The sequence below is a fragment of the Telopea speciosissima genome, chromosome 10, assembly GCF_018873765.1.
Source record: "Telopea speciosissima isolate NSW1024214 ecotype Mountain lineage chromosome 10, Tspe_v1, whole genome shotgun sequence".
NCBI lineage: Eukaryota > Viridiplantae > Streptophyta > Magnoliopsida > Proteales > Proteaceae > Telopea > Telopea speciosissima.
Genome location: NC_057925.1, coordinates 36,787,029 through 36,859,117, shown reverse-complemented (window position 1 = coordinate 36,859,117; position 72,089 = coordinate 36,787,029). Strand labels below are relative to the sequence as shown.

The following is a 72,089-nucleotide window of genomic DNA, read 5'->3' as shown; positions in this document are numbered from 1 at the left end:
CTCCGAATTGGATGAAATTTGGGTCTATTTTGTGTGATTTTTCGCAAGGAACACAATGGTGAGACCTATATAAGCACCCCATGCTCCACGTTTTCTGAAGGACAGAATGGGTATTTTATTTATTCTTGAAGGAATCCTAGTCATCACCCTTACTCTCTCTCTCCTCCAACTTCTCAAGGGCACTTCTGGAATTCTACTTGGGATAGATTTATATTTTCTCATCTATGGAAGGTTGAAAAATCAAAGATGCTTTGATTTTATTGCTTGGAGAAGATATCTACAAAGAAAAGGAAGACTTGTTAGAATTGGAAGTTTATTTTTCTAGAAATAGAAGTACATGTAAACAATTCTTGTCTTCTTCTTCTTTCTATTTTTTTCTTTTTTCTTAGGATTCAAGGCATTGTAAAAGAGGAAAGAGAAGAGAATATTCTCTTTTCTTAGGGAATATTTCTCCTACACTTCCATCTTCTCTCTTCTCCTCTCTTCCACCTATAAATACCCCCTACCTCTCTTGTAAAAATTTGCTCATTCACTTAGTGAAATTTCTTCTCTTCTTCTCCTTCTAATTTGTGATTTTTGGCTTTTCTAAGTTCTAGTTTGCTTTTATAATTTTTAGTTAATGGTTATAATAGGTTTAGTTTATGCTTTAATTTCAATTTAAGTCTTCAATTGGGTTGTAATTTCTTAATTCTAGTTTAGGTTTTAAGCCTTCCAGTCTAAGTTCTTAAGTTGATGACAAGACTTGAAGATTTAGAAGAGGAGGCCATGGTAAGTTTATGCAAGTATTCAAGCTTTTCATTTACATTCATGCAAGCACATCCAGGTTTTACTATCTAAACTCTCAATCTCATTCTCCATCTCCTCTATCTCTCTCGATCTTCTTCTTCTTCCCCCTCTATTTCTTTTATTTTAATTTTATATGGTTGTGGTTTATGGATGCATTTTTATTCCTTTATTTATTTTTATGTGGTTAGTATGTGTGGCTGCATTTTTATTCCTTTCAATTCGCTTTAGTTTGATAGGTTAGATGCTCATGTGTTAGGACGCCGATTTAATCCCTTAATTTTGTTAGATGCTTATGAGTTAGGATGCATTGATTTTCGTTAGTTTAATTAGTTTAATTTAACACTTTAATTTGATTCATTTTGCATTACTTTTAAGTTAGTTAAATAGAGTGGCGTATATCTCCTCGTGTTCGACCCGTAGCTACGATTGACCCGTACGCTTGCGGTTTTATTTTAACTCAAACACTGGTTCTGGCGCTGGTGCTCTCAAGGTTTGAACCTGTCTTAGGAAGTCCCTGAACAGGGCGAACTGCTGCAATAGTTTCCGCTGTAGGTCTAGAATTTGACCGACTGTTGCAAGAGCATTTGGGTCAAGCGCCAGGGCTTAAAGGACTGGGAGAGGTGGTGGTGGTGGCAACGACTCTCCGTTTGGCTGAGTGTCTGCTGCTGGGGCATTGGGTCCTGCCACCACAGTAGCAGCAGTGGGCTGCGTGGTCTGGCGCTGCATGCGAGTGCCTCCTTGGACTGATCAGGTGGTCTGATGGGGTACCAGATTAACTTCTCGACGGGTAGTGTTAGGAATGAGTGATGGAACATTCTATTCTTCAGTCATTGGGACTTTTCGTGGGTGTGCTAAGGTCGTTCCCACAGATGGTGCCAATCTGTTGCATTAAGAACTGGTACGGTCGACCTCCTCGGGTCGGTCCTACACAGAAAGTAGTTAGCACCAGAGTGACTAGGCTGAGCAGGCAGAGGACACTCTAATGCTCAAGTCAGCACTCTTAGCAAAATATAATAGAGAATGAATTCAGATAGTCAGTTGTGGAGGTTACCTAGGTACTTATAGGCCCATAGAGAGAGTCCTAATGGCGATTGGAGTGTACCTACTGATAAGAAGTCCTAAGTGTAATCCAAGGCTACGTGGAGCCATTACAGGTGTATGGATAAGGACCCCGTGCACAATGCCGTCATGGGCGATGTTATAAGGCATTAGTTTAGGAGCCGTTATGCGCCTCTCTCGGAATATGCGGGGGTGGTTTATAGAGTCAACTCAACTTGTGGTCGGCAAGGACCTTGTCATTCTTATCTATACCGATCATTAAGTCTCGGATCATCCTTGTTACCAGGGTGTTGGCTCCTACCTTTTCAGCCAAAGGAAGGCTGAGAGATGAAGCCATGTGGTAGGGCATGATGCAAGGAAGACATGCCCAAGACCAAGGACACGTGGCAGCAGTGGGCCATGGTTTTGTGGGTATAATGGTCATGGCAAAACCGTTAAGGAGTCCTTGTGGGTTCCATCTTGTTGGGTCCTATTTTTTAGCCAATAGGGGCCAAGAAAGGTGGCCATGTGGCAAGGCGCAAGGAGAACCTGGTGAGCCAAGTAAGGGTTAGCTGGGACCCACCATACCCAAGGGTGGCTCGTGGAAGAGAAACGTACGCTAGGATAAGGCGCCCACCATGGGTTATGTAGGGACACATGGCTACAAGAGAAGTGGGTAATAGAGTTGTAGGAGGGAAAGGTGGTTGTAGTAACTACCACGTAGGAGTCCCTTGTAGGCTCCATCTATAAAAGACAAGGGGTCTTTCTTGTAAAGGATACACATGACAACACAACAACTCAGTACTTTTATCTTTTAAACTTTTGTCTTTCATTCAATCTCTTTTGTTTACTTTATTTTTTTGGAGATGTACTCTTCAATCATTGGGTTACCTGTCGTGCGAAGTTAGGAGTTTATCCGTCTCTCAATAATGGTATGATTTGATTTTATCATTTCCCTCTTTATTTAAATTGTTCTTTTATTATTTTTCTACATTTCTTTTTACAATTGCATCTCTCTTTTCCTGGTTTCGTTACTTTTTTATCCATGGTCTTCAATCTAACCCACAGTTCCTTAGAGTTACTCAGGCACGAGGGAACCCTAATTCCTTGGTCGAAAGTCAGATAAGGCATTTTAGTCTTGTTTGAGCCTGCGTCAAAGGTTCTTGCATTCCCGCACCAACACCATTCCTGTGCCATCTTGTGAGGGGTATTGGATTTTTACACCAACACATTTTGGCATGCCCGGGAGGACCCTCATAGACTAAAAGAGCTACAATGGGGCCAAAGAAAAAGGCAACATGAGTCCAAAAGAGGAAAGGGGTTGCCATAGAATATGAATTGGTAAACCCTACAACATATGTGGACAGTCGTGAGACCGATGTGACCGATTCCCAAAACACTAGTAGCGGTGAGGAGTTGTCATACCAGTTTGTGATGGCCATGCATGATGCCCTGACCCCTGTGTCCACGGACATAAGGCATTTGGTGACCGCTATTGGGCCGGTTGCTGAAGATCAATGCCACATGATCATAGTGGTAAACCAGTCTATTGATAGCCAACAAGCTCGTTTTGACCAATTCCTTAGTAGCCAGCAGAACCATTTTGAAGTGCTCATTACGGTCTTGACTACCCAAAGGCAAACGATCATCGCAGAGCCAGCATGACCTATAGGATTTGCCCTCCCCTAGGTGTCAGCCTCCAGAAGTGAGGGAAACAATATAGACACAGGCCATTCAGGCCATGTGCAACAGACTACCTTCCTGGGGACCCTCATAGACTGAAAGAGATACAATGGGGCCAAAGAAAAAGGCAACACGAGTCCAAAAGAGGAAAGGGGTTGCTGTAGAAGATGAATTGGTAAACCCTACAACATCTGTGGATGGTCGTGAGACCGATGTGACCGATTCCCAAGACACTAGTAGCGGTGAATAGTTGTCACACCAATTTGTGATGGCCATTCATGATGCCCTCACCCCTGTGTCCACAGACATGAGGCATTTGGAGACCGCTATTGGGCCGATTGCTGAAGATCTACGCCATATGATCACAGCGGTAAACCAGTCTACTAATAACCAGCAAGCTCGTTTTGACCAATTCCTTAGTAGCCAGTAGAGCCATTTTGAAGTGCTCATTATGGTCTTGACTACCCAAAGGCAAATGGTCATCGCAGAGCCAGCAAAACCTATAGGATTTGCCCTCCCTGAGGCGTCGGCCTCCAGAAGTGACGAAAATAATATAGGCACAGGCCATTCAGGCCATGTTCAATAGACTACCTTCCTGGGGAGCTCTAGTCAATGCCCGATTGCCGGTGACATACCGATGGCATACAGAAACCCTTTGTATCAGGTTGCGGCTAGGGCTTTTCTCAACCCAATGAGCTACCCCATCAGCCCAGTGGTTATAATAGGGGCACAGTCATATCTAGCCGCCACAGTCCTACCAGGGGAAGTTGAGAATAATAGGCCTACAAGGACGCTTGAGGGCTACGTGACCAACGCGACCCCATATGGGGAAAATGATCTTGCTGTTCCAGTAGAGGCACGACATGGCCCTGTCATCCACGCTACCTCCTTGGAGGTAAGTAACTGCCCTGCTAGTTCGGTAGCAACAGGGGCAAATGTCATTTCTCTAGGAGGATATCGAGGTCAGACTCAAGGGCAAGCTAGAACACCCTTCCCTAATCCAGGCCGAAGGTCGCTAGGTTATGGCACAAGATCGGAGGATGTCCTCAGCCAAACATAGGACACCTGGCCCACAGGTGGCCAATGGGGGCAAGTACCAACCCCGTTACGAATTAGGGACCTCCCCAAGGAATTAGAATAGTGGTCGATCAGGAAGAGTTAACCTGATTGATTCAAGACAATATTGATCCAGTATATAGGCCAATAACACGACCTGTTTATAGAAACCTTACCCAAAACACCTAGACAATATCGACTTCGGGAGGAACTTAAAAATACTAGAATTTGCCAAATTTTTTGGCAAAGACAATATTTCTATAATAGAGTATATCACCCGCTTTACTGATCAATGCGGAAATCTAGGGGTAAATGATGCTATCAAATTAAGGTTGTTCCCGAATTCACTCACTGGTTCAGCCTTTAAGTGGTACTTCCACTAACCCGCCAACTCAGTCCAGAATTGGCAAGAGATGGAGGAATTATTCCATACCCAGTTCTACCAGACGGAGCCAAAAACCACAATAGGAGACCTGGCTCAAATGCACCAAGAACCAGGGGAGACTATTGAGAAATACATCAATTAGTTTAAGCTGGCCAAATACAAATGCCTGACGCTTTTACATTAAAGTTAGTATGCGAAAGTGGCCTTCAGAGGCCTGTAATTCAAACTCAGGAAGAGGTATTCCAGCCAGAACTTCACCGATCTTAGCCAACTGGTAGTCCAAGTGGCACCTTATGAGTTGCTACTAAAAGAGGAAGACCAGAGGAAGGCGGCCTCCATTGGAACCTATTATAAGGATACGGTTGGCAATAGCTTTCCACTAATAGGAACTAGAGAGTGTAAATCAATTGGCATGGTTGACTACTAGGTCGACGCGGCTGAAATAGCCAAAGGGAAACAATACACCTCCAAGGCCTTGGGTAAATAGGCCAAACAGGATAAACAGGCTGAACCATCCAAGATGGCTCCTCAGAGAAACTTTGATGCAGGAGTCAAGTACTCTTTTGACGTATCAAAAACTGAGTTTATCTTTGACCAACTCTTGAAAGATAAGTAGATTAAGCTGCCCCCAGGGCACTAAATACCGTCCAATGGCAATCTAAAAGATCAAAAATACTGCAAATGGCATAATACATGCACACACACCACTATTAATTGTGTCGTTTTACATAATGCAATGCAGAAACCCATCACTGAAGGTGAATCAAATTCCTTGAAAAGGAGAAAGTGGTGATGCTTGTTGATGAATACCCTTTCCCTGTCAACATGATAAGCGCAGATCTTTCATAGGTGGCCACAAGACCAGGCCATAACACTGCAATGACTCAACAAGTAAAAGGGGCAGAGCCATCAGGGTAGGCAAAATCTTCCCAGGGAAGTACTCTGAATCCACAGGCTGCACCATTTCAGGCCAAAATTAGCCTAGCTCAGGAAGGGTCGATGATTGCGCAGGCCGTAAGGGTCCTTGGTCCATGCAAGGCAGTTACCAAACAACCTAGTCTGAACTTCCAGGGGCAGTTGCAGACGGATTAGCAGCCTTATAAGGGGGCCACATCCTCTTTTGAGAACAAGAAGCAAGAGATAATAATGCAAACCACCCCAAAGCCATTCAGTTCATTCAAGGATTGGAGCAAAGGACCTTCCTCCTCAACCTCGATGGTTATTCATAATTCTTGGCAGAGTGTTTGTACTTATTGCAAGCATTTGATTGAAGATAGCCCACCCAGAAAGATGGATCAGCTATCGAGGCACCCGGGCAGAGGGGCATCTTCATTCCAAAACAAACGGCCGCTATATAAGGCCGAAGAGAGGATCCTATCATCCTGAAGGAACAGAATGCATCCCAGCCTGTACGAAGGGAGTCACTTAACTAGGCCATCGGTCAAAGACCTCCTGGGAAGGGATTCAGTTAAGCGACGCCTATGATATGAAGAACTAAGGCCGATGTACCCTACGGCTGCCTTTCAAAACCAACACCCAGACTGGGTAGGAGTATGTCATCTAAGAATGGTGCAACCAAAACCAGTGAAGGGCAGAGATTGGATAGTGGTGCGACATCCAAAGTTCCTTGCTGAACCAAGGTGGTCGGAGATGACTAGAACTTAAAAAAGGAGATGGCAGCAAAGGTAAGCAGCCATCAGGTGCTCCCAAGAAGTTGTGAAAGGAGGCCCTTGTTTAACTATAACTCCCAGACAAGGAGTAGACGACCTTTAGGTTCAAATAGGCCATTAATACAGAACCAAATGAGTCTGCCTGAAGAACATAACACAGGTCCTAAGATCACTGAGGACGAAGAACCAGTTCGTGACTCAGATGTATCTGACTATAAGATAGAAGAAAGTGACCTTGAAATCTTCAGAGGAAAGATCACAGATAAAGAGGCAAAAGACCAAAAGGGCAGATTGAACTAGAAGAGCGCGACTTCACCGATTTTGCAGATATGATGTTTGGGACTATACACTCTTAGGCGTAGATCTCCATGGTATTCATCCTTCCCATGATGTTTGAATACCAGCCCGGCCAGGTAACCCAGCTCGAGGGCGATGTGGAGGAGGAGATATCGTCTGGGTTGATGAATATCAAGATCGTCCCTTTGGAAGGAAAAAAGCAGGCCACATGACAATGTTAAGACCGTTGTTACCAAGGAGACTGAGTACACAGTCTACACGCCCCTAGCCCAAGAAAAAGCTTCAGACATTCTGGGCAGGCCTTCAAAGGAAATGTGTCAACACCTGAAGCCCCTATATGTCCATTCTCACATAAAGGGCAAACCCGTTTCCAGAGTTCTAGTAGATAATGGAGAAGCAGTTAATATCCTGCCTTCTAGAATGATGAAACGACTAGAGAAGGACGAGGCAGACCTCATCCCCACAATATGTCGATCACCAACTTGTTAGGAGGTGTTACTAGACCGAAAGGCATCCTTCCTATGGAACTAAGGATTGGCGAATGTGCATCTATGACAGCATTCTTCATCATGGATACGTTGGCCCACTATAACACCTTGTTAGGCCGATATTGGATTCACGCAAACGCTTGCGTCCCTTCATCACTCCATCAGATCCTCATCTTTTGGCATGATGGGGGAGAAATTAAGGTGGTAACAGCTAATAGCCAGCCTTTTATAATAGAAGCAAGCCATGCGGAGGCCGTTCTATATGGAGGATGAATCAGACCCATTAGGTTCTTAGGGTCAAATGAGCATGGCAGGCCAACATCCTTGATCACCTCTACCACAGTAATGGAGGAAGTGTTTCAAGTAAATGGCGCTACAAAGGGAATGAAATCATCGTCCATCAATAATGGATGATCAGCTGCTAGCTTGGGACAACCATGATGACAGATTACAAGGCTGTTGCAAACATCCTATAAAGGCTAGCCGTGTCTGGGCTGGAACAAAGGATGTCACAAGAAGGAAACTTAGTGGCTAAATCAACAACCAAAAAAGTAGTAAAGTTTAGGATGGAAGTCAAAATGGAAGACCTTCGGCCTACACCACCTAAGATGGAGGAGACGTTGGCCAAAGTCAGGATCCGTTAGTTGAGGTGAACCTGGGAACCGACAAAGACAAACGACCCATTTTTGTTAGTAGTTTGCTTACACCCATTTTTTGGAACAAGATTGTAAACTTATTAAAGGGATATAGAGATTGCTTTGCTTGGGATTATTCTGAGATGCCCGGTTTAGATAAAAAATTAGTTGAACATCGATTGCCCATTAAGGATAATTTTAGACCAGTAAAGCAGTTGTCTAGGCACATGGCGCCCGATATCATCCTAAAAGTTAAGGACGAAATAGATCGCTTACTTAAGGCTGGTTTCATAAGGATCGCTAGGTATGTGGAGTGGTTGTTCAACATAGTTCTGGTCGTCAAGAAGAATGGGAAATTAAGAGTCTGCATCGATTTCAGAGACCTTAACAAAACTACTCCTAAGGATGAATACCCTATGCCAGTGGCTGACATGTTAGTCGATTCAACTTCTAAGAATCGAATAATGTTCTCCATGGACGGAATGCAGGATACAACCAAATATTCATAACAGAGGAAAACGTTCCAAAAATGTCCTTCGCTGTCCTGGCACACTTGGCACTAATGAATGGGTCATCATGCCATTCAACATGAAGAATGCCGGTGCAACATACCTAAGAGCCATGAATACCATCTTCCATGATATGATTGGCAACTTCGTGGAGGTTTATATTGATGACATAGTAGTGGTCAAGTCCAAAATAGAGGAGGAGCACCTTATCCACCTTAGAAGGGTATTCGAAAGGATGATGTCCCATGGATTGAAGATGAACCCACTCAAGTGTGCCTTTGGAGTACCTGTAGGTAATTTCCTTGGCTTTCTAGTTCACCGAAAGGGGATTGAAGTGGATAAAAATAAGACCAAGGGCATCAGAGAAGCGAAACCGCCCACTAACAAAAAGGAACCACAAAGGTTCCTCAGCCAGGTTAATTTCATTCGACAGTTCATTTCTAATTCTGCTGGCCGAACCAAGGTGATTTCCCCTTTGCTAAAAACAAAGGCGGATGAGGAGTTCTGCTGGACCAGCAGTCATCAGAAGGCCTTTGATGAGATTAAGGAATACCTCACTAAACCACCTGTCTTGATGCCACCAAGAAAGGGTATACCCTTAAAATTGTACATAGCGTCATCAGAACACTCTGTGGGTAGCTTGTTGGCGCAAGACAACGAGTGAGGTGCTGAACATGCCGTGTTTTACCTTAGCCAAACGTTAACAGAGGTGGAACAAAGATACACAGCCATGGAGAAACTTTATCTAGCCCTGTTCTTTTCATGTTCAAAGTTACGATATTACTTGCTGGCAACCACAGTGAAGGTTGTTTGCCAGACAGACATTATCAAATACATGTTGACATGACCTATTACTAGGGGACACATTGGAAAGTGGGAAATGGCGTTAGTTGAGTTTACCCTACAGTACATCCCCCATAAATTGGTCAAGGGTCAGGCATTAGAGGACTTCTTGGCCGATCATCCTCCAATCTCAGTAGTAGAAGATGAAATGTTGAAGGAAGTATCGTGCATCGGCCTGTCTCCATGGCAATTATTTTTTGACGGTTCTAGGACCAAATAAGAAGCTTGAGTTGGAGTAGCCATAAAGTCACCAAAGGGGGTGGAAACCCATCTGGTAGGTCACTTGTGTTTTCCATGTTCAAATAATCAGGCCGAGTATGAACCCCTCATTATAGGAATGGAGATCCTTCTCGATATGGGAGCTCTAACAGTTGAAATCATTAGGATTCTTAATTTGTGATTAAGCAGGTAGCAGGGGAATACCATTGCGAGAGTGAACATCTAATCAAGTATCATGCGTTGGAACATAGATTGATTGGTCGCTTTGATGATGCCTCAGTAAAACATGTCCCACGGTTAAGAAATCAGATGGCTAACAGCCTAGCACAAGCTGCATCAGGACTACGGTTCCCCGAAGGTTGCTTCGAGAAAACTGTTGTGATCCAAAAGCAGTTAGTCTCATCCATACTCGACCTTAATCAGGTGGAGGTAAATCAGGTCGAAGACACACAACCCGATTGGAGGACACCTATAGCTCAGTACTTAAAAGATCCCAGCCTCAACGTGAATAGGCAAACTAAGTATAGGGCTTTGAGCTACGTCCTGATCGGGGAGGACCTGTTCATGAAAGGAAATTGCTGAAGTGCATTAGCCTTAACAAATCAATGGTGTTAGAAAATCTATGGAGCATACTAAGCTAGACCCAAGATGAGGTGGTTAATTCGAAGGCATGGTTATTACTGGCCCGCCATTATGGTAGATTGTGTCAAGTACGCCAAAGGGTGTGAACCCTACCAATGGCATGATCCAGCACACCAAGCACCAGCAATGGAACTTAACCTTGTGGTAAAACCATGGCCGTTCAAAGGGTGGCCATGGATCTGATAGGAAAGGTAACACCTCCTTCCACTAAGGGTCACTTCTTCATTATCGTAGCAATTGATTACTTTACAAAGTGGGTGGAGGCAGTGCCCTTGAAATCAGTTAATCAGTCAGACATCATCAGGTTCTTGAAAACCCAGATTGTCCACAGAATCGGTCTACCTGAGACCATCACCTGTGATAATGGCTCAGTGTTTACTGGTGATCAGGTCATGGCATTTGCTATGGAGCATGGGATCATAATCACCCACTCAACCCCTTACTATGCTCAAGGGAATGGCTAGGCCGAGGCCAGCAATAAGATATTGAAGAATTGTCTGGCCAAAGTAGTTGATGATAACCCTAGAGTCTGGGCAGACATGCTATCTAAAGTCTTATGGGCTTTTCGTACGTCACAGCGAACAACCATAGGGACTACTCCATTTGCCCTAACTTATGGCCATGACATGGTTCTCCCCATGGAGATAAGTGTGAGATTGGCCAGGGTAGCATTTCAGCAAGGCTTTACATTGGCGGCCTATAATGAAGCCATGTTGGCCGAACTTGAAGACTTAGATGAAGAACGTCTCGCAGCCTTGTATCGGATACATGTACAAAAGACAAGGGTTGCAATGGCCTACAACAAGAAAGTGATCCCTAAGAATTTCAAGAAGGAGATTTAGTGCTAAAGGCCATATTACCAATCGGCCTAAAGGACCCTAGGTATGGCAAGTGGTCCCCTACATGGGAAGGACCATTTATGGTACACCAATTACTTATAGCTGGGGCCTACAGGTTAAAAGAGCTAGAAGGAGCGGTTCATCTGAAGCCCATAAATGGAAAATTTCTAAAAAAATACTAGCCCACGATGTGGGATTTGGAATGGCCCTAAAAAGGTTTAAAGATGACCGACCAAAACGGTCAGGCCATTCAAGATTGTCCCAAGAAAAGAACAAAATTCAGAGTTTAAACAAGGAAACATTCACCCTAGATTTTCACCAGGTAAACTATCCCACAAAGCATCCCATCGGCCTTTTAGTTTGGCCTTATCCTTTTCTGCTGAGGCCAACGAAGTAACCCGACTTTCCTTAAACTTGTTTGCCTCCATGGAGGCATCTTTCAAAGGCCAAGTCTTCTTATAGAGGGCGTTAAACTTCGCAAATATCTTGGCCGCTAGTTTGTCCTTGTCTTCACGGCTTTGATGGATGGCTGCGAGCTCGGTCTCCAAAAGAATGGCTTCAGAGTCCAGCAATGCGAGTTCTATCTGGTATAGCTTGGCATCGGCACTCAAATGACTGAGGTGGGCTCTAGACTCCTCTAACTGAGTATTTAGGCCCTCTCCATCATTAATGGCCTTCCTTAGTTCTTGGATAGATTGGAGAATAGGAGGGGCAGAAGTAATCAAGTCTGAAATGGTGGAAGGAGCTTGGGAAACCCATGCCTTTGTAGGCACTGGTAGGCTGGAGCAAGAATAAAGCACTCGCATTAGATCGGTCAGAGCAAATAACTTATCAGAATTGGCACCACTAGGGGATAGTTGTTTGAATTCGAGGAGCATCCTTTTCTCTTCTTCAACAGTAGAAACTTCTGGGCCAGGCGTCATAGACTCAGCTTGGGGGTCAACCTCGTGACTACCAACTGGGATGAGTAGGCTGGCCATGGTGGCATCAAAATCAAAGTCCTGCACATAGAAAGCAAACGATCAAAAAAAAAAATGATCAGGTAGTCTCAGGATGGGAGGAAGTGGTGGACGAAAGGATACCATTAGGTCTGGCAGTGGACTGGAAACTGGTGGAGGAGCAGAGGTGCCAACATGTTCACCGGGGGCCGCAGTCCTGAGAGAAGGAGATCGAATAATAGAAGCATGTGACCATGATGCCACTTCTTCCTCATAAATGTTGGCAGCAGGGACATCGCTACCTGAATCAGAAACAAGATTCAGGGTTTTTGGTGATTCTCTCGGGGTGTTCTTCCTTAACTGACACATAGACTTGCTCACGAGGGCTGGTGGTTAGACTGTGTAGGAGGTTTCCTCGCTGGACCTTGCTTCCTGAAGCGAGATCTTTCGAGATAGTTTATGGGCAATAAATTTATACCATTTGTGGGACCCTCAGAGTTGGGCTAACGGATGCAAAAGGAGGTCCTTTTCTTGTTGAAGGCACTTGGGCGTCGGTCTGCTGAGAAGCTGCAGATGGAGAAGGCCGGGCTTCTGCAAAAGGAAAAAAGGTCAGACAGGAGCAGGACGAATAAAGATAAAGAAGATGTGAATTCACCTAGAGGGGGGTTGAAGAGGTGAAGGTAGTAAAATTAAAAACTTATGCGAAAAATAAACAAGTAAAGATATCCAAATTGACAAGCAACAATTAAAAGAGAGACACAAAGATTTATAGTGGTTCGGCCAACACGAGCCTACGTCCACTCCTCTCAACTTAGAAAGAATTTCACTACAAGAATCTTGAGTAAGAGCAAGAGAACTCGTACAACTACTCTTGAGAAAGAGCAAGAGGACTCAACAAAACTACTGTTGAGTTAATAAGCAAGAGGACTCAAACTTCTCTTGATTCCGAGCAAGAGGACTCAACAATAACTTATGCAAAGTAAAATTGAAATACTAAGGGTTTTAGAAATACCTCAAACCTTAGTAGAATAAATGCTACCTTTCAAAACAGGAAGCTTGAATGCTAATGAGAATGAAGGGAGCAAAGTGAGATAGATTTTCCTTGGATTGGTGTAAGTAATCTCACTTGGGAGTGACTTGTTCTTGGAGGCTCTTAATTATGATTCAATGATGTTAATTGATGTGTTTAGAGCTTAAAACAATTTGGTATTTATAGCCAAAGAACCTAGAATTAAATAGGAATCTAATTAAGTATCGGATTCCACAGTCTATAAATAATCCGATATGCTGGATGGGAATCCAGTATGTCGGATCACCTAACTTCCATTTAAAACACAGGAGTAACGGTCAATTCATAAAAGACCAGTAATGATCCAGTATGCTGGATGGGAATCCAGTATGCTAGATCAGGGTAAATTGCAGGTTCCTAGGATCCGGTATGCTGGATCCTGATCCAGCTTACTTAACTAAGCTACTGGTTCTTTTTTCCTGAGATTTCCCATTAATCCGGTATGCCAGATTGGACAATTTCAATGGAAATAAGTCCAATTCCATTAGAGTTTGGCTTGAAAATTTCAAACCCATTTAGTCACATGTTTTAAGGGATTAAATAACCACCTAAGATCATTCTAGATGGATGCATGCGTGTGTGTGTGCATTACATCAAATGTGACTCTAAGATTACATATGTATAAATTACAATGTCTTCAATCTTTAAACTTCAAGAAAATAAACTTTAGCTTCCAAGGTTTTGACTTTCAAGCTTTCAATCTTCTTGAGTATGGTCTTGTAAACTTGTATACGCTCTGCCTCACTTGGTGCTATGCTTTGACTCTAAAAATACTTAGAATACAAGCATTAGTCCAAGGATGGTCTTATTTGTTATCATCAAAACAACTATGTCATCATGGAGTTGACTTGGAGGGTATAGGGCCATGGGTGCTTCCCTAACAATCTCTCCCTTTTTGATGATGGCAAATAATCCATAGAAATAAATAATGGAGAGCAAATAAACAAATAACAAGAGACTATATAGAGATGTAAGAGCAAAGTTATTCATAAAGCATGTTTATTAAGCATAAAGTAGTAGTAGTTCCATACATCTATTACAATCTATTCCTAGCCCACAAATACTTCTCCCCCTTTGGCATTATCAAAAAGAGGGGTAACAAAATCAAGCATTAGGATCAAAGGGTGGAAGAGGTGGAATGGAGCTTGAGGCACCGGGAAAAGGTGATCGAACTCCTTGAGGAGTGGCTCCCGGTGTGTCAAGAGATAGGTGGCCAAGATTAAATGCAAGAGAATGAATGGCATTAAGAATCTTGTCTTGGCGCACATTGAGATTGTCAAATCTGGTCCTCACATCATTGCGGAGAGATATCACATCTTCTTGAATTCGCTGTTGACCAAATTCAAGTTCTATGATACGATTATTTGCTTCGTCCATGTACTCATCGACGCTTGACACCCATTCTTGTAGAGATGCCGGAAAGCCTTCTTGAGCTTGACGAGGAGAGGGCACATTCTCATCCAATTCGTCTTCTTCTTCAACAAAAATATCGGAGGGAGGAGGAATAGCAATTGTATGAAAGCTATTACAGGTGATGTCTTGAAAAGTCATAGTGGATTCTTCTTCTCGAGTGAGATCAATATAAAAAACTCGAAAGAGACGAGTGAGAAGTCTCCCATAAGGTAGATTGGTGTGCTTTTGGGGGTGAGTACAAGATTCTATGTACCTCATGATAAAGTATGGAAGGCAGGTAGGGGTATTGGTGTAAACACAGTAAGTAAGGTAGGCTTGAGGAGTGAGACACTTGTTTCGATCGCCTCCCCGAGGAATAAAGTTATGCTGAAAAATATAAGAAATAACATGGGGAATGAGGCGAAGTCATCCAGTTGCCACTATTGCCGCCTGAGGATCATAAATCTTCCAGATGGAGGAATAGACTTCTTCATGGTTAATGAAGTCCCTAAAGATGGTGCTTTTAGGAGTCCAAAAAATGCAAGGTCCATCACAAGAGAGTCCGAGATGGCGAGCAAAATGGGCAATGGAAAGCTCTATGTGAACACTTTTCACATATGAGTGGAGTTTCAAAGAATCTTCTGCCCCGCTGAAATAAAGGTTGTTGTAGAAATATTTAACTAATTGAGGATAGCAAGGTTCAGCCATGTTGAGAAGGGGCTCCCAACCAATGTCTTTGAACATGTCCTCAAGTCGAATACTATTGAAGGAGAAAGTATCGACTTCACGGCCTTCCTCAATTTTTCGAGCAAGATAAAGAGGCCAATTTGCACAACATTCGGAAGAGCAAAAGAGATGATCTTCTCCAGGAGCATAAGGTTGTCTCGAAGAGCTTCTAGTTCTACTTCTTTTGGATGGTTGTTGCCCTTCAGGCAAAACATCCTTGCCTCTTCGACTCATGTTCAAGAGAAGTTTTGAGGAGAGAGAAAAAAGAATTTTAAATATTTGAGATGGTTTGAGACAAGACAGAGAGAGTAGAGTGAGTCATTATATAGGCTTGAAATACACTGCAACAGTCATAAAACGGGTAAAAACTTTAAAAAATCCGGTATACCGTTTCATGCATTAATGGTTAAAAACTACCAGAAAAAGCTGATCCGGTATACCGTTTGAGGATTCGGTATACCGTTTCAGGCAAAAACAGCAAGAAAACAACATTTTTCTTTTTTAAAGACATTTTTCAGTTATTCAAATGGGTCACACAAGCCAAGGTCTCTTCTAAGAGAGCAGAATCTTTCTTCACTCAGAGGTTTTGTGAAGATGTTCGCAAGTTGCTTCTCGGTCCCAATATAGTCGAGTCGGATTTCACCTCTTTGAGCTGTATCATGTAGAAAGTGATGACGAATGTCATTATGCTTAGCTCGAGAGTGTAAAATCGGATTCTTACTAAGATTAATTGCACTTGTGTTATCGCATTGGATTGAGGAAGTGTCAAACTTAACTCCATAGTCTTGGAGAGTTTGCCTCATCCATAGCACTTGTGCACAACATCGTCCTGCGGTGATGTATTCAGCTTCAGTGGTAGATAGAGCAACTGAGTTTTGCTTCTTACTAAACCATGAAACCAAACATGATCCAAGAAAATGACAAGTACCACTTGTACTTTTCCGATCAACATGAAAACCGGCAAAATCGGCGATAGAGAAGCTAATAAGGTCAAAGTCATTGTCCAAGGGGTACCATAGGCCAATGCTTGGAGTTCCTTTCAAGTACTTAAAGATTCTCTTCACGGTACTCAAATGGGATTGCATAGGTTCGGCTTGGAACCTAGTATAAGCACAGACACTGAACATTATGTCCGGTCTACTAGCCATTAGATAGAGTAAACTACCTATCATACCTCTATATTTGGTCGGATCAACTGGGATTCCATCTTCATCCTTGGACAGAGTTACAGATGTACTCATTGGAGTGCTAGATGACTTCTGTCCATTGATGTCAAACTTCTTTAATAATTCTTTAAGATATTTAGTTTGACTAATGAAAATCCCTTTAGGGGTCTGTTTTATTTGAAGTCCTAAAAAGAAATTCAATTCACCCATAAGACTCATCTCAAATTCACTACTCATACTCTTACTAAAATCATGACAAGAGATTCGTTTATAGATCCAAATATAATGTCGTCTACATATATTTGAACAATAATTATGTCATTATTCTTATATTTCACAAAGAGAGTAGTATCTATCTTACCCATAGTGAAACCATCATCGATCAAAAACTTACTTAGTTTGTCGTACCATGCTCTCGGAGCTTGTTTCAAGCCATACAAGGCTTTCTTAAGCTTGTAGACATGATCTGAAAATTTTGGGTCTTCGAATCCAGGTGGTTGGATGATGTGTACTTCTTCATTGATGAAACCATTTAAAAATGCACTCTTCACGTCCATTTGGTGTAACCTAAAATTCTTATGACAAGCAAATGTAAGCAATATTCTAATTAATTCAAGTCTGGCTACAGGAGCATAGGTCACATCAAAGTCAATGCCTTCCTGTTGGTTATAGCCTTGGGCAACCAGTCTAGCCTTGTTTCTAGTTATGTTACCATCTTCATCAAGCATATTTCTAAATACCCATCTAGTTCCAATAATTTTGGAATTCGAGGGTCTAGGCACTAAATCACAAACTTGATTCCTTTCAAATTGGTTAAGCTCTTCTTGCATAGCAATTATCCAATTACTATCCAAAAGTGCTAGATATGAAAGCCACATTGGAACAAATATTTTGGATTTTACTCCTAGTTTGTATACCTTTATCTAGGTTTCCAATGACAAGGTCAAGGGGATGGTCTTTGACAGTTCTAATCTCTTTAGGAAGTTGATGTACTTGATCATTAGGTTCATCTAGAGTGACTTTTTCAACTCTTTTCCTAATTTCAAGTACTTCATCTTCATCATCTTCTTCAAGGTCTTTATATTTATCTTTTGCCATAGATTCATCAAATCTAACATTCATAGACTCTTCCACAACTATTGTTCTTTTATTAAACACTCTATATGCTCTACTATTTGTGGAGTAGCCTAGGAATATACCATCATCTGCCTTTTCTTTAAACTTTTCTAAGTTATCTTTGTTATTAAGAATGAAACAAGCACAATAAAAAACTTTGAAATAATAAACTTTAAGCAATTTGTTATGAAACAATTCATAGGGGGTCTTTAACAAAATAGGTCTTATCAAAATCCGATTTAACACATAACAAGTCGTGTGAACAGCTTCAGCCCAAAGATATTTAGGCAAGAAATACTCATTTAGCATTGTTCTAGCCGTTTCTTGAATAGTTCTATTTTTTCTTTCAACCACACCATTTGATTGTGGTGTTCTAGGGGCTGAGAAATTATGTGTTATACCTTATTTTTGATAAAACTCATCAAATTCCTCAATATTATCAAATTCACCACCATGGTCACTTTTTATGGAAGTGATCAAGTAACCCTTTTGATTTTGTATTCTCTTGCAAAGACTACAAATTCTTCAAAAGCATCATTTTTGTGCTTGAGAAAGAGGGTCCAAGTGAATCGGAAGTAATCATCTACAATAACAAAAGTATACTTTTTACCTCCTAGACTTGTGGTTTGTATAGGTCCAAACAAGTCTAAGTGAAGTAATTGTAGAGGTCTTGAGGTGGTAACAGAATTAATTGCCTTATGGGAAACTTTTGTAAGTTTACTTCTTTGACATGTTCCACAAGAGTGTTGCTTATCAAATTTCAACTTAGGAAGATTTCTCACAAGGTTTTTGGAAAACAGAGATTTAATAATCTTAGGATTAATATGTTCAAAATTCCGATACCATAGGGTTGTATCATCAAACTTAGATATAAGACAAGCATCATGAGAGTTGATATTAAAAGTGCAAATATAGACATTATTCTTTCTACAACCCTTAAGAATTATGTTATCATCAGAATCTTTAATCTCACACTTGGAGGCATTAAAGTTAACACAATAGTCATTATTGCATAGTTGATTTACTCTAAGTAAATTGTACTTAAGATTATCAACTAGACCAACGTTAGATATTACTGTACCTCCAAACTTTATCGATCAATTTTCGATGATTCTTCCTTTACTATTGTTTCCGAAGGACACCCATCCTCCTTTTTGTTTCTTGAGTTCCGAGAACAGCTTTGGGTTGGATGTCATATGCTTCGAGCAACCACTATCAATATACCATTCCATGTTGCTTACCTACAAGACAAGAGTGCTTAATAAAACTTTGGTCCCCATTGTGCGTTGGGTCCATCATTGTCAGTATCATAACTTTCTCTTGGTCTCCAAACCATTTGGTTACCATTTACCTTCTGGTTCCCATACTAACTTGGGTATGATTGGGGATTCCAAGGTCTTTGGTTTTGAGATATTCTATATGAACCTTGGTTATTGGGTGGTCTTTGCACCTTAGTTGGAGTTCTAGTTGGTTTTGGTACCTTTGGATGACTCTTCCTATTTTGACCATTATAAGGTCTTCTAGGATGGTGGAATGATTGATTCATATGATGACATTCCAAAATAGTATGTCCCTTTTTGTTGCAATTGTTGCATACAATAATTTTAGGGTTATACGGAGTCTTCCCTTTGGGATTTGGTTTGCTAAATTGAGGAGTTTTTTTTTTAGCATAACATTCCTCAATTGAATGTCTTTTCTTTATATAATAGTTGCAAAATTTCTTCTTTACTTTCTTACTTGTTATTTTACTTGAACTTGCCTCTTTGGTATGATTTAAACCTTTGTTCACATCATAGCCTACTCCTTCCTTGTTGAAGGGTGCTTTGGAGACATTTCCAAGTAAGATATCAAGAGTTCTTTTTCCATTGGTAAATGATTCTAAAGCTTTACATAATTTCTTTTTTTCTTCTTCCAAGATATCAACTTGAGAAGCTAGAGTTGTGTTTTGGTATTTAAGGGTGTTTATCTCTTTCAAGAGATTCATTTTGGTAGTGGCTAGCTCCATGCTACTTTGGTAGACGTCTTCAAAAGCTTCTTCCAATTCTAAAAAGTCCTTATCTTTATGAGAAGGGGAAGTAAGAGTTACCTCATTTTGGGTTTCTTCATCTTCAGTAGCCATGAGTGCTAGATTTGTTTGTTTTTCTTGTTCTTGTGATTCTTCATCATCTTTCTTTTCTTCATCACTTGAATCAAAGATGTGTTCAGCTTTGTATGTCTTCTTGTATTTCTTCATTTTAGGACAATCTCCTCTAAAATGTTCAGGTTTCCTACACTCATAGCATACAATGTCTTTTGAAGTAGTGTCAGTATTATCTTTAGAGACATTCTTACCTTTTTGGTCTTTGGAAAACCTTCTCTTGTTGAATGAGGTTTTGCCCTTGTTCTTCAAGAATCTTGAAATTTTTTTTGACAAATAGGCAATTTCATCATCCAAAAGTTCTTCATCATCGTCGCTTATGTCATAGGTTTTGAATGCAACAACTTTCTTCTTTAGTTCCTTAGGCTCATCCTCCTTGGTGTCTTACTTTAGCTCTATCTCATCAGTTTGGAGTGACCCCAACAGCTCATCTAGACTTAGCTTGTCAATGTCTTTTGATTCCCTTATAGCTATAGTCTTGGGTCTCCATTCTTTTGAGAGGGATCTTAAAATCGTTCAAACGTTCTCACAATTGGAGTAAATTTTTTTAAATCCTTTCAACTTGTTCACATTGTTAGTAAATCGAGTAAACATATCATATATATATCTTCATCATTTTTCATTTTAAAAAGCTCATACTCATTTACTAACATATCAATCTTAGATTGCTTAACTTCAAAAGTACCTTCATAGGTCACTATAAGCTTATCAAACATCTCCTTAGCGGAATCACACATGCATGTCCTATTATACTCCTTTTCTCCTAGGGCACATTGAAGATAGCTTATAGCTACATAGTTGAGTTGCATTTTAGCTTTTTCAGTTGGGATCCATTCTTCTTTGGGCTTGTCTATGGTATTTGGTCCATTTTCAATAACTTTTCATGCGTCAATATTATTGGCACACACAAAGTTCTTGAAACGATTCTTCTAGTAGGAGAATCATTCTCCTTCAAAGAAGGGAGGTCGAGTAATGTTATAACCTCCAAACTTACGATTAGCAGAAGTTCCCATGGTCTTAAAACTCTTAGTTGGATTAAAAAATCACGGTCTTGAGCTCCCGCTCTGATACCAAATATGAATTCACTTAGAGGGGGGGTGAATATGAAGGTTGTAAAATTAAAAACTTATGCAAAAAATAAATAAATCTAACATTTATAGACTCTTCCACAACTATTGTTCTTTTATTAAACACTCTATATGCTCTACTATTTGTGGAGTAACCTAGGAATATACCATCATCTGCCTTTTTCTTTAAACTTTCCTAAGTTATCTTTGGTATTAAGAATGAAACAAGCACAACCAAAAACTTTGAAATAATCAACGTTAGGCAATTTGTTATGAAACAATTCATAGGGGGTCTTTAAGAAATAGGTCTTATCAAAATCCGATTTAACACATAACAAGCCGTGTGAACAGCTTCAGCCCAAAGATATTTAGGCAAGGAATACTCATTTAGCATTGTCCTAGCCGTTTCTTGAATAGTTCTATTTTTTCTTTCAACCACACTATTTGATTGTGGTGTTCTAGGGGCTGAGAAATTATGTGTTATACCTTATTTTCGACAAAACTCATCAAATTCCTTAATATTATCAAATTCACCATCATGGTCACTTTTTATGGAAGTGATCAAGTAATCCTTTTGATTTTGTATTCTTTTGCAAAGAGCTATAAATTCTTCAAAAGCATCATTTTTGTGCTTCAGAAAGAGGGTCCAAGTGAATCGGGAGTAATCATCTACAATAACAAAAGTATACTTTTTACCTCCTAGGCTTGTAGTTTGTATAGGTCCAAACAAGTCTAAGTGAAGTAATTGTAGAGGTCTTGAGGTGGTAACAGAATTAATTGCCTTATGGGAAACTTTTGTAAGTTTATTTCTTTGACATGCTCCACAAGAGCTTATCAAATTTCAACTTAGGAAGATTTCTCACAAGGTTTTTGGAGGAAAGAGGTTTAATAATCTTAGGATTAATATATTCCAATTTTCGATGCCACAGGGTTGCATCATCAAACTTAGATATGAGACAAGCCTCATGAGAGTTGATATTAAAAGTGTAAATATAGACATTATTCTTTCTACAACCCTCAAGAATTATGTTATCATCAGAATCTTTAATCTCACACTTGGAGGCATTAAAGTTAACACAATAGTCATTATTGCATAGTTGATTTACTCTAAGTAAATTGTACTTAAGATTATCAACTAGACTGACATTAGTTATTACTGTACCTCCAAACTTTATCGATCCATTTCCGATGATTCTTCCTTTACTGTTGTCTCTGAAGGACACCCATCCTCCTTTTTATTTCTTGAGTTCCGAGAATAGCTTTGGGTTGGATGTCATATGCTTCGAGCAACCACTATCAATATACCATTCCATGTTGTTACCCACAAGACAAGAGTGCTTAATAAAACTTTGGTCCCCATTGTGCGTTGGGTCCATCATTATCAGTATCATACCTTTCTCTTGGTCTCCAAACCATTTGGTTACCATTTATCTTCTGGTTCCCATACCAACTTGGGTATGATTTGGGTTTCCAAAGTCTTTGGTTTTGAGATATTTTATATGAACCTTAGTTATTGGGTGGTCTTTGCACCTTAATTGGAGTTCTAGTTGGTTTTGGTACATTTGGATGACTCCTCCTATTTTGACCATTATAAAGTCTTCTAGGATGGTGGAATGATTGATTCATATGATGACATTCCCAAATAGTATGTCCCTTTTTGTTGTAATTGTTGCATACAATAATTTTAGGGTTATACAGAGTCTTTCCTTTGGGATTTGGTTTACTAAATTGAGGAGTTTTCTTTCTAGCATAACATTCCTCAATTGAATGTCCTTTCTTTGTATAATAGTTACAAAATTTCTTCTTTACTTTCTTACTTGTTATTTTACTTGAACTTGCCTCTTTGGTGTGATTTGAATATTTACATCATAGCCTACTCCTTCTTTGTTGAAGGGTGCTTTGGAGGCATTTCCAAGTAAGATATCAAGAGTTCTTTTTCCATTGGTAAATGATTCTAAAGCTTTACATAATTTCTCTTTTTCTTCTTCCAAGATATCAACTTGAGAAGCTAGAGTTGTGTTTTGGTCTTTAAGGGTATTTATCTCTTTCAAGATATTCTTTTTGGCAGTGGCTAGCTCCATGCTACTTTGGTAGAGGTCTTTAAAAGCTTCTTCCAATTCTAAAAAGTCCTTATCTTTATGAGAAGGGGAAGTAGGAGTTACCTCATTTTGGGTTTCTTCATCTTCAGTAGCCATGAGTGCTAGATTTGTTTATTCTTCTTGTTCTTGTGATTCTTCATCATCTTCCTTTTCTTCATCACTTGAATCAAAGGTGTGTTCAGCTTTGTAGGCCTTCTTGTATTTCTTCATTTTAGGACAGTCTCCTCTAAAATGTTTAGGTTTCCTACACTCATAGCACACAATGTCTTTTGAAATAGTATCAGTATTATCCTTAGAGACATTCTTACCTTTTTTGTCTTTGAAAATCTTCTCTTGTTAAATGAGGTTTTGCCCTTGTTCTTCAAGAATCTTGAAAATTTCTTTGACAAATAGGCAATTTCATAATCCAAAAGTTCTTCATCATCGTTGCTTATGTCATAGGTTTTGAATGCAACAACTTTCTTCTTTGGTTCCTTAGGCTCATCCTCCTTGGTGTCTTGCTTTAGCTCCATCTCATGAGTTTGGAGTGACCCCTACAGCTCATCTAGGCTTAGCTTGTCAATGTCTTTTGATTTTCTTATAGCTGTAGTCTTGGGTCTCCATTCTTTTGAGAGGGATCTTAAAATCTTTCGAACGTTCTCACCATTGGAGTAAATTTTTCCGAATCCTTTCAACTTGTTCACATTGTTAGTAAATCGAGTAAACATAGCATATATATATCTTCATTATTTTTCACTTTAAAAAGCTCATACTCATTTACTAACATATCAATCTTAGATTGCTTAACTTCAAAAGTACCTTCATAGGTCAGTATATTCTTATCAAATATCTCCTTAGCGGAATCACACATGCATGTCCTATTATACTCCTTTTCTCCTAGGGCACATTGAAGATAGTTTATAGCTATATAGTTGAGTTGCATTTTAGCTTTTTTAGTTGGGGTCCATTCTTCTTTGGGCTTGTCTATGATATTTGGTCTATTTTCAATAACTTTTCATGCGTCAATGTTGTTGGAACACACAAAGTTCTTGAAATGATTCTTCTAGTAAGAGAATCCTTCTCCTTCAAAGAAGGGAGGTCGAGTAATGTTATAACCTTCAAACTTACGATTAGCAGAAGTTCCCATGGTCCTAAAACTCTTAGTTAGATTAAAAAATCATGGTCTTGAGCTCCCGCTCTGATACCAAATGTGAATTCACCTAGAGGGGAGGTGAATAGGTGAAGGTTGTAAAATTAAAAACTTATGCGAAAAATAAACAAGTAAAGATATCCAAATTGACAAGCAACAATTAAAAGAGAGACACAAAGATTTATAGTGGTTCGGCCAACACGAGCCTACGTCCACTCCTCTCAACTTAGAGAGAATTTCACTTTAAGAATCTTGAGTAAGAGCAAGAGAACTCGTACAACTACTCTTGAAAATGAGCAAGAGGACTCAACAAAACTACTCTTGAGTTAATGAGCAAGACGACTCAAACTTCTCTTGATTCCGAGCAAGAGGACTCAACAATAACTTATGCAAAGTAAAATTGACATACTAAGGGTTTTAGAAATACCTCAAACCTTAGTAGAATAAATGCTACCTTTCAAAACAGGAAGCTTGAATGCTAATGAGAATGAAGGGAGCAAAGTGAGATAGATTTTCCTTGGATTGGTGTAAGTAATCTCACTTGAGAGTGACTTGTTCTTGGAGGCTCTTAATTGTGATTCAATGATGTTAATTGATGTGTTTAGAGCTTAAAACAATTTGGTATTTATAGCCAAAGAAGCTAGAATTAATTAGGAATCTAATTAAGGATCGGATTCCACAGTTTATAAATAATCCGGTATGCTGGATGGGAATCCGGTATGTCGGATCACCTAACTTCCATTTAAAACACAGGAGTAACGGTCAATTCATAAAAGACCAGTAATGATCCGGTATGCTAGATGGGAATCCGGTATGCCGAATCAGGGTAAATTACAGGTTCTCAAGATCCGGTATGCTGGATCCTGATCCAGCTTGCTTAACCAAGCTACTGGTTCTTTTTTATCGAGATTTCCCATTAATCTGGTATGCCGGATCTGGAACCGGTATGCCGAATTGGACAATTTCAATGGAAATAAGTCCAATTCCATTAGGGTTTGACTTGGGAATTTCAAACCCATTTAGTCACATGTTTTAAGGGGTTAAATAACCACCTAAGGTCATTCTAGATGGATGCATGCGTGTGTGTGTACATTACATCAAATGTGACTCAAAGATTACATATGTATAAATTACAATATCTTCAATCTTCAAACTTCAAGAAAACAAACTTTAGCTTCCAAGGTTTTGACTTTCAAGCTTTCAATCTCCTTGAGTATGGTCTTGTAAACTTGTATATGCTCCCCCTCACTTGGTGCTATACTTTGACTCTAAAAACACTTAGAACATAAGCATTAGTCCAATGATGGTCTTATTTGTTATCATCAAAACAACTATGTCATCATGGAGATGACATGGAGGGTATAGGGCCATGTGTGCTTCCCTAAAAGAAGAGGGTAATAGTGGTACCGTGTATGGCAAGGGTAACGGCTTGGATGATATGCTTCGTACGAGTTACGTCATAGTCACTAGCATACTCACCAGAAAACTCAACCCTGTCGGACCACATCAAAAAGTGGGGATTAGCAAGGTCCACGGCACCAAAGCTTACATCAGGTAGTGGTGGTTGTCTGTTCAGGAACTGTTGGAAGGAACGGTTAAAACTACTCATATTTACGTAGGTGCATCTGGCAGCCTTGCGAGCATTCGCAGGCCAGGTTATGAATTCATCACATTTTTTACGACGAATACGATCTACGACCAGGGTGTGTCGCCTTTGAATAATGGTTTAGTCTGGGTGATATTTGACACCAAAAGCTTCTTCATACTTTAAGATGTTATTGTAAAGCAACTTACTTAAAGTTTTGACTTTTTCCCTTTGCTGTCCTTCATCTGTATGTCGGAAGCAGAGTCTTCATTAGTAGGAAGGCAAACATTGGCAGAAAGAGAGGAGAAGTAGGTTGACCACCAATAGGTGAATTTTGTGGAGATCGAAGGTTCTAGCATGATGACTTGAGGTTGGAATTGGGAGAGGACATATTCATTCATGGATATAGTCCATTCGATTTGCCTTTGTTTATTGAAAATAGTCCGGTCTAGTTCACCCACAGTTGCAGAGATATAACAAGGCAAGGGGACAACCTGAATAGTCTGAATTAGCGTGCACAACATTGGGGGTTGTACACTTCAACCCCACACATATTACTTCCCGAGAGATCAAGAGTGACACAATAATGAGACCAAGAATCTTCGCCAGAGTTCGGGCTTAGAGTTTAGCTCTATTATGGCTTGAAAGAGCCAAGGTGGGGGATCTTCATGATTATAGAAAGGCAAGAATAGGAGCAGGGATCGGTTAATTTCAAGCTAAAGGAAGAAGTTGTGGTACTCCTCTAAGGAAGGCTGATCATCCTCTGAGGGTTCGATGGAAAAATGGTGGCCAATCACATGGTACCTATACAAGGGTGGAGGAATGTACAGGGTAGGGAATTAAGCCCGAAGCCAAAGTTGGAGAAGCTAAAAGGGCCCTCTGCCAGATTTAAAATTGGAAGTAACCATGTCATGGCAACCGTGATAAAGCACGGCCAGAACAAGGGATGCCAAGTCTAAGGGACGGCCTTGGGCTAGGGCATTTGCCAAACGGAGGTAGGTCCTGGCTACCTTGTTGGACTTTATGCATACCAGATAATGGCAAATCTAGAAAAGGAAGAAGGCCATAATTTCAGCGTCAAGGATGGGGCTTGATGTCTGCGGGTAAGAAGACAGGTAGAGGCTATAGCTGGACCCTTTTGTTAGGTTGAGGTTGTGATGCGCTTCAGCCCCAAGTTGGTTAGGAGTCCCGACGAATGCACCATTGAACTCTTCACCTATGGCCTTGAGGCCGGTTAGAGCCACTACATCAAGAAGGGTATGACTCATTGGTCCACAAGGAAAATGAAAGGAGTTACTAGAATAGGACCTAAAGAGGAGAGCTGCCTGAAGTAGAGAATGTTCTAGAGGCATTGCAACGCTGGAAAGTTGGACGGCCTCACGGATCCCTAATGTGGTCAAGAGGTCCTTCTTCCTCTGCTATTTAGTCCACCCAGACTTCCTAATCAGGAAGGTATATCGGCCACAGGCGACTGAAGGGTTTGGGTTTAAGACTGAATGGCTTAGGGGAACAGAGGAGGATTACTTCCTCCAAATGCCTAGGAAAGTTGGGGGTAACCATGGAAGGAGAAGGATGAGCAAGGCCAAGCATGAAAAAAGAAGGTTCAGGGTTGGGAATAAGTACCTCAAAGCAAGATCAAGAAGGAAGCTGGGCTTGTTTCTCCTTCATTATTCTCTCTAAGTCTCTTTCTCTTTGAGAGATAGTCGGAAGAGGGCGCAGGTTCTCCATGGCATTGGCTGAAGCGCAAAAAGCTTGAAAAATGAAGAAGAGAGCTTAAAGGAAGAAGAAGAAGAGAATGGGCAAATGAGGGAACTTTGAAGGCCTTGAGGGTTTTAAAGGATGGAAATCCCAAAAGGTAGATGGGATGGATGTCAATCAATTGTTTGAATTTTAAATTCAAGAAGGGAAAAGAATCAATTTAGCTGAAGGACTTCAAAGCTCAAGATGCCTAGATTTTTGGCCAAGGCAGCTCAAGGATTGGGAGGCGCAGACCCCAAGGAGCACACGCTGGAAACAATTAAAGAAAAAAGGCTGCCCAAGGGATGCACCAACCTGACGTGGCAAAGGAAAGGATGTAAAGGCGCCTGGTTTTTCAGTCTTGGCGGTTTAGAGAGAATAAGTACTGCTTTGGAAGTAGAGACACATTGGGAATCTCAAACATCAAGGTAGCACAACCCCTTAAGACTTAGGCCATGTGGCATCATCCCAAGAGGTTGTGAGGGGCATTGTTGGCTCCTACCTTTTCGACCAAAGGAAGGCTGGAAGATGAAGCCACGTGGCAGGAGGTGATGCAAGAAGGATATGCCCAAGACTAAGGACATGTGGCAATGGTGGGTCATGGTTTTGTGGGTATAACGGTCATGGCAAAACCGCTAAGGAGCCCTTGTGGGTTCCATCTCATTGGATCCTATTTTTTAGCTAAGTAGGGTGTAGATACCTCATTTTGTCTTTTCCCCCATAGGTTTCCCATAACAATGATGAGCACCCTCCAAGGCCTAGAGCCGGCATATCTGTGGATGTAGAGTTAGTGTGCATTGCCCGAATCCGTTTGCCGATCACTCACTGCCTTGACCGGAGCCCAAACCAGAGCCTCCAAGCCCTCTAAGCCCCCTGGAAAGGCTAGCCCTGACCCAGACCCCTTGGAATCAGCTTGGCCTAGCCCAAAACCTGGCCCCAAATAATCAAAACCATGCCCATCGACACCTAAACTTACCTCGACACTCAAAGCCCTCGAGTCAACACTGAGCATACCCAGTCTTGACATCGAGCCATATGGTCCCACTGTCGAACAATGCATTTCTCCTATCTATCTCACTTCGACATTCAGCCTATGGCACTCGACACCAGATCCATTTCCCTCGATGTCGAATCCTGTTCATCGACATCCATTCGATGTCTAGTGTTCCCCCTTTCGATGTCGACTCGAGCACTTTCACTGTCAAGTAACTGCTGATCCAAGAAGCCCAAACCTTCTATATTTTGCTCTGATTACGATTCCTTTTGCGTCCCAGCTTATTTTTGGCACTTTGGATCTCAATCTTGGATCCCTTAGGCCCCAAGAAACACCCCCAAAGGCAACAAAACACTTTCCATCCATCCATTGGTCTTTACCTTGACTTTACACCTATCGTCGATGCAATGACCTCCCATTTGGACAATCCGGATTAACCCAGCCATACCTACACGAATTTGAGAGTACACTCACCCCTCTACATCTATAAATACACCCTCTATCACGTTGAGGAGGGTTACACAACCCTTGCATAAGCTGGAGTTGGCCATATACACCTTGTTTCCGCCCCCTCTCAAGTTTTTGGAGTCCCTTGCCTTAGCCTTGACTTAGCCTTAGTCCATTGTCTCTCCAACACTTAAATGCCACAATCCACCATTGAAATCCCCTAACACCAGGACTTGAAGACACCAATCCAGAAGTTTCGGTGCTTGGTCAATGAAGCATTCAAGTACAAGAGACAAGAGAAGCCACAACAAGTGGCGAAACTTGCTCCTATATATGAATCTCCTGAGTTACACAAGGGAAACCTCCACATCTCCATTTGATCTCTTCCAACTAGGTAGGTCTCTCTCTTTTTTCTTAATCTTATTCGACGCACTTTTCCTTTGCTTTATTTTCATTTTGCATCTTCGGAGAAAGGTGGTCCCACCTCTCTAGGTGGCAATCACTTTACTCCCAGTTGTTCTTCTATTTTGTATCATGTTATATCTCATGCATGCGCCTTCACATGATCCCTATCCCTATTCCTGTGCTCCCCATGCATATGTGTTAAATTACCATCTTTGTTCACATGCATTCATCGCATCATAATGCTTAACTTAGAGTCGATCATATTTAGATTTCTTTACTTTTACATTTCGGTATACTAACCCTTATCTTGTAGCCGATCCTTCGGGTATGTATTCCCTTCATTCCCTCCTTATATCTTACTTTCTTATAATTTTACTTACATTTTGTACTGTATCAAAGCATGTTACACAATCCCATAATGCCTAGCAATAGAAGACCGGCAAGTCTGGGTGGGCTGGGATGCCTAATACCTTACCCGGACCATAACTTTACCCGTACCTAGACCAACGGACCATTTGTCCCCAAAAGGCATTTTATGAGAGTTATTACATTACAATCATGGGTCCTAGACCCTCCTCTAGGTGGCGACTTGAACATTTGATTCACCACTCCCTTCTCCACAAAAGAAGGATGAGGTGGAGGACACATGGCGATCCGCCACCATACGGTCATTTGTCCTCACATAGGGGCCAAGAAAGGTGGCCATGTGACAGGGCACAAGGAGAACATGGATGGAGTATGAGCCAAGCGAGGGTTAGCTAGGACCCACCATACCCAGGGGTGGCTCGTGGAAGAGAAAAGTGCGCTAGGATAAGGTGCCCACCAAGGGTCTTATAGGGACACATGGCAATAGGAGAAGTGGGTCATAGAGTTGTAGGAGGGAAAGGTGGTTGTGGTAACTGCCACGTAGGAGTCCCTTGTAGGCTCCATCTATAAAACAAGGGATCTTTCTCGCAAAGGATACACATGACATCACAACAACTCAGTACTTTTATCTTTTAAACTTTTGTCTTTCATTCAATCTGTTTTGTTTACTTTATTTTTGGGAGATGTACTCTTCAATCATTGGGTTACCTGTCGTGCAGAGTCACGAGTTTATCCGTCTCTCAACAATGGTATGATTCAATGTTTATCATTTTCCTCTTTATTTAAATTATTCTTTCAGTATTTTGCTACATTTCTTTTTACAATTGCATCTCTCTTTTCCTGGTTTTGTTGCTTTTTTATGTATGCTCTTCAGTCTAACCCAAAGGTCCTTAGAGTTACTCAGGCACGAGGAAACCCTAATTCCCTAGTCAAAAGTCAGATAAGGCATTTTAGTCTCGTTTGAGCCTGCCTCAAAGGTTCTGACACGCTCGCAACTATACCATTCCTGTGCCATCTTGTGAGGGGTGTTGGATTTTTACACCAACACAGGGTGGACGAATTCTCTTGGTCAATCATATATTGAACCATTCCTGAGTGGTCGTTAGTTGGCCGACCCATAGGGCTCAGTCTATCTTAGCCCGTATCATGAATTGACCTATGTTAACATGGGCTCGGTCCCTTTTATACTTAGTACTTGGGTTCAGCTCTCAGGACTTACTCGGCATGCCAAATATCAGCCTTGGATTGGTTTGCTGATTTATGATTCATCACATACCATCATCTATATGTTAACAAAATACTCAACATGGAATCCACTACCGTTAATTCAGAAATATCAAGGAGAGAGAAAGGCAGTGATGGATTGGACAAAAATTTAGTACCAGTGTCGATTTAATAAATTGTTTTCAAAACTATTTTGCAAGATAGAAAATAATTATTTATGTATTTAAATATATTTGAAATATTTTTCAGACGTCCAATCCCGATCACAGAATCTCTGAAATGGACTTGTAAAATGAGTTAGATGTTAGAATTCTATTTCTATTAGAACTCTATATGGACCTAATTAAATCCCTAAACTCAGGCTAATTCTAGTTATGCTAATAAAGAGGGTCATTGAGTGGTTTTAGGAGTCTTATGTTGACTGGCTTTGGCATGGGCATTTAGATTCCTACTGGGACTATGATGAGAGAGGCCTTATAGGAATTACTATATAAAGAGAGCTAGGTCCCCCCTCTAGCCCATCACAACAATTATTCTCAATCTCTGTTGAGGAGTGCATTCTAGAAAGAGAGGGAGTTACTCAATGTTCATCATCCCTGTGCATACGGTATTCTCATCAAGCCAGTTATCTTTGGGAATAGAGGAGAAACACCTTGGTCATTGGTCTTTATTTTCCACTGCGATTATCATCACTATGGATTCGAAACAAGGTAAGTGGTTCTGTGTCTGATTCTCTATTATTTGTTTGATTGTATTCTTGAATGCTCTATGGAGATCCTAGCTTTTATGATTTTGTCCCTATTTGGAACAAATTATTCTAATATGTGGTATCAGAGACTCCATAGATCCGTTCTTGAATCTATACGGATTTAAAAATAATAGATCATGCTAAGGGAATCGAATTTTTTTGTTTCGAATCAAGGTTTTTAGAGTTTTTTCAATTTTTGGAAAAAACCGTATGGACATAGGCTTTCTACCGATTTTTTTAGCCGGCAAAAGTTGAAACAAATTACACTGACGGGTAGAGCTTAAAAAAGCAGAAAAATTAATGGGTGGATCGTCGCCAGACGCGCCCTCACGCGACAGCAAAGGCCTCGGGTGATCTCACTTTTCGGTGAAGTTTAAAAAAAATAATTAATTTTCAGGGTTTGCTATCGTGCGCCATAACTGCCTTAAGGCTTTGCTAACATGTGTCGTCGGATCAGGTTGACCCATTTCCTGACCCAAAACCCGACCCATTTTTTTGTCTGATCGAACTGGGTGGATCGGATTGAATAGGACCGTTTGGACAAGACCAGACCTGTTACACTGGGTCTAGACCAAACCAAAACCTAGCCTAGCACATGGGTATGTGTGGCCTAGCCAAGGCGCATGACGGCCACATGCCACTTATGCCTGCGGACTTCTCTCGGCACGTGGAGCGTCTGTTTGGGCTCTGGCTTTTTACGTTTTTTCTGTTTTTCTGAGATCTTCACTATGGTGCCTTTTGTTATTGACAATTGTGCATATTTTCAATGTTTTGGTATTCTATTGATGCACACCCTTTAGGTGATATGTTGGTTCGATCCATTGGGAGCCGAACTGATTTTCTGACTTGCTGGAATACCTACCTTGATGAACAGAATTATTGGCATTTTGTATTAACTTTGAGACATTTAAACCCCCTATCATAAATTATAAAATAAAACAAAATTGAATAGGGGTGTGAGTAATTTTGGAAAATCCTAGAGAGGGTTTTATGGGTTCAACAGGATGCAACCGTCAAAGCAACTTTCTTTGTTGGATCTGTGGTACACTGGTCTCATACAGTTGAAGGTTGTTCTTCAACTCTAATGTGTGGTCATACACTCAAAGGTGGTGATCATGTGTTGGTACTTGAAGGGATACATATACAGCATGCATGTGAACAGGCCGACCCTAGAATTCTGTACACCTAAAGGTGGTGGATTTTGAAAGTTGAGTTATATTCCCATGACCGCTGGTATGCAGAGATTTTTACAATTACAGGTTGAGAATTCAGCTCAAAGGTGTTTTCACAATGATATGTGTAAAATTCTAATATATATATGCTCATAAGGTTTTAAGCTATGCTTGCATCATGCTAATTATTATAGGGTAATTTACACATACCACCCTTGAGGTTTGACGAAAGGATGATTTTACCCCCAGTTTAGGAAAATTTTGCGTACCCCCCTGAGGTTTGCAAACGGTAACAAATAAGCCCATCTGTTAGTTCATGACTAACTGCATTAAAATTTAGATTTGAACTGAAGGAATTGCCCTTGCAAAAAAGAAAAAAAAACCTGCAACTCATCTTCCCCAAATTGATTGGGGAAGATGAGTTACAGGTTTTATGCAGAAACCAATTCCAATCTCTTCACTTCTCCTCGAAATTGAATTTGCAGAAGAAGAAGATGAATTATTAGGGATTGTAGCCATCTGATCAGGCTGATCGACTTTCCGACAACAAGCAATAAACAGAGACATCAAGGAAATTCCATCCCCCAAAGCGTGATGGATTCTCAATACACAACACTTTCGTTCCCTTACCAAGAGTTGCTCTTGAATACCAAGAGTTGCTCTTGAATACCAAGAGTGCGAAGGTGAGATAGCAAGCAGCAGATCTCAAATCAAGGATCACCATTGTCATTAAGTTGTTTCAAGAGTAGCAATTGATCATGATCCTTGATGCAGATCTGTAGACCTTCCCGCGGGAGATTGAAGAGAAGAAGAGGCCAGCCTAAAAAAGAATTCCAGCGTTCCCTACAAAACCTGCAACTCATCTTCCCCAACTCTTTTTCTCTGTCTCTCTGCAATATAATCGTTTTTTCTCTTTTAGGGTTTACTTCCTTTCTTCTCCATTTGTAATCTATTTCTTCTGATGACTGTGCAGTAAGTCACACAGCCTAATAATCCATGAAAAATGTGTGTATAATCCACTCCTTATTAATTAATCTAAACATATAAGTATTTCTGGGGAAGGAATCATCGACATCTCATGGAAATGGAAAAAATTGATATCCTAATCTGTTAGTTCTTCATTACCATTCGGTAATTGATTTCCTAATCTATTTTCTGACTCTTCCATTGAATCCGCAGTTCCTATGGAAGCAGGTGAAGATTTTGGGGTTTTTTGACGATTTGAAATCCTTATCCTAGGGTTTTGTAACCTCTGTTTTTTTGTGAGAACGATTCTGAGAAGGAAACATGGCATAAATAGATGAGGAAGAGAGGGAGAAGATAAAGCAACACCTCGCGTCCCTCATGAAGCAGTGTATGAACACATAACTAGACTCTGATTACATTCGTATTATGATTTTGCCTAACTTCTTTCCTAATTTTTGGGTTAGATGGATGGCACTAGATCCCAAAAACTATAGGCAACTGGTAGATACAACTGTGGAGATTGCAAACAAATTTGGTGCTGCTGATATAATAGGAAGATTATTTGAGGATCTTAAATATGAGAGTGAACCATATAGGCAGATGGTGATGGAGACAATTGGGAAAGTCCTTACGAACTTGGGTGTTTCTGATATTAATGATCGTTTGGAAGAGGAACTTATGGATGGAAGCTTATATGCTTTACAAGAGCAGACCAGTGATGAAGATAACGTTATGCTCAATGGGTTTGAGGTAGTGGTCAAGGCTCTTGGGATCAGAGTGAAACTCATCTTCCCGAATCGATTTGGGGAAGATAAGTTGTAGGTTTTTTTTTTTTTTTGCAAGGGCAATTCCGTCAGTTCAAATCTAAATTTTAACGCAGTTAGTCATGAACTGACGGAATGGGCTTATTTGTTACCGTTTGCAAACCTCAGGGGGGTACACAGAATTTTTCAAAACTGGGGGGTAAAATCATCCTTTCGTCAAACCTCAGGGGTGGTATGTGTAAATTACCCATTATTATAATGTTCATTGTTTAATTTTCAATTACCTTTTCTGTCAACAATAACATGGTCACTATTGAGATTCTTATTAGGTCAAACTTTAAGAAGTGGAAAGAAGACATTATGTTTGCCATGGAAATGACAGATGTGCATACATCCCTTGTTATGGATAAACCAATGGACCTTACTGCTGATAGTACTGAGGATGAAAAATCCGTGCATGCTACATTACAAAAGAGCAATCGTCTCAATCTACTGTTCATAAAGGGGTCAATTCTAGAACACCTAAAAAGTGGTCTGCCTGACCAGTGTACTGCCAGGGAATTACTAGATGCAATTTTCAAGAGATATAAAGTTTCATCAAATGCTGAGATTGGGACACTTCTGCAAGGGTTGTTTAATATGGAATATGATGGTTTTAGGGGTGTTAGGGATTACATTATTAGGATGATTGATTATCAACCAAACTCAAAGCCTTGAACATTCCTCTTCCTGATGCCTTGATTGTTCATCAAACCCTTAATACCCTACCTTCTGAGTTTGACATCATCAAAACCAACTACATTTCCCAGGATGGTGTCTGGAGTATAAATGACCTGATTTCTAGGGTTGTGTCTTAGGAAAAAAAATTAAAGAAAGACAAAACTTATGCTGCCTTTTTTATTTCCAAAACCTGTAAGAGTGAAAAGTCTAAAAATCATACTCATAAATCTACCAATAACCAGTCCGATCGGACTACTAATTTGGGACCCAAGAAAGAGAGTGATCACTAGTTCTTTTATAAAAAGAAGGGTCACATAAAGAAGGACTGCGATAAATACAAGGCTTGGTTGTCCAAGCCCATGCAACCATAAGATAATGATTCTTTGGCTTTTGTTTGTAAATCTAATCTATCAAAAACCCCATCTAGTTCTTGATGGCTAGATAGCGGTGCAACTAACCATGTTGATTTTACCATACAGGGGTCCATAAATCGGAGGAGGCCAAATAAGGATGAATTAAGGCTGGTTGTAGGAAACGATGGACATTCTGACGTAGAGTTCGTAGGAGATGTCATTTTATTATTAGATTTTGGTTTTAAGTAATTGACTTTAAAAAACACTTTTTATGTACCGTCCTTCAAACAGAATTTAATTTCGATTTCAATTTTGGATATGAGTGGTTACCATTTTGAAATAAAGAACAGTATGATTAATTTGTTTTTTAATTCAAGTAAAGTTGGTTCCTGCATTATGTCCAATGGACTTTATAGATTGTGTTTATCTCCCAATGATATCTGCATCTCCTATAATGTTGAAAATGTTGTTTCCAAAAGACTCTTACCTAAGGAACGGTCTTTCACATTGTGACATAAGAGGCTAGGTCACATTTCTAAGGCAAGAGTGGAAAGGCTGATAAAGTCTGACATCCTACCTATTCTCGAAAGTGATCTAGAAACTTGTGTAGACTACTATAAGGGAAAGATGACCAAAATAAAGAAGAAAACTGCAGTTTGTAGTTCTAACCTATTGGAGGTCAGTTATACTGACATTAGTGGACCCTATTCAGCTACACTGTGCAGAAATTTTTATTTTATTACTTTTATAGATGACTATTCCTGATATGGCTATCTGTTCTTAATTAAGAAAAAATCTGAATCTCTTGACAAGTTCAAGATTTTTAGGACTGAAGTTGACAAACAGCTGGGGAATGTTATTAAAATTATTAGATCCAATAGTGGGGATGAGTATTATAGCAGACATGGTGCTGCTGGACAGCTTAAGGGCCCGTTTTTCAAGGATAGTTGGTTAGTTTACTATGCTAGGAAGTCCTGAATAAAATGGGATCGCCGAAAGGTGTAACCACACCCTTATGGACATGGTGAGGAGTATGCATAGTAGGACAAACTTACCTAGGTTCTTATGGGGAGAAGCTTTGAAAATTACTCTTTATATCCTTAACCGTGTTCCTTCTAAAGTTGTTCCTCTTACCCCTTTTGAGTTGTGGACCTGCCGTAAACCCAGTTTAAATCATCTTAGAGTTTGGGGATGTCTTGCAGAAGTGAAATTATATGATCCGACTTTAAACAAGTTGGATCCCAAGACTACTCGTTACTACTTTGTCAGCTACCCAGATCATTCGAAGGGATATAAATTTTATAATCCCTGTGGAGGCACTAGGATTGTGGAGTCACAGACAGCGAAGTTTCTAAAATTTGATGTGGCCGAAAAGAATGATTATTCTCAGACTGTTCAAGATAATGGCATGATTGGTACATCAATACCTTATCTTCTACCTATTCAGACGGATGTGGGGCATACTACGCCATTGGTTACACCTGCTGGAGTTCAGGAGCCTGATATTGCTATGGTCCCTGACATTCATGCAGCACCTGATGAGATTCCTCAGATTCAGGGTGAGGCAGTGGTGGCACCATTACGGAGATCCATTAGGGAGAGAAAGTCAGCTATACCATCTATCTATGAGGTCTATCTAGGAGAACATAACTCTGACATTGGTTGTGTGGTTGATGCAATTACTTATTCGGGCGTTGTCTCTAGTCCTCAATTAGATTTGTAGTTAGATGCGATGAGAGATGAGATGCAATCGATGATACATAATGATGTTTGGGAGCTTGTTGAATTACCTAAAGGTTGTAAGCCCATTGGTTGCAAATGGGTTCATAAAACTAAAAGGGATTCCAAAGAAAAAATTGAGAGGTTTAAAGCCAGACTGGTAGCCAAGGGATTCACTCAGAGAGAGGGACTAGACTACAATGGGACCTTCTCTCTAGTCTCTTCGAAGGATTCTTTTAGGGTGATTATGGCATTGGTAGCTTATTTTGATATGGAGCTGCATTAGATGGATTTAAAAACTGCATTTCTTAATGGAAACCTTGATGAGGAGGTCTATACGGTTCAACTTGAGGGTTTTGCAGTGGATGGTTCAGATCATCCTGTGTCTAGACAATGGTATTTAATGTTCAACAGCGTTGCGACTTCATTCGATTTTGTGAAAATCAAAGTGGATCAGTGCATATATCACAAGGTCAGTGGGAGCAAATTCTATTTTCTCATTCTTTATGTGGATGACATCTTGCTTGCTAGCAGTGACCTAGGAATGTTGCATAACATAAAGTAACTATTATCTAGGGAATTCGACATGAAGGACCTTGGTGAGGCTTCTTTTATCCTTGGCATTGAGATCCATAGGGATCGTTTTTACAGTATATTAAGTCTTTCTCAAAGGCCTTATGTTGATCGTATTCTGGAAAGGTTCAGTATGCTGGATTACAAACCTGAGAATGTTCTTATTCTCAAGGATGACAAGCTAAGCTCGATAGAGTGCCCCAAAAATGAAGTTGAGAGGGATAAAATGAAGAAGGTGTCCTATGCTAGTGCACTGGGTAGTATCATGTATGCTCGGGTCTGTCCCAGACTGGATATTGCCTTTGTGACGAGTCTTCTTGGCAGATATCAGTCAGATCTTGGTCGTAGCCACTAGGTTACCGCCAAAAAAGTATTGAGGTACTTAAATGGGACAAGAGATTATTTGCTGACATAGAGACACGTTCCTGAACTCAAGCTAGTGGGTTATACAGATTCCAACTTTGCTGCCTGTGAGGATGATAGGAGATCCACATCAGGCTATGTTTTCTTGATGGCAAGAGGGGCAGTATCATGGAAGAGTAAAATGCAAACATTGGTAACCACTTCAACCAATGTAGGCAGAGTTTATAGCATGCTCTGGGGCTACTACTCAGGCTATTTGGCTCAAGAATCTCATAAAGGAGTTGACAATTGTAGATTTTATGGATAGACCCATCCAGATATACTGTGATAACAACTCTGTTGTATTGGTTATAAACAACAACAAAGGACTTAGAGGGTCTAAGCACATGGAGGTCAAGTATTTGACCATAAAGAAGACAGTAAAGAAAGGTGACATTGTAGTGGAGCATATTGATACAGATGATATGGTTGCAGAACCCCTAACGAAAGGTCTTCGCCCTTGTGTTTTTGAGAGACATGTCATGAGCATGGGTTTAGTTGCATCATGGGATGCGGTTGTTTAGTGGGAGTTGTTTTTATTTTGCTTCATTGTAATTTAAAGTTTCTTTTCATCTGTAATCTGTACCTTATGGTAAACTTTGGTTTATATATATCAGTCATCTTTTCATGCAAATTTCTTTCGAACACATGAGTGTTTTATTTATTAACATGATGTATATATTTCTGATTTTAAGGACATAAGGAATGTGTTCACCTTAAGCAAAGGCTGGGGCATTAAGTTATTAGCGTAAAGGTATGTCTTGTGACACATAAAGTATAACTCGAATTATTCAAAATGAGACATACAGATTCGTTGGAATCATAAAGATTATTTCTCTAGTATGCCTGTGCCACTTGAAGGAGAGAAATTTTGGACTGACAAATGGATGATACATAAGGAATCACTATGTAAGTATCATCTAGTTGCCACACCACCACATTGCACCCATGTTAGTGGAGTTGAAGGCTCTCGTGACCATAGAAGGTTCTGTGTCCCTTGATAGATGCAGTTACCGCCATGATTCGGTGTCTAAAATTTTATGGGACAAGATTAACTTTCTAAAACTGACCCCAAGACCAATTTGTTTTTAAAATGTGCACTTAAAGATTTCTTAAAAGGTCGTTAGCCTGTGATTTGTTTTGGTCAAATCTCTTTTTTCAAATTCTTTAAAACTATGGAATTTAATATAAATCCAAGTGGGAGAATGTTAGAATTCTATTTCTAATAGAACTCTATATGGACCTAACTAAATTCCTAAACTCAGGCTCTAGTTATGGTCTAATAAAGAGGGTCATTGAGTGGTTTTAGGAGTCTTATGTGGACTGGCTTTGGTGTGGGCATTTAGATTCCTACTCAGACTATGACGAGAGAGGCCCTATAGGAATTACTATATAAAGAGACCTTGGTCCCCCCTCTAGCCCATCACAACAATTATTCTCAATCTCTGTTGAGGAGTGCATTTTGCAAAGAGATGGAGATATTCAGTGTTCATCATCCCTGTGCATACGGTATTCTCATCAACCCAGTTATCTTTGGGAATAGAGGGGAAGCACCTTGGTCTTTGGTCTTTATTTTCTGTTGCGAGTATCATCACTATGGATTCGAAACAAGGATAGTGGTTCTATCTCTTATTCTCTATTATTTGTTTAATTGTGTTCTTGATCGGCCTATAGATATCCTGGTTTTTATGGTTTTGTCCCAATTTGGAACAAATTATTCTAACATTAGAGGTTGGTAGTATATAATTACATGCCCTATAGCTCATTATGGGATATTGGGTAAGTGAAAGGTCTTATTTACAAATTAAAGAGTTTAATTGTGCAAGACAATTTTAAAAAATATTAAATTGATTAATTATCTTTTTGCTTATAACAGTAAATAAAATATAATTAGGTTATATGGTTGACCATAATTAAAGAGATAACAATCACTTTAAGATTCTACCTCTTCTCACTTTAGAAGCAAATATGTTGAACAATATAGAATGTGGATAAGATCTCACCATATTGGAAAGTCTATGTTTAGGAAACTAGACTTGCACAAGCCAACAACCTAAAAAAAATGTTTTATATATAAAAGGAGGAGAGGGGAGAAGTCTCCACGTATAAGGAGCCTTCCCCTCTCTCCAATGTTCTCTCTCTCTCTCTCTCTCTCTCTCTTGTGTGTGTGAGGTTTGAGAAAGCTAAGGTTTTTGGAACCCTTGTTTTTGGTGATCTTCTACTATATTGTGTGGGATTGTTAGCTTCAAAGAGTTGAACAATTCAATCACATCTTTTGCTCGGGTAGTAGAAGAACTATTATCTGGAGGAGGAGCTTTGATTGCAACTCTAAGAAAACCGATACTTCTCGTGTATTTTTTGATTTACCGTGGTTTTTCAAATATGAATGCATAAACGATGTTCTTTGATCCGTTTCCACTGCGCCATTGGTTTCAAACAAACAATTGACATCAGAGCGACGATTTTCCATTTTCATTCGAATTTGGTACGATGCACATAGAGTTCCCGTATTTTACTCGTCAATTGTTGATGGAGGAATATTTTTTTATTATGGATCCGAAATATATATTTTATTCCTTGTGATAAAAAAAAAATTGGGATGCATATGGCATGCACCATTGGCAACATGCACCTTTGGCCGCATGCACACAAGCTCTACTGCCATGTGCAACCATAGATTTTTGAAATTTTTTTTTTTAATTCTGTTTCATGCATGACATGCTACATAGCACCATGCCCGCAATCCACCCACCCCATAAGGCTTGGGCCGCACGGCTTGTTGGCACCATGGTCCTTGGCCCATGGGATCTAGCCACATGACATCTGCCCGCATGGGCTTTGGCTGCAAGGCCTCCTGCCCTTTGGCCCTTAGGCCCTTGACACCCTAGCCGCAAGGCCCTGCCCCCTTGCATCTTGGCCGCAAGGCCCTTGTCCGCATGCACCTTGGCCGTGGCTGGTTCCTTCATTTTAATGTACTTGCGGTATTAAACAAAAAAAACAGAGGTTTTTGTTTGATTAGAACCAAATATTGGGAGGAAGAGATTAGGTGGAGAAGGGTATCTTTTCACACACCATAGTGAGACCAAAAATTAGTTAAATTTAACTATGTTTTGGGATCCAAATTTTTGGGGCTAGGGTATATGGTCATTAAAATGTTTAATGGTTTATGCTCTTGCGCACATAAGATGTGTTTAATTATAGTCGCGTTTTCATGAGGATCTTTATATCTTCATAGTTAAAGTGGTTAATTATGGGAACGGTAAAATTTTTGAATCTATGCGGATAGCTAATTTTCTCTCTCTCTCTCTCTCTCTCTCTCCTCCCCTTTCTTTTTTATAAAATCATGTACTCCACCCCTTAGGCAGTCCAAATGGTGGGTTGGTTTCTCCAGGGGGTTTCTTTATGAAAGGAAAGTGTATAGACATAGGTTGCAATTTATTTTTTAATGTAATTTCAACTGGTGGAGACTTGATGGCATACGAAAAGGTGGATGATCACACACGATGTCTCATGGATATGGAGATCCCATGGAGATGGAGATTCGCATGGAGATGCTAATTATGGAGTTGGTGCAAGTTGTGTGCATCATAGTGATACATAAAATGCATGATTTCCATATTACAAAAAATTAATTTATTTTTCTATTTTTGTGGGAGTAATAATTCGTTATTATTTTCACTAACCTAGCCATCCCATAACCACAGTTAATTGTTAATTTAGTTAATATGCATATAATGTATGTTATATATGATGATATATGCATGTGTTCTACGATTATCCTCAATTGTTGAAAAGCATATGTGATATGGATGAATCGTAACCGGTAGATCATATCCATGGCCCCTTATCAATAGTTGATGTAGAGGTTAATAGTACAAACCCTACAATGGACGTTGTCAGGGTTTTATTGTCAACAGTCTACATTACTTCTCATTAAATAGTAAACGGACACAGGTAGTGAGGGGGTACTGGGATAGTGGACCATCTCTCATGATGGTGTGATTCAGTTCGATTTGATAAGAAAACACATGACTTGAGTGTGTGTTAGCCGATAGGATCTGGACATGATACTCAATTGACCAATGATATTGGCAGCCTTAGAGGCGGACATCATAATCTACTCAATCATCATATGTGCAATGATTCTCGATAGGGTAAGTTGTGTATGCAAGGATTGGTTTGTTCCAATTCACTTTGCTAGATAAGAGGGAATCTTGAATTGTGAAAAACCATTGTCTATGTTTCGCCCGCTGGAATTCAATGGTTTCGTTTTTATGTGCAGGCGTTTGAATATATCTTGTACATGTGTAAATATTTGTGTGATGACGGCCTCCATTAACTCTATCCTCCTGACCTTTATCAACGACTACAAACTGAAAGGACCCAATTATAATGACTGGCATCGGAGTATTATGTTACTCTTGACTGCAGAACGTCTGTCTGCAATTCTTGATGATGTGGTCCCTCAGAAACCCACTGATGATGAGTATGATGCGAATGAAACCTACGAATACTTTCATTCATGTGCTTCAAAGGTTATGTTATACATCCTTGGATCGGTTGATAAATCGATCGCTGACTCTGTGAAAGGCATAACCTCTACCAAGGGTATAATGGATAAACTCAATGAACTTTTTAGTCAGATTGATGTGCATGAGCACCATGAGCTTGTTGATCTCATCCATAATACCAAGATGAAAGAGGAAACTCCAGTCATCGATCATGTCATAAAGATGAGAAATTTGTTCGACAAACTGAAAATCCTGGATACTTCCATCACTCTTAAGTATAAAAGAAAAGTGATCTTCAACTCTCTCTCCCCTCAGCATATAGCCCTTTCGTCTATGACTTCAACATGAGTAGATTGGATGTTAAGTTGACTGAGGTGGGCAATATGTTACAAGAGGTGGAAAAAACACTTAATAAGGAAAAGGATGAGGTCAATGTCATAGAATTCAAAGGTTCAAATTCCAAGAATAAAGGGAAGAAGAACAAGGCCAACAAGGGTAAGGGGTAAGGGTGGAAAGATACAGAAGAAAAGCGAAGAACCCAAGGGGAACTGCTTCTTTTGTTCTAAGGAGTGTTACTAGAAAAGCAACTATCGTGCTTACCTGGCTACTAAGAAGAAGTCGGATGAAACCCCTAAAGATGGTGATTTTACCACTCTTGTCGTTTATGAGTCAAACTTGGTTTTTGAGAAAACTAACTCTTGGTTGGTGGATACTGGATCCACTGTCCATGTCTCCAATATGTTGCAAGGGTTTTAAAGTGACAAGAAGACTAACTGGAATGAAGTGCGTCTGAGTATGGGCACTAGAGCTGAAGCCATGGCGATGGTTGTTGGAGATTTTAGTTTAGAATTTGATTCTATTAGTTACTATTTGTTAAAGGATTGTTATCATGTTCATTCTTTTAAGAGGGACATTCTGTCTCTAAACTTGTTAAAGATGGTTATGGTTTTTCCTTTAATGCTTCTCTGACAATTCGTTTGAACAATAAATTCATATTTTCTGATATATGTAAGATGGTTTGTATTTTCTAGATTCCCCTGTTAAAACGAATGAGGTTTCAAATGTCGATTCGAAAAGTAAGAGAGCTCCAGTGAGTACTACATACCTATGGCATCTCAGGTTAGATCATATTATCTTAAATATGATTAACAAGTTGGTTAAGGATGGACCATTAGAAAGTCTAAAAGTCAAACCTTACCCAACTTGTGAATCGTGCCTTCAAGAAAAAATGACCAAAAAGCCCTTTAGTAATAAAGGCAAGAGAGCTAGTGGTCTATTAGAACTTATACATACTGTCGTGTGTGGACCCATGAATATTCAAGCAAGATATGGTTTCTAATACTTTGTGACTTTTACTGATGATTACTCTAGGTATGCTTATATCTACTTGATATGTAAAAGTCTGAAACTTTTGAAAAGTTCAAGGAGTTTTAGGCAGAGGTCAAAAGACAATTAGACAAGCGCATCAAGTCTCTTCAATTAGATCGAGGAGGAGAGTATTTATCAGATGAGTTCAAAGGATATCTCACTTCAAAAGGAATTGTGTCATAATTGACAAACCCCGGTACGCCATACAAAATGGTGTGTGAAAAAGACGGAATAGGACCCTATTGGACATGGTCAGGACCATGCTCACTTTTAGTGAGCTACCTTTATCTTTGTGGGAGTATGCTCTAGAGAGTGTAATTTATATTTTGAATAGGGTACCAAGCAAATCTATACCTAAAACCCATTTGAATTGTGTTATGGGCACAAGCCTAGCCTAAATCATTTTAGGGTTTGGGGTTGTCCTGCGCATGTTCGCAAGCAACAGACAGATAAGTTGGAACCCCACATTTCTAGATGTTTTTTCGAGCTACCCCAAGGGCATGATAGGTTACCATTTCTATGACCCCATTGACCAAAAGGTCATCATTAGTAAGCATGTTACTTTCATTGAGGAGGACTTAATCTCTAAAAGAATTGAACCAGTGGTTATAGAAGAATTATCTTCCGAACCAGATTTGACAATTCAATTAGGTGACCCAATTGACTTAAACCCTATACCAATCAGCACTCCAGAGCCTCGACGTGGTAAAAGGACCATTAGGCCACCTAAACGTTTCACTCATGTTATAAAAGAAGAAAAGACTATGGAAGAGTTCCACATGGTCTCCACTGATACAGATGAGATCCATATACTTATTCTAAGGTACTTAAAGATGCAGATGCAAATAAGTGGCTGAAAGCTTTGCGCTTTGAAATCAATTCAATGCACTCAAATAATGTCTGGACTCAAGTTGATCCACCACAAGGCGTCAAGCCTATTGGATACAAGTGGATCTTCAAGAGGAAGAGAGGCGTTGATGGAAACGTTAAAATATCCAAGGCAAGCCCGGTAGCTAAAGGATACACCCAACAAGAGGGTGTGGATTATGATGAAACCTTTTCTCCAGTAGTGATGATAAAATCGATTAGGACATTATTGGCCATCGCAGCACACTTTGATTTTGAAATCTGGTAGATGGATGTACAAAATGTATTTTTGAATGGATTTGTTGAGGAAGAAATCTATATGCATCTCTAGACGCTGAATTTTTTCACCACCCCTGGCAATGACGACAACCGGACACGGATGACTGAAGACGTCCCCCATGAACACTTCTCCCCATTCTAAGCCCAGAAACCCATAAAAGGACAAAATGAACCTAACCTACACCGGGCCGGCGCCCGAGCCACTGCGCCACGACTGTTGCGTGGCTGTAGGACCGCACTACCACGGCGCCACGGATGGGCAGCAACCCCTATAAAAAGGGTCCCATCCCTCATTTTTGAAGGAGGAGAACCTAGGGAAACACGCTCCCAAAGCCCGTTTTTACCCTTTTTACCTATCAAAGCTCTGTTTTGCCATTTCAGGGTCTGCCCCACCCCCAGCTTCAAATCCTTGAGTCTTGTTACTCTATCCAAAGTCTGGACCACCCGGACCCAACTTTTTGACCTATTTCTACCATATTCCATTAAAGATTCAAGAATTCTCTATGTCGTAGTCATTCTGTCCAAGGATCGAGCATTTGGCTCCCAAGACCTCGTAACACCCTTACTCTGCCCGAGACTCCAGGATTTAACATTTACAAGTCATTATTCTGTCCGACAGAGGATAAGTCAGTCATTTGTCTCCACCTGAGCCAGGGGACGCTTTCCGTCTCACATCTTTCGTAATCGCATTGGTTTAGCGTACAGGTATACATTTCTATCGTTAAACTTTGATTTCGGCACAATATAGGCCTTTAAGTCTCCATGTGTATTGTACACAGTAGTTAGCATAATGTAGTTTTGTTTTTTTGAATAGTTTGTGCATCATCATTTAGCCATGCATGTTGGTATAGGACATTTTGTAATGGGATAATGTTAAAAAATAAGCATCTAGTAGAAAGACAGGTTTAACTGGTTGAGGTGGGTGCCTAACACGTTTCCACTCTCGTAAATTGACCACTTACCCTGAATCTTTGACCAGACCAAATGGAATCATGTAGCCCTTCACAGGGCTACACCAATTGGGTCCTAGGCCCTAACCCTAGGTGACGACTCCATATGAATGTATAACCCCCATCTTGCAATAATTGACCCAAAAATACACTTCTTTCAACTGAGGAATGGATGACTCCCATCCCGACAACCTCCAGGAAAGGGAAGGGAGACCTCCTCGTGAATTCCCGCGAGAACGGATCCTCACAGCATCATCCTAAAGGGTTCTCTTCAAGTGTTCATGAGAACAAAGTGTGCAAGTTGCAGAGATCCATTTATGGTCCCAAGCAAGCTTCTAGAGGTTAGAACATCCATTTTGATCAAACAGTCAAAATATTTGCCTTTGAACAAATCATGGATGAACCTTACATTTACAAGAAACTTAGTGGGAGTGCGGTTTGTTTCCTATTACTGTATGTGGATGACATACTACTTATAGGAAATGTTGTAGGTATGCTTTCATCTATGAAGAAGTGGTTGTTCTCCACGTTCTCAATGGAAGACTTAGGTGAAGCCAGTTATACCCTTGGGATTTAGCTTGTGGGAGATCGCAAAAGAAGGATGTTGGGCTTATCACAATCCACATATATAGACAAAGTCTTGGCCAAGTCTAATATGGAGAACTCCAAGAAAGGAAACATTCCTTTCAGGCACAGAGTAAGCCTCTCCAAATCCCAATGCCCTCAACTCAAAAGGACATTGAGGAGATGAAGAGAATTCACTATGTTTCAGTAGTGGGAAGTCTTATGTATGCCATGTTGTTTACAAGGCCAGATATTTTCTATTTTGTAGGGATTGTTAGCCGGTATCAGTCCAACCCTGGACGTGAGCATTGGAATGCTATTAAGAATATCCTCAAGTATTTAAGAAATACTAAGGATAATTTCTTGGTTTATGGGTTAAAACAGTTGTCAGTCATGGGGTATACAGATTTTAATTTTCAGACCGACAAAGATGATAGAAAATCCACGTCAGAGATGATTTTCATGATGAGTGGTGGAGATGTTATATGGAGGAGTGCAAAATAAAATTCTACAGCCAATTCTACTGAGGCTGAGTACATTGTAACCAGTGATGCAACCAAAGAACCAATTTGGTTGAAGAAATTCTTGAGTGATCTCGGTGTTGTACTTGAACTTGTCAAAGATCTAATCCCCTTTTATTGAATAAAGGTGCAATCGCTCAAGCAAAGGTGCCTAGGGCTCATCAAAGGAACAAGTTTGTGTAGCGGAAGTATCACCTGATTAGGGAGATCATCCAACAGGGTGATGTAGCAGTCATGAAGGTTGACTCAACAAACAATGTGTTGGATCCCATGACCAAAGACTTAGCACCAGTTGTATTTTTAAAACATATAGATTCTATGGGTCCATATGGGAGATTGGCTTTGATGTACAAGTGGGAGATTGTTGGATATGTGTCCATCAAACCAGGTTCATATTAATGAAACATTTATTATATTTCATGCATGGCATGTATTTTATTGGGCTTGTAAGTTGTTCTATAGGTTTTCATCCAAAACGGTTCTCGGATAGGGATAGGACCGGACATACCGTTCATATGGTCGTCAAATTGTATGTTACCAGAAATGAGTTTTCGATGCATAAATGTGGGTAGACATACTGTGTGTACAGAAAAGAATCAGGTAAGATTCTCGAATGTGCTATTGCCAATTGTATGAAAACGAAATTCATACCTGTCATTTGACCTTTGACCTGAGAGATCCTATTCATTGCAATGCTGGGTCATTTATTTTAGTAAGCCAATGGTTGACGTCCTACAGACTATATATTGGCGCATTGGACACTTGGTCACGCATTGTTAATGAAAGAGATGCTTAACATGGAGTCCACTACCGTTAATTCAGGAATATCAAGGAGAGAGAAAGTCTGTGATGGATCGGACAGAATTCTGGTACCAGTATCATTTTAATAAATTGTTTACATAGCTATTTTGTACTATGAAAAATAATTATTAATGTATTAAAATTTATTTGAAATATGTTTCAAGCGTCTGATCACGATCGCAGAATCTCTGAAATGGACTTGTACAATGAGTTGGGGGTTGGTAGTATTTAATTACATGCCCTATAGATATTGCATTAGTGGAAGGTCTTATTTATAAATTAAAGAGTTTAATTATGCAAGGTAATTTTTTAAAATATTAAATTAGTTAATTATCTTTTTAATTATGAAAATAAATAAAATAATTAAATTATATGGTTGACCACAGTTAAAGAGATAACAATCTCTTTAAGTTTCTACCTTTTCTCCCTTTAGAAGAAAAGATGTTGAGCAATATAATATGGAAAGTGGACAAGATCTCACCAAATTAGAAAGTCTATGTTTAGGAAACTAGACTTGCACAAGCCAACAACCCAAAAAGGGGGATATATATATAAAAGGAGGAGAAGGGAGAAGTCTCCACATTTTTGGAGCCTTCCCCTCCCTCTCCAATGTTTTCTCTCTCTCCTCTCTCTCTCTCTCTCTCTCTCTCTCTCTCTCTCTCTCTCTTGTGTGTGTGAGGTTTAAGAAAGTTAGGGTTTTTGAAACCCTTGTGTTTTTGGTGATCATTTACTATATTGCGTGGGATTGATAGCTTCAAAGAGTTTAACAATTCAATTATATCTATTGCTTGAGTCGTAGAAGAACTATTATCTGGAGGAGGAGCTTCGATTACAGCTCTAAGGTAACTGATACTTCTCGTGTATCTTTTGGTTTACCGTGGTTTTTTGAATATGAATGCAAAAGCGATGTTCTTCAATCCATTTTCGCTCTGCCATTTGTTTCAAACCAACACTAGTATCTGAAAATGAAACTTTGAATGCTTTAATTTTTGGATGATTAAAATAAATTCAATGAGGCTCTCATAATTCTTTTTCCCTAAAGAGTAGAGGAAAGAATAGGAAAACTGAAAACTACAGATGGTGGAGGTGTCATCATTGGTGGGGTTACCCCTCAGTTATAGGAGTAGTTGGTGGAGGTGTCTGGTTTTTCTATTACGCAGCTCCCATTAAAGTATCTTGGAGTCCCTCTGATATCGGGAAAGCTGAAACTGCAGATTGTGATACCTATTTGATTTAGTTAGAAAGAGATTGGAAGGGTGGAAATCTAGGTTTTTATCATTTGCTGGTCGTCTGCAACTAATCTTATCTATTTTACAGGGAATTTACATTTATTGGTCGGATTTGTTTGGTTTCCCTAGACATGCTATCAAGAAGTTGCAGTCTATGTTCTCTAATTTCTTGTGGTTTGCCTCTTTGATGGAAAGAAGAATTCACTATGTCTCCTAGACAGACATATGTAAACCTAAAGCAGAAGCGGAACTAAGAGTTAGACGCATTAAAGATATGAATGTAGCTGGGATCCTGAAGCAAGTGTGGTGAGTAGCTTCCAAGAAGGATTCCTTATGGGTTAAGTGGGTCCAACATAGATATTTGAAGACGGATTCTATTTGGATAGTGCAACCAATTCAAAATAGTTCTTGGGTGTGGAGGAAAGTCATTAAGTATTGGGATCAAATCAGATCACTTGTTCAATATAGATTAGGTAATGGAGCTTCTACTTTTCTTTGGCTTGACCCTTGGAACCTAGAAGAGGTCCTTCTTAACAGATTTGGGGACCGTACCCGGTATTATGCGGGATCCAATAGACTAGCCTCTGTGCAATCCATCTTGCGTGATGGGAAATGGAATCATGGCCCAGCTACTTCTTCAGATCTTGGACTAGTTTGGGCCCAATTAGACAGCATTTGTAGATGGAACGGATCAAGGGAAGATTCAATCATATGGAATGGATCCGCTTCTGGTACCTTCTTTACTAGATCAACTTGGGACATAATGAGGACTCATTCTTCTAAGATGGATTGGGCTGATACTGTTTGGTTTAAAAGTTGTATTCCTAGGCACTCGACAACCATTTGGAGATGTTTGGTTGACAATTTGCCTACCAAAGACCAGCTTCATAAGAGAGATGTGATGGTGTCCCCCTTTTGTTGCTTTTTTTGGGCGGGGTTGGAGACTAGAAATCATCTATTTTTGGATTACCCATTTACTAGACATATTTGGGGAGTTATCTTGAAACTTTGTTCTCCTTCAAGAAGGGTTGGGAGTAATGCCATCTTGGAGGCTAGATTGATTTCTAAGTCTTTTAAAGGAGATTTGATTGGAGGTATTGTGAAGCTTGTGTTTTGTGCTACTATTGGTCATATATGAAAGGAGAGAAACTTTCGTATTTTCAGGAACAAGACCAAGACAAGCCCTTCTATTATTAGTTATATCTGAGCAGATGTTGAAGACCGATGTAAAGAGATTATCCTTAAGGGCAGAAGAACTCCTAGGAACTTTTTAGTTGAAAGATGGAGGGTCCAGCCATTTTGGGAGAATAGGTAACTTGATCGGGTCTTGTAATATGTATTTGGTTATCTGATTTTGTGTTGTATTGTTTTTGTTTCTCTAAGCCTCTTGTACTTTGTCTTTGAGGGCTAGTTCGATTGGCTGCTTTTAAGTATTTTATTCTTCCTTTCAATAAATTGATTATACGTACCTATTAAAAAGATTAGGAAAAAAGGTAATCGGTTAGATATGTTCAAGACTTGCTAACAGAGATTGTAGTGGATGGCAAGTGGGAGTCTAACTATAACATTTGAGGCTGAGAATGAAGTGAGTGAGGTAGACTATGGAGATGAAGGAGATCAACATCATGACGAAGGAGATCAACATCATGATGAAGGAGAACAACATCAAGAAGCTGCGGCGGCCAGTGTTGAGGGGCCAAAAGAAACACCCTCTAGGGTGGGGGTAAGGGTGTCAAAAGGTTGGTTCGGCTCCGTTTCGGTCCGGGCTGAATCGGTTTCGGTCTCGGAATGGTGAGACTAAAACCAAACCGTTAAGAAACTTCGGTTTTCGGTTGGTTTCGGTTTTGGTCCGGTGCAGTTTCTGTTTATTTTGATTTTTTCATATCGGGTTAATACCGGTTTAGATCGGTTTTGTTTTTGGGTTTGAGCCACAAAGAAATCTTAAATTCATAATTTGTAGTGAGTAAAGATTCGATAAAAACACTTCAATTCACCTTCCCAAGTCAAAACAAGTATACAATTGAAAATAAGAAGATTGATTTGATATGTTAATGTTGTAATCCGAACAAAGAAGAATAAATTATATGGGGAAGAATGGTAGATAATTAATATTCAAATCAATGGATAAATAGAGTTTGTTGAGAAATCATTGTTACAAATCATATAATTATTTATCATTAATTGTAAAGGGAAGATAATTAAAATTGAACTCAATGAATGGTCATGAGAATATAATTAATATTGAAATCACAAAATAAACCCTACTATCAAATCATTTATTTGATAATCAACTAATTTTGTATAGTAAACAAGGAGATCAACGGAAGAAACATGGTTACAAATCAAATTCCATTTTTTCATAACTACGTACTCATTGATCTGTAACAATTCCCCTTACAACCAGAAATTTGCTCACTAATATTGAAATCAATGGATAATCAATTCACCTATTCATAACCCTATACTTTTTATCAGTTTCATTCGATTCGGTTTTTGGTTTGTTATCGATTGGTCCAGTGTGGTCCGGTTTCCAGCCGATCGTCATACCCCAGTCCAAAACCAATCCAATAAGGATTGATTCGGTTCGGTCCAGGTTTTTTTGGTCAGTCTTAACGGTTCGGGCTAGGATTTGACACCCTTAGGTGGGGGGTAAATCTTGTGTGGAGGCTGTTGGGAAGTCAGTTATTCCTGACGTGGCATCTCTTCCAGAGCCGATTCATGAAAGTGGGATCACATGCGTCAAGATCCCTTAAAGCACCTATGAATCCCAGATCCGAAGGTTCCGGTTTGCTCTAATCGGGAGACTGAACCTTTGTCAGGTTAATTTCGTTCGCAGAATTGAGAAAATCAATCAAGAATTTTTGGAGGCTGAAGGACATTTTGGAAACAATACCAATTGGTAAGGGTTTCATGATCTTTCGATTTTCCTTAGAATCGAACATGGCCATGATATGGAAGGGCAGCCCTATTAGGGTCAGAAATCAGGTCCTTAGACTCTAGCAGTGTTACCCAGACTTCAACATCAATGACAAACATCTGTATCGTAAACTTGTTTGGGTGAGCTTTTTGGATCTACCGTACGAATATTGGCATCCTGACTATTGACGTATATAGAGTTTCACGCATATAGAAACTCTATATGCGGTTGATTTGCTTAGGATCCAATCCTACTTTCCTATTATCACATGTACACAATCTTAGGTAGTTTCCTATTATCACATGTACACAATCTTAGGTAGTTTCCTATTATCACATGTACACAATCTTAGGTAGTTTCCTATTATATTATATAGGGAATCCTCTCTAGGATTACCCAACCTCATGTATATATACACCTTTCCTATCAATGAAAACATGCTGAGAATTCTAAGCTCTAATATGGTATCAGAGCCGCTACTCCCACGAGCTAGCGATCGTGGTTCTTCCTTCTCCTTTTATTTTTCTTCTCTTCTTCACCCATGGCTGACATTAATGCTCTTACCATCATCACTTCCGCGCTTGGTGTGTCCTTCCCACAGGCTCACCACTACATCTCCATCAAGCTTTCTACGAAGAACTATCTCTACTGGTAGAGCCAAGTCAAACTATTCCTTGTTGCCCAGAACCTATTTGGGCATCTTGATGGTTCTACTCCATGCCCTACTAACGACACTGCTGCTGCCACTTGGCTTCGTAATGATGCGCTGATTCGCAGTCTCTTGATCGCATCTCTCTTTGAGGAGGTTTTTCCTCTCATTCTTGACAAGAAATTGAGTAAAGAAATTTGGGATACCCTATCCACTGCTCTCTCCTCCCCTTCTAATAGGCGTTTGATGTCTCTCTCCATGGCTATTTCGGACATCACCCAGTAGCAAGATGAACCTATATCTCAATTTCTTACTCGTGCAAAAGCTATTGCAGCTGAACTCACTGCGGCTGGTCAACCCTTACGCCCAAGCACCTTCAACCTTCATGTCTATCGCGGCTTGAAACTCGAGTTTCAGGCGATGGTTTCTTCTCTCCTCACTAAGACCGAAGCAATTTCTTATGATGAGCTCCATGTCATGCTCCTTAGCCATGAGTTTCTTCATGGTTCGGCTTTGAATAAGCTCTCTCTCACTGAGTCCTCTACATCGGCAAGTTCACCTACTGCTAATATAGTGCAGTGTAGTCCATCTTCTCCTTATCCAAACGCTGGCATGTCCACCCGCGGTAGGGGTGGTCGTGGCCGTGGTCGTGGTCATGGTCGTGGTTATGGGGGTGGTTCTTCTTCACAAGGAGCTACTGCATGGTGCACCATCTACCATTGTCATTATCACACTGCTGCCCAATGCCATTACAAAGACCAACCACACCTCTTCCATCACCCGAACCCCCCCTCCAACCAACCCTCCAACCCCCCATACTGTTCCAATGCCTCTACCCCCCTACTGCCTACTATGCAAATCCCCCTCTCCTTCCTACCCCACCACCTTCCACTTCTCTCACCTGGTATCCAGACACTGGTGCTTCTCACCATGTCACATCGATTATCAATTCCCTCTCTTCCTATGATAGCATCAGCTTCACTTAGGTAACGGTAAGGGACTCCCCATCTCCAATATTGGTACTGCCACTTACCCATCTTCTCCTGACTCCCTTTCTTTTCGTTTATTTAATATTTTTTGCATGTTCCTTCTATATCTGAGAATCTCCTTTCCGTTCAAAAATTCTGTCAAGATAATTCGGTTGATTTTAAGTTTCATTCTTCTCACTTTTTTGTGAAGGACAAGGTAACCATGACCACACTGCTTTCTGGACCGAGTAACAATGGCCTCTACACCATCTCTTTGATTCGGCTTCTTCCCTAACTACCAATACAACTGAAAGGACATCCTTGGACGTTTGGCATTCTCGCCTTGGTCATCCCCATGAGCGTCTCCTACGTTTTATGCTTAGTCATAATAGTCTTTCTTGTCATTCTCATCGTTTCTCAACTTTATGTAATGCTTGCCAACTTGGCAAAGCCAGTCGTCTTTCTTTACATCTTTCTCCTTCTCGTAGCTTGTTTCCTTTGGACTTAATCTATAGTGATGTTTGGGGGCATGCTCCTACTGTTTCAAGTGATGGACATCGTTATTTTGTAATTTTTCTTGATGATCGCACTAAGTATATTTGGTATTTCCCTCTTCAACGCAAATCTGATGTGTTTTCTATTTTTGCACTTTTCATCTTATGGTTGAACGTTTATTTAATTGCAAGATTCATGTTGTGCAAACTGATTGAGGGGGGTGAGTATCGCACTCTACCCACCTTCTTCTCCTATGTTGGCATCTCTCATCGCCTCTCTTGTCCTCATACTCATGAGCAACAAGGGGCTGTTGAGCATCGCCATCGTCATATTGTTGAAACTAGGTTGTCCTTACTTGCCCATAGTCATGTTCCGCAATGGTACTGGCACTTTGCTTTTGAAACGGCTGTCTTTCTTATTAATCGCATGCCTTCCCATGTGTTAGATCATCTCTCACCATTCCAATTGGTTCATCACAAAGCTCCTGATTACTCTTTTCTTTGGATTTTTGGATGTCTTTGCTACCCTTATCTATGACCATATAATCGCCATAAGATGGATTTTCTGTCCACACCCTGTGTTTTTCTTGGTTACAGTCCTTCGCACATTGGTTACCGATGTTTCGACATTCATTACAAAAAATTTTGGATTGCTCGTCATGTCCACTTTGATGAGCATACCTTTCCCTTTCTCTCATCCTCCCCTCCTTCCCCCCCCCCCCACCTCTTCTCCCTCTCCCTCATCTCCTTGGGCCTAGCTCCCTTGTCCGGTCCCACTACCTGCACCTACCCCTCCCCTTGATCCCCCATCCCCACACGTTGTGTCCCCTCCTCATAGTCCCCCCTCCCCATCTTTACCGTCCCCTCCCCTCCCTCCCTTCCCTAACTCCCCCATTACCGCCAACCCCACATGACCATCCCCCTCTCCTTTACTGCCTGTATCCCCCCATCTCCCCCCCCTTCGTACTCGCTCCATTCCAGAGTTATACGTTGCTCCCCCACGACCCCATGCATTATCTACTGATGTTTCCCCCCTTGAACCTACTTATTTTTCGCAAGCTTCCAAGGTTCAAGAGTGACGCACTGCTATGAATGAAGAATTCAATGCCTTAGTCAACAATGGGACATGTTCATTGGTTCCTCGTACCGGTACAATGAATCTTGTAGGATGTAAATGGGTCTACCGTATCAAGCGTAAAGCTTATGGTTCCCTAGAATGATACAAGGCTCACCTGGTTGCAAAGGGTTTCCATCAGCAGCCCAGGGTTGATTACCAGGAGACCTGCAGTCCAGTTATCAAACCTACCACCATCCGATCTATCTTGTCCCTAGCGGTTTCTCATGGTTGGCCGGTTCGCCAGCTTGATGTACACAATGCCTTCTTGCATGGCGTTCTATCTGAAGATGTATTTATGGTCCAACCGTAGGGTTTTGTTGACGCTAATTGTCCTAATTATGTTTGCAAGCTTCATCGTTCTTTGTATGGGTTGAAACAAGCCCCTCGTGCTTGGTTTCACCGTCTCTCTCAGTATCTCCTCCAACTTGGTTTTTGGGCTTCCCAAACGGATCCCTCATTATTTATTCTTCAAGATGGCAGTCACACTGTCTATGTGCTTATCTATGTGGACGACATCCTTGTCACTAGCAACTCGCCTGATCGAGTTAGCACTCTCCTTGTGAGATTATCTTCAGAGTTTTCCATCAAGGACCTAGGTCCTCTATCTTTCTTTTTGGGTGTTGAGGCTACCTATCACTCCAAAGGGCTGCTCCTATCTCAATCTTGGTATGTGGCTGATTTACTAAACCGTGTAGGTATGCAAGATTGCAAACCCTCCACCCCGATGGTTCTGTCTACTTCGGCTTCTGACCAAGGGGGTGCCCTCTTCTCTAATGCCATTAAATATCGCTCCATTGTCAGTGCACTCCAGTACATTACCCTTACACCCCCTAATGTTGCATTCATTGTGAACCGTGTTTGTCAGTATATGCATGCCCCCACTGAGCATCATTGGTCGTTGGTCAAACGTATATTGCGTTACTTGAAGGCCGCTCGGCATCATGGCCTCCTTATCAGTCGTTCCATTGATCTCACTCTTCAGGCCTATTCCGATGCAGACTGGGCTGGTAGCAGTGATGATCGCAAATCTACTGGGTCGTATGCGGCTTTTCTTGGCCCTAATCTCATATCTTGAAACTCCAAAAAGCAACGGATTGTCGCTCGTTCTTCTATTGAGTCTGAGTATAAGGCTCTAGCCGATGCTGCGGCAGAGTTGGTTTGGCTGGAGTCGTTATTCACTAAGTTGGGGATTTCTCTCCCTGGCCCCCCCGGTGCTTTGGTGTGACAACATTGGAGCAACCTACTTATCTGCAAACCTGATTTTTCATGCTTGCACCAAGCATGTTGAGATCGATTTTCACTTTGTTTGGGATCGAGTTGCCAAACAACAGCTCATTGTTCAGTTCATTTCTACTATAGATCAAATCGCAGATGCCTTGACCAAGCCACTGTCCACTGCTCGTTTTCAATTTTTACGAGATAAGCTGAAGATTCGCTGCCTTGATTCTCCACCTTAAGGAGGTGTATTGACGTATATAGAGTTTCACGCAAATAGAAACGCTATATGCAGTTGATTTGCTTAGGATCCAATCCTACTTTCCTATTATCACATGTACACAATCTTAGGTAGTTTCCTATTATCACATGTACACAATCTTAGGTAGTTTCCTATTATTTCATGTAGGGAATCCTCTCTAGGATTACCCAACCTCATGTATATATACACCTTTCCTATCAATGAAAACATGCTGAGAATTCTAAGCTCTAATACAGACATACTCCTTTCTTTGGCGAAGGCGCTGGGCAATCCTATTTCCCTTGACCGTAGAACCAGGGAGGTCTATGTGGGCATTTTGCGAGAGTTCTGGTAGATATGGAAATCACATATTCGAGGCTCGATGAAATTTTGGTTGAACGGCAACATGTCAGATCTTCATAATATTTCTGGTTCAAGCAATCAGTGATTTATGAGGATGATATGGCTCATTGCAGTTTTTGTCGATGTGTGGGTCATTCTATTAATTCATGCAATTAAGGAGAGAATGGCAGCAGAAGCTAAGAAGAAAGGGAGAGGCTAAGTTCCTTTATCTGGTGATGATCATATGTCTGATGGGGGGGGATGAAGACTATTGCCCTTCACGTCCAGATTCTCCAGAGTCTGGTAACGCTAGGGGTATGAGAAAGGGTGGTATCGATGATATTTCAAATGTAGGTCTCTCCCAGGTCATGGCTTCTAGGGTGCTAGAAATTCAATTTTCAAGCAGTTTGATAGTGGGGTGAGGGAAATGGTTTTCCTGTTTTGAAAGGTGGAACGTTGATTGGGGCTCAAGAGAATTTGGATCCTCTGCTGCCGCCTGCCCGTGCAGCCGATGTGCAGCCTCACACAGTTAAATTTGTAATAAATTCATGATATTTTACCATTATAAATCTTTTGGGCAAGAGATCTCTACTTGATCGCATGGTCTCTACACAAGCGTCTGGGCCAATGGGTGAGCATGCCTGGGTATCTACCTATGGAGTAGAGGCGTCATCTCACAGTGCCCTGTGAGTAAGGGTGTCAAACGGTGCGGTTCTGGATATTCGGTTTGGTTGCAGTGCGATTTACATTCTGATAAGGTGAAATCAAAACCAAACCGGATACGAATCAGCCAAAATCAGAATCATTTTGTATACGGTCCGGTTTTACCGGTCTCTATTCGGTTTTCGTTATCTGATTCACAATCGGTTTATATGCGGTTTGTGTAGTGTTGCTTTGGGAATAGTAATGAAAACAACCTTGGTTTTCAAGGCCTTTATATTTTCGTGTTTCCCCATTCTCTCCCGGTCCCCCTCACTCATCATATTTCCAATGCCTATGTGATAAAAATAAAAAACTTCCCATCTTCACCCGTCCTTTTCCGTTCCTATTCTTTGTTTTTCCATTTTTTTTCTTCTCCAGTTTCACATGATGAACAAACTATTTCTTCTATTAAAAAGTAGGATTTTGTTAATCCATTTTAGCATCATCCATAATTTTCAATTCATACTTGAACAAATATAATATATAGTTAACCCATGGCATTCTACTTATTTTATGTTTCATGTTGATGTAATAATTATATTTATTAAATTAATTATATGTTATTAATTAACCCAATTGATGCATGGGTTAGTATTAAAGTAAGAGGTATCGATTTTATTCGATTTTTTCGATTTCTTATTTGGTTTAGAACCACGGTTTTGGGGTGAAAATCAAAACCGAACCGGGAAGAGAACCTATAAAATCAAAATCGGATCATTTTTCTACGGTGCGGTGTAGTTCAATCCTAAACGGTTGGTTCCGGTTCCGATATTCGGTTTTGATTCCATTTTGACATCCTTACCTGTGAGAGGGCGATCTTTTTTTGTTAAATTTCGAAAATTGACGTACATTTGATAGTTACATGCCTTCTTTCACACACACACACTCTTTGTCTCTCTCCTCTCTCACCATACAGACCCCAATTTACCAAATGTAAGACACTCCTCCCTCCCATGGTTCCTAATCTCGGTATCAGAATCAAATTGTTGTCTCAGATCGGATCGGTGTATCCGGTTGGTATCACCTAGAATTGGGCCAAATAAGACGCAATTTACCGCTATGTTTTAGTAAACAAAAAAACTTTTTATTATCTTTTTACCCCTGTCTGTATAAGTGTATTAGATCGATCGAGGGATCATTCTTGATCGACACCCATCCAATCCAATCCGGCTCATATCGGCCGATCCGATATAAGATTAGGATCCAAGTCCCTCCGGTAGATCCCGACCTTTTAAATGACCTATGTAAGTTGGTGAAGTGTCAAACAGTTTACCATAAAGTTGGGAAACAAGCGTGAGTTGCAATGCAAGGTATGAGTGTATGAGTTGTGACATCACGTGGGCAACTACAGAGGAGTTTGGACTCTTGTTGGAGTCAGCTTTCCCCTCAATGTTGATTCTGGACTCCTGGTCAACTTTCTTGGTTGACTTTTTACAGTTCAACCCGAAAAAGCCAATCCATGATGAACCGACACCGTTCAAAGGCAGTTTTGGTAAAACGGTATTATTGATAAGCCTGAAGTACCAAAAATACCCTTTATCTGGTGCAATGAACTGATAGATATTTGGACATTTCATACACTTCCGTTGGTAATGGACAATGCGTCTCAGCATCCATTTTCCATCATTGATGTTTGCGTAGCCAAAAAGGTCACACGAAACTGACAACGAGAATCTATCTTTAGCTTCTCCTTGGCGATAAAGGGGGACGTTCGTTTGGTGACTTAGTCCGCCTGATTTCATGTGGCAAAATTAGAGTATAAAATTCTGGGCTTCCACTCAAAAAATTTTAAAAAATTAATAGGGAAGAGATCTCTACTTTGTCGAATAGTCTCTACACAAATGTCTGGGGTAACAGGTGAGCGAAAAATTATCTCCTGCGATTCTCTGCTTGGTACAGTTGCTTAGTGCCTCTACTAAGAGGGGGTGGACCCCACCCGAGCAGTGTGTTCGGGTAGGGGGTAAGGTGGTCATTTTCACCCCCCTAGAAAAGGAACTTCAAGAACTGTACCGACTAAGGAACCGCATGGATGAGCATGGGTATCTACCCAGGCCGCAGAGACGTCATCACATAGCGCCCTATGAGAGGGCATAGGAAACACCACCAAGTAGAGATCTTTTTTCCAAAATTTAAAAAAAAAAAAAAAAAAAGCCACACAATAGCTAGGATTGGCAAAGAGAGACTTGGGATTGACCTGGGCCCGGATGCCAATTGTACGTCATCCAAAATTCCAGGTGCCTGGGGCATGGATAGCCGCACAAAATATTTGTGAATCATATTAATTTGAAAAGACTAGAAAGGGCGGTTAGGGAATTGGAAGTCTAAAATGACGAGAATGACCTTGATTAGTTAGAAATAGGGATGTCGACGGGTCAAGCCCAGTCAGTTTTGGTCAAGCCTAATCCGTCTCCACTAATTTAGTTTTTGATACGTCATAATTTGTACTTCAAATCTTGACCGTACACGTGGACTCCCCATGATTCACAAAGGAAAGGAAGTTGCAGGCGTGCTTGAAGACTCCCATACGCCTGGCGGTTATGAAGTTAGGCCCCATTACGGCAGTTACGTAACCACCAAGAGAAGGTCCCACTTGGGTCAAGAATCGTGGAGATCCTGAGATTCACGGGGGAATCTCAACAGGAATGGGAGCTTTCCTAAAATCGTGCACCCAGAAAAGGAAACTATAGAAAAGGGAAGGGTAGCCCAAACTTACCCCCATTACTATAAATTAAGGGTTAGACCCTCATGTAAAGGGGGAGCTCTCAGTGATCAATAAAGAGAGAGTATTTCACAGTCTCATCTTCGTTATTCCCCAATTCCATCTAGTTATTAGCATATCAGTTGTGTTGCCGATAGATTTCTCTCCGATAGAAATCTTTGCACAACATTTGGCGCCGTCTGTGGGAAACGGAGAACAAAGACCTACGAAGATCCCACCATGACCAATACAAGAAACTAGTCAAGGATCACTCGATCCGCCGCTGCCGCCGCCACCGCAGCAGCAATTCCTCATCCAGGACCTTCTATCGCAGGTCAGGGAGGAGCCCTGGCCCATCCAACTGCTTCCCGACAAGGAGGTGAAGATCTCATCCCAGAAGATTAGGACCCACCGTGTCAGGAGGAGTCTCAGCCAAGGCTCCCAGGGGATCCACCACGCTATGTAACAGTGGAACAGTTCGACGCAATGCAAGCCCGCTGGGATGACAAGATGGAGCAGATGTTGGAGATACAGCGAGGTCTCCTGCAAGGGATCCCTATACCTCCTCCACCACCGCCAAATGGAGGAGGATCTCGTTCCCCGGAGCATAGCGAGAACCACAACAATACAAACAACACCCGACGAAGGAACAAGGAGACGCCGGGAAATGCCAAGAATCAAGATTCGCATATGACGAAGGAAGAGCAGGCCCTAAACGACAAAGTCTTGGAACTCCAAGACCAAATTCAAGAAGTCATAAGGGGAAAGAACCAAGCCTCGTTTCACAACTTTCACACTACCGACTTGGCATTCACATATGAGGTTCATTTCGAGCCCCTCCCAAAAGGGTTCAAGATGCCAGTCATAGAGCAATATGCAGGCACCACGGATCCAGAGGATCACCTGAAAACTTTCAAGTCCCTCCTGTTCTTCCAAGACGCTTCAGACGCTATAATGTGCAGGGCCTTCCCCTCCACCCTGAAGGGAGCGGCGCGGCAATGGTTCTCTCGGCTCCCTCCATGGTCTCTCTCCAATTTCACAGATCTAGGCCGAGCCTTCTTGGCTCACTTTGTAAGCAGTAGAGTTCACAAGAAGATGTTGGGTAACCTAGAGGGGGGTGAATAGGTTACCACTAGTGGATTTTGCCTCTTTTTCGATTGGTTGCACACTTATATTAAATATAAAAAGCAAAAGTAAATGAGGCACAAGATTTATAGTGGTTCGGCTAGCTTAGCCTACATCCACTCCTCTCAACCTTGAGAGAATTTCATTAGTATTTCCCTTTCAATACAATAGGTGGAGAAATGACACATTTACAACTCTTTTTAACAGGATAAGATGATCCTTACAATCTTAGTTCCACCCTTTCAATCTCTTAAGGATGAGAGGATCCTTGTACTAATCTAAGTACGGTCTAGATTAATACAACAATGCTTTATCAAATCAAAAGCATAAACAAGTAAATACAATAGAAGTTTTGTATAAATACCTATCAAAGAGTAGTGACACTTTTACCCTTTGAGTGATGGTGCTCAATGATATGAATGAGAGTGATGCACCTTGAGTCTCCTAGATGATTCTCCTTGATGGCATGAGTTGGAGAGAGTGAAGAGTTAAGAGCTTGGTAAGATCTCTTTGAAGGGCTTGAATTGAATAATTTAGCTCAATGACAAATTTTCACTTTTGTACTTTCACAAATATACTATGCACTTTTTCTATTAAAAGATGTGTTTTGTTTCTTGTTTGGATGTATTTTATAAAGCCAAAAGTTAGACTTTATTTGTTCTCCAACGGATATAAAATAGTCATATTTTTAGACTGTCGGTCAACCATCAAAAACTAGCCGTTGAAATACTAGCCGTTAAGGCCAAGTTTGGGGCTGTCGGTCGATTGTCGGTCGACCTATGGATCGACCTACAAGTGTCGGTCGACCTATAGTTCTGTCGGTTACAACCGACAGGCTACTGGAAACAGGTGTGTTTTTTATATTCTGTAGGTCAACCGACAGAGTCTGTAGGTCGACCGATAGACAGTTGTTCTGTTTTTTATTGTCTGTCAAGGGGATTTTTGGTCCAGCTTGCTTGGGACTTCATAGGTTTTTGTCCAACACTTTAATGGTCATGTTTCTTGAGTCTAGGGCATGGGAATGAGTTCCTCCTAGGGTCTCTTACATGTGAATGCAATGTGTGTGCAATGTGATATGCACATGTAAAGAAATGTGTTCTAATGCACTTGAATCTTCTTGGAGAGTCTTTGTCTTGTTAATTCTTGGCTTCCTTTAGAAGATGTTCTTCAATCTTCAAATTTCTTCTTTTCCTTAACTCTTCTGTTGTGAGCTCCGTTGATCAAGTCTTTCCTGGATGCTTGATGCTTCCAACGTCTAACTATGAAGCTTGCTTAAAGATTGAAATATTAGTATTAATCTTAATGTTTGTTATCATCAAAATCAGTTTATGGAGGAATGTGTTTTCCAACAATCTCCCCCTTTTTGATGATGACAAACATGTGATTCAAAATATGCATTACTCATGTATGCATGCAATTTCAAGATAAATATATGCATTTCTTATGTAGGCATGTAACTCAAGATGAATATGCATTATCATACATCATATGATTATTTGAATCATATATGCATTATCACATATTATGAATATTTGAATCACAATAACTTCTCCCCCTTTTGTCAACGCAAAAAGGAGGTGTAGAGCATGAGTAGCTCCCCCTGAGCCAGTGCGAGTAACCAAGAACAAACAAAAATAATCTTAGGGTGGCTCCCCCTAAGAAAATGACTTTCTGCATGGTTAGAAGAACAGAGAGCAAATAATATGAAGTCTAATAAAGTATTAATTTTAAAAGCATCACACGCTTCAAAATAGAAGTTCCATGTTTTAAAAGTATGCCACAAAAGTATATATCAAGAGTTCTAATATAAAGTCAGTGATGTCAACTATCTCTCCTATGGAGGAGGAGGAAAGAAATGCAGATTAAGACGCTGCAAGATCATTTGGTTCTCCTTTTGGATGCGAAGAATCTCTTCTTGATCTTTGTGGAGAGAGGTGAAGTGATCATCAAAGCCCTTCAGGCGGGTGTCAAGTTGTTGGCAAAAACTTGAGAATTCTCCTCTGGTGACAGAGTCTCCTGAGGGTTCACCAACATAGTCTTCATCCTCACTGTCATCCTCTTCTTATGACTCTGCTGCTTCACCTGTGACATGTTGGGTAGCTCGCTTCCTTCGGGCTTGGTGTGAAGGAGGAGCCGCAACAAAACCTAGCTTCATCTTCTTGATGGTGGATGAGTCAATGTCAAGCATCTTGGGGTCAATGAATTCCCCAGAGAGATCCACCTCATGGAACTTAAGGATGGCAGTTATGAGTCTACCAAATGGAAGGTTTCCCCTATAATAAGGTACTGCACAGTGTTCCATGGTCTTCATAATCAAGTATGGAAGATTGATAGGATTGGCAGTGACAAGACACCAAGTAATGTAGGCTTGAAAGGGATTGACTTGGTCTCTATGGCCTCCTTTGGGCAAGATGTTGTAGCTTACAATGAAACTGATCATCCTGGGTAGTTTATGAAGTTTGATAGCTTTAACAGTTGGTTCAAACCCAACATAGTTTTTCATGATGGCACCATAAATTTCATCAACATTCATAAAGGTCTTGGCATCCCCTTTGGGAGGAAGATATCTCATATCTCCTAAGGTGGGAATTCCCATGATCTCTCCTAGATCTTCATAAGTGAACATGATGGGAACACCCTTTACTAGGGATGTGATGGCAAGCCTATCATTCACTATTTGGGTTCTAAGATTACAGTAAAAGTGTCTGGCAAGGTAAGGGTAGCAGGGATCAACATAAACTAAGGTATTTTTCCAACCCAAATATTTAAAATATTCTTCAATGTCATAGTCAAGGAAATGGGAAACTCTTACAGTTCTTTCCTTGTCAACCTTTCTCTTCTCAAATCTTCCCCAGAGAATGGAGGCTTCTTCTGAGATGAAGAGAGACTTGTCATATGCTGCTGAGCTCTCTCCAACTTTGGCTTTCTTCTTTGGTTGCTGGCCCTTGCTTTGCTTTGGAGCCATTTGAAACCTAGGGCTTTAGAGATTTGAGAGAAATAGAGATTTTTGGGTTGGAAGGGGGTAGATTGTGTAGGAAGAGTGATTTGGGACATGGATTTGGTGAAATCTCAAGGAATTTTGCAGGATTTTGCCTTGGAGTTCAGAGAAAAAGGGTTTTGGAGAGGAGAGGTCTCAAACAAAAGAAGAGGGAAATGAAAAGAATCCTCTCGATTGTTGTTTAAAAATGAATTTTTTCCGTGTCGGTCGACCTACACGAGTCTATCGGTCAACCGACAAGTCAAAAACGGGGATTTTATGGGATTTTAGCCCAGAATTCTCTAGCAGCCTAATTTTTGGGTTTTTTTAGGATTTCACTTTACTCAAAAGGGTTGCAGATCCCGAGTTCTCTCCTCAAATAGCAGAATCTCTCTTCACTTAATGGCTTGGTGAGGATGTCTGCAAGTTGTTTTTCAGTTTCAATGTATTTTAGAACAATATCCCCTTTTTGAACTGTGTCTCTAAGAAAGTGATGCCTAATATCAATATGTTTGGCTCTTGAATGGAGAATGGGATTTTTGCTTAAATTGATTGCACTTGTATTGTCGCAATTTATTGGAGATGAATCAAAATGTATCCCATAGTCCATGAGAGTTTGCCTCATCCAAAGGACTTGGGCACAACACCTACCGGCCGCAATGTACTCGGCTTCAGTAGTGGAAAGAGCAACAGAGTTTTGTTTCTTGCTAAACCATGAAACCAAGCAAGATCCTAAGAAGTGACATGTGCCACTTGTACTCTTGCGATCAAGATGACACCCTGCAAAGTCGACATCCAAAAAGCTTATTAAATCAAAATTTTGGTTCATTGGGTACCATAATCCTACATTTGTAGTACCTTTAAGATATTTAAAGATCCTTTTAATGGCACTAAAGTGGGATTGCATTGGGTTGGCTTGGAATCTAGCACAAGCACACACGCTAATCATGATGTCTGGCCTACTAGCTGTGAGATATAGAAGGCTGCCAATCATACCTCTATAGCGTGTAGGGTCTATGGGAGTACCTTCCTCATCTTTAGATAGCTTTAGAGAGGTACTCATGGGGGTGCTAGATGACTTGTGTCCATCAAAATCAAATTTCTTGAGAAGTTCTTTAGTGTATTTAGTTTGACATATAAAGATTCTATTTTTGGTTTGCTTAATTTGAAGTCCTAAGAAAAAATTTAGTTCACCCATCAAACTCATTTCAAATTCATCACTCATGCATTTGCTAAATTCAACACAAAGATTTTCATTGGTGGATCCTAATATAATATCATCAACATATATTTGCACAATAATAGAGTCTTTTCCTTTATGTTTCACTAACAAAGTTGTATCAACCTTACCCATTTGAAATCCACTTTGAATTAGAAATTCACTCAATCTCTCATACCAAGCTCTAGGAGCTTGTTTGAGTCCATAGAGAGCTTTGTTAAATTTGAAGACATGATCCGGATATTTTGTATCCTCAAATCTGGGAGGTTGTGCAACATATACTTCCTCCATGATAAAACCATTTAAAAAAGCACTTTTGACATCCATTTGGTACAGCTTAAAATTTTTGACATGCAAAAGCAAGTAGCATTCTGATAGATTCCAGTCTTGCTACCGGTGCATAGGTTTCATCAAAATCTGTCCCTTCTTGTTGATTATATCCTTTGGCAACTAATCTAGCTTTATTTCTAATGATTGATCCATCTTCATCAAGTTTGTTTCTAAACACCCATTTGGCTCCGTTATTAGAATGATTTTTGGGTTTTGGGACAAGCTCCCAAACATTGTTTCTTTCAAATTGATGAAGCTCTTCTTGCATAGCAACTATCCAATCACTATCTTCTAATGCTTCTTTTATGTTTTTAGGTTCAATTTTGGATATGAAGGCAACATTATTGCAAATGTCTTGAGTTTTAGATCTAGTTTGGATTCCTTTGTCTAAGTCTCCAATGACATGATCTAAGGGATGGTCTTTCCAAGGTCTAACCTCTTTGGGTAGATCCTTTGGTTGGTCTTCGGGTTCTTTTAGAGAGAAATTTTCTATGCTCTCCCTAATCTCAACAAATGTATCATCATCATCAACCAATGGCTTGTGTCTATCTTTAGGAAGAGATTCATCAAATTTCATATTCATTGATTCTTCAATAATCAAACTTTTCTTATTGAAGACTCTATAGGCTCGACTATTTGAAGAGTATCCAAGGAAAATGCCATCATCGGCTTTAGCATCAAATTTTCCTAAGTTATCCTTAGTATTCAATATATAGCATATACACCCAAACACTTTAAAGTAATCAACTTTAGGTAGTTTATTATGATAGAGTTTATAGGGTGTTTTGAGTAATATAGGTCTAATTAACACACGATTTAACACATAGCAAACCGTATTGACCGCTTCGGCCCAAAAATATTTTAGAAGAGAGTATTCATTTATCATTGTTCTAGCGGTCTCTTGGAGTGATCTATTCTTTCTTTCAACTACCCCATTGGATTGAGGTGTTCTAGGAGCGGAGAAGTTATGGGTTATGCCTTGTTCATTGCAATAACTCCCAAGTTGGTTGAGATTGTCAAATTCTCCTCCATGATCACTTCTAATAGTTGTTATGAGATAACCCTTTTGATTTTGTATTCTCTTACATAGAGATGCAAATTCATCAAAGGCTTCATGTTTATGTTTTAAAAACAGAGTTTATGTGAAGTGAGAGAAATCATCAACTATTACAAATGTGTATCTTGAACCGCCTAGGCTAGGTGTAGTAATAGGTCCAAACAAGTCCAAGTGTAGTAGTTCTAAAGGTCTAGTGGTAGACACTTCTTTTTAGATTTATGAGATACCTTGGTTTGTTTTCCTCTTTGACAAGCATCACATACATTGTCTTTTTCAAATTTGAGTTTGGGTAAGTTTTTGACTAAATTCTTAGATGCAATGGTCTTAATCACTTTTACATTAACATGTCCTAATTTTCTATGCCATAGGTTGGGATCAACATCATTTGACATAAGACATGTATTACTAGAATTAGCTTCATCCAATAAACAGATATAGATATTATTTTTCCTAATTCCTTTCAAGATAGTCTTATCATTCGAATTTTTCACTAAGCAATGAGAGGTTTTGAAAATGACACTATATCCTATATTACATAGTTGACTCACACTAAGCAAATTATACTTTAAATTGTCAACTAGGCATACATTGGATATGATTGTACCTCCAATGGTGATTTCACCGATGCCAATGATTTTTCCTTTGCTATTGTCCCCAAATGTCACCATTCCTCCATTGTACTTGTTTAGCTTGGTGAATAGATTGGGGTTAGCCGTCATATGCTTGGAGCATCCACTATCAATATACCATTCAATTGCTTCCTTGCTCTTCAAGCATACCTACAAAAGCAATCAATTATATGTTGGTCCCCATAATCTCATGGGTCCATTGAGATTAGGATCGATCATACCCTTAGGGATCCAAGCTCTTCTAGAATTTTAATTTTGTGTTGTAGGTGTGAGAGATGTAGGTTTTTGATGTTCATATGATCTTTGGGTTCTTCTTGGTCCTTGAAATTCATAGTGTCTACATGGAACATAGTAATTTTGTGATGTGTAAGACTTATTGTTGATATAGGCCCTTTGGTGATCATGGGGCCTAGTGTATGTGTTTGGTCTATAGTGATTTTGAGATCTTTGGGGTGCATATGACATATATGAAGCATTTTGCCTATATGGTTGAAATGGCTTAGGCTTGGGATATTGTCTTTATGGCCTTTGGGGCACAAATTCTCTTTGAGGTTTGTTGGTCCTCTTTTGAGAAGTATAGTAGAATGCATGATGCTTCCTTTTTGTATCCGGTTCTTTATATATCACCTTACCATCAATATAGGCACTGATGCAAGTTTCATGCCAGGGTAAATGACATTTTTTACATACAATGGGATGTGAGGTTTGGCCTTGGTTTGATTTTCTCCATCTTGGAGTTCTCATCTTTTCCTTTCCATTGGCTTGATGTGGTCTTTTACCATCATAGTCCAGACCTTCTTTATTTTGAGGTCCCTTTTGTGGGTTTCCTAATAATGTATCTAAGTTCTTTTGACCCTTAGTAAAGGTGTGCAATGTGGATGTTAGATTCTTATTTTCTTCTTCTAGGTTGTGTGCATGTGAAGTCAACTCATCAATTTTGTGTAGAAGATTGGCTACTTCTTTTTCTAAGGCCTTTTTAGAAGCTTCTTCTTGGAGACTTACATTATAAAGTTCTTCAAAGGCCTCTTGAAGTTCTTCATATTCTAAATCATCATTGCAAACCGACAAGGAGCTATGATAGGGAGAGTTTACCTCGTCATCATCATTGTTGTGAACCATTAGTACCAAGTTGACGGTCTCCACATCGGATTCATTATTTTTTTCTTCACTATTACTTGAATCCCATGATATCTCAGCGGTGCAAGCCTTTTTCTTTCTACTTTCCTTTCCTTTTAGCTTGGGGCACTCGGTTTTGAAGTGTCCGGGCTTTCTACATTCATAATACACAATGTCCTTGTTAGTATTGAAAGGTTTTTCCTTTGTGTATGTTTTACCTTTGTTTTCTTTTGATGGTTGTCCTTTGTAGAATCTTCCTCCTCTCTTTCTTAGGAATTTTTGAAACTTCCTTGTGATTAGAGAGATTTCTTTCTCTAAATCCTCTTCATCGCTTTCTTCTTCTTTGGATTCACAAGAGGTCTTGAGTGCGATGGACTTTCTCCTTGGTTCTTTTACTTCTATGACTTTATCATCTTCAAGGAGTTCAACTTCATGGGTTTGTAGAGTACCCATCAATTCATCCATGTGTAGGACCTCTAGATCTTTTGCTTGTTTGATGGCGGTCACCATTGGTCTCCACTTGGAGGGTAGTGATCTCAAGATCTTCCTTACATTCTCCGCTTTGGTGTATTCCTTTCCTAAGCTTTTCAACTTGTTAACAATGTTAGTAAACCTAGTAAACATGTTAGAAACACTTTCATCATCAAGCATTTTAAACAATTCATATTCATGAATAAGCTTATCAATTTTGAGTTATTTAACTTGTGATGTTCCTTCATAGGTAACCATAAGAGTATCAAACATCTCCTTAGCCGTGTTACACATACTACTTCTATTGAATTCCTTTTCACTAAGAGCACATTGTAGGAATGCAATAGCTTTGTAGTTTTGTTGTATGTGTGTTTTATCCGATGGTGTCCATTCAGATTTCTCCTTAGGTACAATTTTTCCTCCAACTTCTTTTGTGATTTGGAAGGGACCTTCCTCAATCATAGTCCATACATCAATATCATGAGCACACACATAATTTTTGAACCTACACTTTCAGTAGGCAAATCTTTCACCATCAAAGTATGGTGGTCTAGAAGTGTTGAGCCCCTCAATTTGGTGTGTAGATGATGATGATGCCATGGATCATTTTTAGCACAATATAAAGATAAATATGGTCTTAGTTTTGAGTTCCCGCTCTGATACCAATTGTTGGGTAACCTAGAGGGGGGTGAATAGGTTACCACTAATGGATTTTACCTCTTTTTCGATTGGTTGCACACTTATATTAAATATAAAAAGTAAAAGTAAATGAGGCACAAGATTTATAGTGGTTCGACTAGCTTAGCCTACATCCACTCCTCTCAACCTTGAGAGAATTTTACTAGTATTTTTCTTTCAATATAATAGGTGGGGAAATGACACATTTACAACTCTTTTTAACAGGATAAGAGGATCCTTACAATCTTAGTTTCAGGATAAGAGTATCTTTTCAATCTCTTAAGGATAAGAGGGTCCTTGTACTAATCTAAGTACGATCTAGATTAATACAACAATGCTTTATCAAATCAAAAGCATAAACAAGTAAATACAATAGAAGTTTTGTATAAATACCTATCAAAGAGTAGTGACACTTTTACCCTTTGAGTGATGGTGCTCAATGATATGAATGAGAGTGATGCACCTTGAGTCTCCTAGATGATTCTCCTTGATGGCATGAGTTGGAGAGAGTGAATAGTTAAGAGCTTGGTAAGATCTCTTTTAAGGGCTTGAATTGAATAATTTAGCTCAATGACAAATTTTCACTTTTGTACTTTCACAAATGTACTATGCACTTTTTCTATTAAAAGATGTGTTTTGTTTATTGTTTGGATGTGTTTTATAAAGCCAAAAATTAGAGTTTGTCTGTTCTTCAATGGATATAAAATAGTCATATTTTTAGGCTGTCGGTCGACCTATAAAGGTTGTCGGTCGACCATCAAAAACTAGCCGTTGAAAAACTAGCCGTTAAGGCCAAGTTTGGGGTTGTCGATCGATTGTCGGTCGACCTATAGTTCTATCGGTTGCAACCGACAGGCTACTGGAAACAGGTGTGTGTTTTTTATATTCTGTAGGTTGATCGATAGAGTCTATAGGTCGACCGACAGACAGTTGTCCTGTTTTTTATTGTTTGTCAAGGGGATTTTTGGTCCAGCTTGCTTGGGACTTCATAGGTTTTTGTCCAACACTTTAATGGCCATGTTTCTTGAGTCTAGGGCATGGGAATGAGTTCCTCCTAGGGTCTCTTACATGTGAATGCAATGTGAGTACAATGTGTTATACCCGTACCCTGGGATATAATTAAATATTATTTCTTCTCGTGACGTGTAGATAACGTTGCCATGTATGCTGGTCACCTGTTCTCCATGATGGTCAAACCTAGCTACAAAATCGTTGACCACAGTACGGGTTTGCCTGTGGAGGAAAGATTCCTCAACCGCCAGTGGGGAAAGTTCATTGACGGCGACTTCGTTGACTATCCTCCAAGTACCAGCCCGGGAAGCGAGGAGTTCAGGAGAGAGCATCCTGGACCGTCACCTCAGTTGGATAATTCGTTCAGCGATGACCTTGGCATTGCCGTGGCGAAGCTATTCGGGGTCATGGGTGATAAACCATGACAGGGGAAAAGTAAGTTCTAGCCTCAAGTCTTATTATTTATTCTTCCCTTGGTGACCTCGAAGTGCGGGTCCAGGCCTGAACCGCTCGAGCTATTTCATGAGAGAAGGGAATATTTTAAGTTCGGGTCCCACTTACCTTTGAAAAGTACATTGGGGACTTATACCCATCTCATATGAACCCATCTAAGAATGGGCTTTTCCCTAATTAAAGTTGTGAGCAGGCCCATTTAACCTATTGACCCAATGATGGGTTATTCCATCCACTTACCCACATAGAACTAATGGGTCGACCCATTAAACCTTATGACCCATTTAACTAGAGGTACCCAAATACCCATTTATTATAAATGAGTCCAAGAGGGAGAGAGAGAACATTACTTCTCCTTCATCATTCTCATCTACCCTAAATCGTGGAGGAGAGAAAGAGGAGAGAAAGAGGAGAGAAAGAGGAGGAGGGAGGTGGAGACCCCATCTCTTGGGCCATAAATCGTGGAGCTCTCTCATCTTGGGGGTA

General features: G+C 40.3%; 2 protein-coding genes across 2 annotated transcripts; both read left to right on the top strand.

Annotated features, from left to right (window-relative positions):
- Positions 1-34,041: 34,041 nt before the first annotated feature.
- Positions 34,042-37,133, top strand: LOC122643525 (splicing factor 3B subunit 1-like). The gene is made up of 2 exons (XM_043837142.1): positions 34,042-34,323; positions 36,906-37,133. The coding sequence occupies exons 1-2, from the start codon at positions 34,042-34,044 to the stop codon at positions 37,131-37,133; spliced, it is 510 nt and encodes a 169-aa protein (XP_043693077.1).
- A 5,293-nt stretch (positions 37,134-42,426) lies between these two features.
- Positions 42,427-42,963, top strand: LOC122643524. The gene has a single exon (XM_043837141.1). The coding sequence runs from the start codon at positions 42,427-42,429 to the stop codon at positions 42,961-42,963; it is 537 nt and encodes a 178-aa protein (XP_043693076.1).
- The last annotated feature ends 29,126 nt before the right edge of the window (positions 42,964-72,089 follow it).

Excerpts from the sequence above, each read along its gene's own strand:
- LOC122643525 (XM_043837142.1), top strand. The coding sequence starts at position 34,042 with ATGGCACTAGATCCCAAAAACTATAGGCAACTGGTAGATACAACTGTG. Across the intron at positions 34,324-36,905 it reads TTATGCTCAATGGGTTTGAG|GAGCCTGATATTGCTATGGT; the intron begins GTAGTGGTCAAG and ends GCTGGAGTTCAG.
- LOC122643524 (XM_043837141.1), top strand. The coding sequence starts at position 42,427 with ATGACGGCCTCCATTAACTCTATCCTCCTGACCTTTATCAACGACTAC.